We start from the raw sequence: 67,904 nt of genomic DNA, 5'->3' as shown, positions 1-67,904 counted from the left end.
CTGCATGACCTTCGGGGACCTGGCCAACAAGCACTGCCCGGCAGCCCACAAGCTCATAGCCGGCGCCGCCGAGAACGTCCTCGAGGTCTACTCGGAGTGGCTGTCGTGGCTCTTCCCCGGGCTGCCCTTCAGCTACGCCGTGCGGGTGCTGGACATGTTCCTGCTGGAGGGCCAGAAGGTCCTGTACCGCATCGCCCTGGCCCTGCTCAAGCAGTTCCGCCTCTCGGTGGCCCCGGCCGGGCTGCAGGGCTCTGACATCAAGGCAGAGCTGCAGGCTTTCTCCAGGAACATCGCCCAGCACGTCACTGTGGACAAACTCCTGGAGAGAGCCTTTGGCATCCGGCTGTTTTCCCGCAAGGAGATCTGGCTTCTCCAGATGGCCAACAGGAAGGCGTTGATGGAGAGGGGCATCACCGTGGTGCAGAGAAGGTGAGGAGAGCTCTGCATTGCCCAGCTCTGAGGGTTGAGCAGGCAAAATGGGAGTTCCTCTGGAGAATACCCCGGGGCGAGCTGCAGGCACCTCCCGCAGCCAGGGCTGTGCTGGGTCCTCCCAGACCCTGGGGACCCTGTCAGGGGACAGGGCACAGCGGGTACAGCCGGACCTGGGGACCTTGTCAGGGAACAGGGTACAGCCAGAGATGGGGACCCTGTTAGGGGACAGGGCCTGGCCTGATGTCCCTTCCCTTGCAGGCCATCCTTCCACCTGGCTGTGGACATGCAGAACTTCAGCTCCAGCACTGTCACGGCGCAGGAGATGCGCCTCGTCTGGTCCTGGATCCCCGAGCGCTTCTCGCTCTTCCCCCCGCTGCTGCTCTTCTCCACCTCCAAGGATGGCTGCAGCCTGCAGAGGTGAAGCCTCACCTGCCCAGCGGGACCGGGCATGTCGGGCACACGGGGAACCCTGGGCAGGGCTTGGTGTTGGAAAAAGGAGCAACACAAATGACCTGGGGCACATCTGGGGCTGCTGGGGACCCTCGTGGCTCGATTCGGGGTCCTGAGTGTGGCTTAGGGGAGAGGGCAGAGGCTGAGCCCGGTGGCCACCAACACCTGGGCACTGCCCGGGGCACACAGAGCCCTGTGGATGTGCCAGGCAGGGATGTCCCCACATGCCACACTGTGCCAGGTCCACTGTGAGTGGCCAGGGACATCCAGCACATCCTGCCCAGGGCTCCAGCTCCCCCCGAGCCCACCCCTTGTCCATCTCTGCAGGTTCTACACGTGCTGTGAAGGCTATGAACCCACGGTGCTGCTCATTAAAACCACCGAGGGCGAGGTGAGCGTTTCCCAGGCAGGGCTGGGGAGGGGACAGGGTGGGTGACCCCACAGGCTCTTCTTGGAGCATTCACGGGCTGTGTGGTCCCTGTGCTGCCCCACCCCGGGCCTGTCCCAGCTGCCAGAACAGAACAAACTGCACCTCTGGCCACCACACACACCTCAGCCAGGGGTGCTGGGGGAACAGGAGGAGTGGGTGAGGGAGAGAGAGGCCACGAGTGAGACTTTAATTGCAAATGCAGACTGACTCATGGGTCCTTGCTGAGCAGACTCTCCTGAAGTCAGCAGATGCTTTGTCTGAGCCAGGACTTGCTTTCAAAGCATTAAAGGCCAGGTTCTGTCTCTGATTGCCTGAGCAGCCACACAAGGGAAATGGAAGAGAAATAAGGACAGTTCCTACTGAAAGCTATGGAATAACTGCAAAGGCCCCTGAGCCAGGGCCCTTCCGGGGGATTCTGAGTGCCTCATAAACCCCTAATTTATCTCTCCATTCTTTATCCCAAAGTGGAGGCAGTTTCTGTGAATTGTTCAGGGCTCCTGAAGATTTACTGACCAGCAGTGCTGATGTCCCCAGGCTGACACTTCAGGGTGGGGTGGAGATAAACCTGCCACCCCCGGGGGCCTTGTGCAGAGAAGGGCAGGTGACCTAGAAAACCTTGTTTCCTAAAGGTTTTAACTCCTGTTATCCCTTGGCTGTGGAGGCAGGAGAAGTTCCCAGCCCTCAGCAGGGCCTCACAGCCATGGTCAGGTCAGGGGTGTCCACAGCAGGGTCAGCCTTGGGCACTGAGGCTGGGTGGGCTCTGTGCAGGGAACCAGGGATGGGCAGTGCAGGATGGAGCTGGCACAGCAGGATTTGGGGCATTGGGATTGCTCGGTGCAGGGTACCAGGGATGGGCAGTGCAGGATGGAGGTGGCACAGCAGGATTTGGGGCTCTGGGATTGCTCAGTGCAGGGTACCAGGGATGGGCAGTGCAGGATGGAGCTGGCACAGCAGGATTTGGGGCTCTGGGATTGCTCTGTGCAGGGAACCAGGGATGGGCAGTGCAGGATGGAGCTGGCACAGCAGGATTTGGGGCTCTGGGATTGCTCAGTGCAGGGTACCAGGGATGGGCAGTGCAGGATGGATCTGGCACAGCAGGATTTGGGGCTCTTGGGATTGCTCAGTGCAGGGTACCAGGGATGGGCAGTGCAGGATGGAGCTGGCACAGCAGGATTTGGGGCTCTGGGATTGCTCAGTGCAGGGTACCAGGGATGGGCAGTGCAGGATGGATCTGGCACAGCAGGATTTGGGGCTCTGGGATTGCTCAGTGCAGGGTACCAGGGATGGGCAGTGCAGGATGGATCTGGCACAGCAGGATTTGGGGCTCTTGGGATTGCTCAGTGCAGGGTACCAGGGATGGGCAGTGCAGGATGGATCTGGCACAGCAGGATTTGGGGCTCTTGGGATTGCTCAGTGCAGGGTACCAGGGATGGGCAGTGCAGGATGGAGCTGGCACAGCAGGATTTGGGGCTCTGGGATTGCTCAGTGCAGGGTACCAGGGATGGGCAGTGCAGGATGGATCTGGCACAGCAGGATTTGGGGCTCTTGGGATTGCTCAGTGCAGGGTACCAGGGATGGGCAGTGCAGGATGGAGCTGGCACAGCAGGATTTGGGGCTCTGATTCCCCAGAGGATGGGGCACAGCCCCTGCCCTACTGAGCCCGGGGCAATGCCTGGCGCTCCCGGGGCTGGCTCTGCTCCCATCCCCTGACCGTCCCCGTGCTCTCTCCCAAGGTGTGTGGGGCGTTTCTCTCCTCTGACTGGAGCGAAAGGAAGAAGAACGGAGCCACATCGGGCTTTTTTGGGACAGGGGAGTGCTTTGTGTTCACTGTAAGTGACGGATTTTGGCTGGGTCTGTCCCTTCATTGCTGTCCTGCCAGCACGTCCTGGCCCTTCCCTGGCCTGGGTCCAAACCTGGACGCAGCACTTGCCCCCAGCACCCCCAGCACCTCCCCAGCAGCAGCAGCATCTTCCCGCAGCGGTGCGAGGTGCCCCAGGGCCAGGGCTCACAGGTGTGTCCCGCTGCCCAGGTGCGCCCCGAGGCAGAGAGGTACGAGTGGGTGTTCATCAAGAAGCCGGAGCTGGCCAAGGCCGTGCCGCGCTCGCCTTCCCCCGCTCCCGAATCCCGGCTCGGCCCCTCCCGGGACAGCCGCAGCTCCAGCCCCAACCACCTCGCCGTGCCCTCGCCGCAGAGGAGAGGCCGCCTGTCCCCGTTCCTGGCCGTCAGGCACTTCCTGCTGCCCTCCAAAACTGCCTCCATGTTCATGTCCGGCTCCCGGGACGGGATCGTTATCGGTAAGGGGGGTCGATATCGATAAGGGGGGATCATTATCGCTAAGGGGGATCGTTATCAATAAGGGAGATCAATATCCGTGAAGGGGATTGTTATCGGTAAGGGGGGGTGGTATCAGTAAATGAGATCGGTATCGATAAGGGGGGATCGATATCAGTAGGGGGGGGGTCAATATCGGTAACAGGGATCGATATCAGTGAAAGGGATTGTTATCGGTAAAAGGGATCGATATCAGTGAAAGGGATCGATATCAGTAAGAGGGGATCCATGTCAATGGAAGGGATCCTTATCGATAAGGGGGATCGATATCAGTAAGGGGGTCGAGTTTGCAAAGGGGGTCATTATCGGTAAAAGGGATCGATATGGGTGAACGGGATCGATATCGGTGAAAGGGATCGATATCAGTAGAAGGGATCGATATCAGTAGAAGGGATCGATATCAGTGAAAGGGATCGCTATTGGTAAAAGGGATTGATATCAGTGAAAGGGATCGATGTCGGTGAAAGGGATCGATGTCGGTGAAAGGGATCGATGTCGGTGAAAGAATGGATCGATATCAGTAAAAGGGATCGATATCGGTAAAAGGGATTGATATCAATGAAAGGGATCGATATCGATAGAAGGGATCGATATCGGTACCTCCCCAGGGTGGCACCCACCGCCCGCCACTGCCGTGCTGGAAGGGCCCACTCCGGGTTAAACCCCGAGTTTTCCCCAAGGAGCTCCCGCTTGGGGATATCGGGTTCAGGTCCGGGGAGGCGAGGGTGGCCCCCCCTTCCTCCAGTGCAGGGAACCTTCCGAGAGCCCCAAGGGGGGCCCCACAGCCCAAATCCCGGCGAGGTTCACAGCCCGGGGCCGGAGCGTCCCTTCCCAGGCCAGGAACCCCCGCAGGAACAGCCCGAGCCTCTCCCAGCCCCGGAGCGGGGTCAGGACGGGCCGGGGTCACAGAGCGAGGGGCCGGGGTCACAGAGCGAGGGGCCGGGGTCACAGAGCGAGGGGCCGGGGCAGCCGGGCCCGACCCTGCGCTCGCTCTTGCAGGTGGAGGGGGAGGCCAAGCGCTGTCCCTGGACGCCAGCCTGCTCTGGGGACACACGGAGCGCTGCGAGACCTTCGACAACCCCCCGCTCTGCCAGGAGAACTTCCAGGTGCAGCTCTTGGAAGTGTGGGGCTTTCAAAGCGCGTAGTTCCCGTGGGGACGCCCCTCGTGTGCCACCCACGGGCACGGGGACGGGCACGGGGAGCCCTCCCCGCGCTGGCCACCCCAGCCGGGCTGTGGCCACCTGTGCAGCAGCTCCACTCTCCATCGTCCCCTCCGCGGTCACACCAGACCAGACCAGACCAGATCACACCAGACCAGATCACACCAGACCAGACCAGATCACACCAGACCAGATCACACCAGACCAGATCAGATCAGATCAGCCCTCGCGGGGCTCTGGAGAGAGGGCGAGGCAGTGCCAGGACCGGGACTGCAGGCGCTGCCCTCGGGGACATTCGAGGTCCCCTCCCGCAGTTCAGACCCAGCCCGCTCCACCCAGTGTGTCCCAGTTTGGGGTTCTGGAGGGGAGGGCAGCCAGCCTGGAGTTCCTCACACCTCCCTGGCCTGTCTGCAGAGTGGGGCTCAGCAAAGCAGTGGCAGCACGGGCAGATTTTGTGGGAATTCTGAGCCCAGGCAAAGCCTCACACCGAGCTCCAGAGCTCACCAGAAACATTCTCAGATCCGCTTCCCCCCGGCCCCAAGCCCAGCACAGCCCTTCAAGCCATCCCCGGAGTTCTGCAGCCCCCGTGGGTATCCAGGACTGCCCGGGATCCCCCAGCACCGGGAGAGACTCTTGTCCCTGGCTGGAAGTGCTGCCGAAGTGGTGGTGGCAAAGCCCTGCCTGGGGTTTGTGGGGTGCAGCCACAGCCCCGGGGGGACCCCACGTGTGGGGCTGAGCCCTTCGCTCTGTCCCCAGCCCAGGGCTGGTGTGAGGCTGCAGGGCTGGACACGGAGGAGATTCCCCGATGGACCACTGGGATGGGCTGATTTAACGTGGAATGGGACAGGACACAGGGAATGGTTCCCACTGCCAGAGGGCAGGGCTGGATGGGATATTGGGAATTAGGAATTGTTCCCTGGCAGGGTGGGCAGGCCCTGGCACAGGGCGCCCAGAGCAGCTGTGGCTGCCCCTGGATCCCTGGCAGCGTCCCAGGCCAGGTTGGACATTGGGGCTTGGAGCATCCTGGGACAGTGGAAGGTGTCCCTGCCATGGCAGGGGTGGCACTGGATTGGTTTCGGGGTCCCCCCTGACAGAAACCTTTCCATGATTCCATAGTTTCTGTGTGCTCAGTGCTGCCCCTGGTCAGAGCTGTCAGAACTCACAGCATTCCCTGCCCGAGCTCTGCTGAGCCTTCGCTGTGCTGAAAGAGACCCTGAAAGGGATCCTTTCTTCTTGCTTCTTATTCTATTGCTGAATAAAGCTCAAAACTCTTTGAGAACTAAAAAAAATAATCCAGCACAAAGACACTGTGTGGGAGCAGTGGGGCCAGGAGGCAAAAGGGACGTGTGATGGGGAATAAAGAGATCTGTGACCTGCTCTCACTTCCCTGCAGAGGGTCAGCACCCCAAACCCTCACCCCATGGCCCCACAGCACCCTAGCTCCTCACCTTGTGTCCCCATAGCACCCCAGCCCCTTACCCTACAGTCCCAGGGTACCCCAATCCCTCATGCTGCAGCCTCACAGCCCCTCATCCCCTCATCCTGTGTCCCCACAGCACCCCAGCCCCGCACCCTGTGTCCCCATGGCACCCCAACCCCTCACCGTGTGTTCTCAGGGCACCCCAACCCCTCATCCTGTGTCCCCATGGCACCCCAACCCCTCACCCTGTGTCCCCAGGGAAGCCCAACCCCTCACCCTGTGTTCTCAGGGCACCCCAACCCCTCTCCCTGTGTCCCCCCATAGCACCCCAACCCCTCACCCCTTAGCCCATTTCCTTTGACTAAGGGTCTTTACTGAAATCCAAGGAAACTTCAGCCCCTGTGTGCTCTGAAAGGAGCCGAGCATCCATCAGCTCATCCCTTTGGGGCATTTCTGCTCCTTCTCAGAGCAGCACAGGGACCCACCTGGCTCACTCCTGTTCCCTGAGCAGGATTCTGGGCTCCTTTGGAGCATGGAGCTGCCGATGCTGGCACAAGAAGAGCAGCCCAGGAGTGGCTCTGAACAATGGGAAATTCATGAAAGGACAATCTCATGCTGCAGGTCTGGGTCATCCCCTCCCCACCAGATGCGACGGACAGTTGGCCCCTGTCTTGGAACACAAATTGCTACAAAAAGCACATTTTGTGCCCTTCAGACCTGGATTCCCTGGAGCTCCTGGGGGGCTGTGGATGCCCTTGTCCTCCTGCGGGCTGAGCTCGGCAATTTTCACACTCGCAGGAGGGGAGCAGGACAGGTTCTGCATTAGCTCCCATGGTGCAGTTACACTGTAACAGAAAATGGCTCAAAGTGTCCCAGACCATTCCCTTCTCATCCCAGAACTGATTCCCACAGGGGCTGTCCCTGGGAAAGGAAGAGTCCACTGAAGATTTAGGGTGAAGGGAGAGAAGAGGAGACTCATGGGGTGGGAGTAACAGGCCGTGCCTCCAACCTTCTCCTTCTGCTTCCTGAACCAGACATTTCTGTTAAAGCCAGGATTCTGGAGCAGACAAATGCTCACCTTCCCTCCCTCCTCCTCTCCTTTCCTTCCTCCCTGTCCTCTTCCCTCACGCTCACCAAATGTAACTTGTTCTTGCCATCAGGGAGAAGGTCCCGGTACATTTTTATCTCCCACCACTGTCAGATCCATTTTCATCCTTCCCATTTCCCTTTCCCAGCTCCATGCAGTGATTCCCCTCCCACTCACCTGCTGCACACACAAACAATTCCTTGTCACTACACTGTCACCAGCTCCTCGTGGAACTCACATTTAATGGCTGATGGAAGAAATTTCCAGCTGTAGCAGAGCCTTCAGTGCCACAGAAGGAGTTTGGCTGGTGTTTTTTTTCCAGTTAAACCCACAGAATTTTATCAAAACAAACATGTTTCCATCCTTGTTTCTGCACAATTTAGTCCCTGGAATTTTTAATTTAATTTAAAATTAAATTAAATTAAATTAAATTAATTAAACTTCATTTTTAGTCCCTGGGAGAAGAGTTGATTTTATTCACAGCCTCTTCCCCCCCCCCCCCCCCCCCCAATGCTGGGTGATTCCACAAGGCACCTTTGGACTTTTCCTTGGAAATGCAGCGGGTATTGGGGACTTGTATGAAAAATTCCCCCTCTGGTGTCCTGCAGAGCAGAGCTGCCCTGGGCTCAGCAGGGTCTGGCAGCTCCAAAGGGGATTTGGGGATGGGCACTGTCTGTCCTGAGAGGGAATTGCCCCTCCCTAGAGGGGAGCTGGGCCCTGCAGCTTCCCCTGGTGGGACTGTCCCTCCTCCCTCCCTGGGGGATTGCTTTCAGCACTTTGTTGTAATTTATCTGAAAAATACCAGCCCAGAATGGTTAGGGTTGGAAGGGACCTCAAAGCCCATCCAGTGCTACCCCTGCCATGAGCAGGGACACCTTCCACTGTCCCAGGCTGCTCCAAGCCCTGTCCAACCTGGCCTTGGGCACTGCCAGGGATCCAGGGGCATTCCAAAGATGTGTTCTAGTGAGCAAACATCACTCTTTATCCCTAAAACCTTGCTCACACTAGGAATTATGAGCCCCTGGCTCCCATTGAAACACTAACCCTGGAATCCACAGCCCACACGAGGAGTTTCTCTTTAAAGAAAGGGTTTAGATCTGTTAGGGGAGGGGAAGATGTTTATTGAAAATAAGTCGGGTCAACCTTAAAGGTGTTCTGCCTTTAGATATAGGAGAACGTGCTTATTCCCTGAGCCTGATCTGAAGATTCCTTTGTTTCTGTTTTGAGAAGGAGTGGCAGAACACTTCAGTGGGGTGATGATGATGCTCCTTGTTTTCCACCTACATGGAATTATCTGTACTTGCATTTCTGTGAGCTCTATAAGTTCTGGGATAAACAACAAAATTTGTTTTGATTCTCGTCACAGATGAGCGGCTCCAAGGCTGCCAAGGAAAAGGGGGATGCACCACTGGAAATGCATTTCCAGAAAAGGTTGATTTGCACTGAAAGAAAATTAAAATATATATTTAAAGGAGATGAGCTGGAAGAGTACACAGGAGATCAGAGCAGGACAAAGAGCAAATATTCCTGCAGGGGAAGGGGTGGGAAGGCAGGGTTTCTGATGGTGTTTTTATTTATAATCACACTTCAAAGCATTGGGTTCTTGCTCTAAGGAGTAAATAATGAATGGAGATATTTTTAACCTCCTACACAGACTCTGCGTTTCATCCACAAGAGGTCTGGCAGCAGCCAGAGCATTAACGGAGCTGCTTGGCTGCAGGGATAATGAGAGCAACCTGAAGATCTCTGTTTACTCCAGGGGACTCAAAGCACAGCCTGGGCAGGGCAGAAGTACAATTACGGAGTTAAAGTGGAAATCAAACCCTGGGGAGCAATGTGGGGCCGGGCTGGGAGAGCTGGGGTCTTCACTTGGAGAAGAGAAGGCTCCAGGGAGAGCTCAGAGCCCCTTCCAGGGCCTAAAGGGGCTCCAGGGGGCACTTGGGATAAAGGTTGGAGGGACAGGACACAGGGAAAGGCTTCCCACTGCCAGAGGGCAGGGATGGATGGGATATTTGGCAGGAATTGTTCCCTGGCAGGGTCGCAGGCCCTGGCACAGGGTGCCCAGAGCAGCTGTGGCTGCCCCTGGATCCCTGGCAGTGCCCAAGGCCAGGTTGGACATTGGGGCTGGAGCAGCCTGGGACAGTGGAAGGTGTTTGGAACTGGATGGGCTTTAAGGTCCATTCCAACCCAACCCATTCTGGTATTCCATGGTTTCATGAGCCTGGCATTGAATCCTGTCCAGATCAAGGTAGACTTTTTTCCATCTTAATAACCCCCTATTCTCTCTCAAGATGAAGAACTGAAGAGAATTCCTTGGGAAAAAAAACAAATCAGTGAGAGCAGGGAGCTTTAATCAGAGAAATTCCATAGCCAAAGGTTTGATTTCTGATCTCACCAGCTGCCCCCAGGCCAAACCCAAAGGTCATGGCAGGGGAAGACTTTTCCAGGGAAAAGTGCAAAGCTCCAGATCAAAAGCAGCTGATGGGGCTGTGGTAACAGAGGACTCCCAAAATGCTGCCAAGACCTCATAGGAAATTTTTGAAGACATAGTTCAGGAAGTGTTTGTTGGTGGATCACACTCCTGATTAAAGGACCCCTTTGATCTCCTGCTGTTGCTCAGAGTTTCAGCCTGAAGCTGCTCCATGACTGGTTGTGGTGTGGCAGTGAGGCAGGAAATCCCTACTGGGGGTTGTGTTTTCCACAGGGATCAATCCTGATGTTACAGGAGACCATGGAAGTGCTGGAGACAACCAAGGAACAATTCCCACCCAAGGAAATGACAAAGCAGGAATTACTTTCTTTCAGTATTTTTTTCTGCCATCCTCATTTATTCGACTGCTGTGTTAAAGAGCCCTGGAGCTGGTTTGGGTGCAAAGGGGCCTAAAGGATCATCCCTTTACAATCCCCTGCTCTGGGCAGGGCCCCTTCACTGGACCAGGTTGCTCAGAGCTCCATCCAACCCAGCCTTGGAGGAGAGTCTGTATAGTTTTCATTTTATTTTATGTTGTTATCAATCAATTCCTGGTGCAACACAAAGGTTCAAACCTTTCCATAGTTCAGCAGTGCAGGAGGCTCTCTCCCCTCAGCAGAGCCTGAAAATCCACATCTTCCCAAAGGAATGAGTGAACCATCTGCAGCTCTGCGTTAATCTGATGCCAACATCCCTGGCTGGTGCCTCCCTGCCCCAGAGCTCCCCGGGAGGGGCTGGATATGGAGATAATTGTAAGGACTGCAGCTCCACATTGCACTGAGGGCTCCTTTTTAACCTGTTAGCTGCTCTTGACCAGAGAACATCCCTGATGGGGAAATACATCCTCAGTTTCCCAGCTCTGGCTCATTTCAGGAGACCTGAATTGCTGCTGTTCTGCTTTACAAAGCACCTCATGAGCTGGGCTTGAAAGGGGCTACCCTTTTCTTGTGCCACTTTTCCCTGCCCTGGTTCATCTTTGTGGTGTTTAGGGGACATTGAACAAAAGCCTGAGGCTCTTTCTAGATTTCTCTTTCTGTCATATCCCTGGGATTTGTGTGCTTTGGAACTGATCTGAAAGCATCAGCCCTGTGGCAGCTCCTTTTTTATTCCAGCAAGTAGAACAAGTGTGCTCCAAACAGGCTCCTGCCACCCTCCCCACTGCCCTCAGCGATGCTGAGTGGGAAACAGCCAGAGAGAGATCAAAAATGACATTTTCACAATGTGAGGCTGCTACACCTCCCCATTGTAAAGCAAGGCAGGCAGCACCTCCACACTCACTTTTTCTGTTACAACAACATGGGAAGGGGTTTGGCGATGGGGTATGGGAAATGCATCAATATAGAAATACATTAAATATGGGAAATAATGCATCCAGTATGGAAATAATGCACCCAGTATGGGAAATAATGCATCCAGTATGGGAAATAAACCATCCAGTATGGGAAATGTATCCAGTATGGAAATACATTAGGAGCTTCCAGAAAGGGAAACCCATTGGATTAATTTCTACCTGAGCTGTCCTGAAGAGGCCACAGGAAGGCTGGAGGAGTGAGGAACTGGCTTCCAAAGCTCGGGCTGATGTCCCAGCTGCTGGAGCATTGTTCTGAGTCATTCTGCCTCCATCCCTGGTCAGAGCAGTGCCAGCAGTGCCTCCTCTCCCCGAACAAAGGCAGGAGAGAGGATGAGCCACTCCAGCCCTTCCTGGGGCACAGAGAAGTGCCTCGGCTGATGAACGTGGGATGAGGCCCTGGATCCTGTTTCCCGCACAGAGACTGGCTCAGGCTCTGCTCACTTCATCCTTGAATTGACAAAGGCAGCTGAAACTGAATTACAACGAAAGGTTGGTTAAATAGAAATGAGAACTGCAGGGGAACACCTGCAGCATTCATTGGGAACACAAAAAAGCTCTTCTGAAACACCCATGGTTCTGTCCAAACCAGACCCTCAAAGCTGCCACTTCCAGAGGTCCTTAAAGGATGTGGATGCTCTGATTATTCCTGCAGTGGGAGCTGGATCCTGACCCTGGGGTTAACAAAGCATCTGGCTGGGAAATGGGGATGATCAGCTCCCTCTGCTCCTGATGGCAGCATCTGCATCTCCCCATCTTCCCTAGGATCTGACCTCACTGGAATGTGAAAATGAATGAAGCTGGCACTAGTGGGACAGCAAATGAAAGGTGTTGAGATCAAGTCCTCAAAGCAAAAGGATTTTTCTGTTACCACACCTGGGAAAAGAGGAGCTTTGGGGCCCAGATCTCACATTAGAGATTTAAAGTCTGGCTTGTATTTACTGACTGGAATTGTGTGCAGCACAAACAGCAGCAGCTCCTTCATATTCCATTTCAGCAGCTCTGCTCTTTGATCTTTAAAGCACCACTGGAAATGTCTCATGGACTGGAGGCTTTTTCCCAACTGAGGAATGAATAAAGTGAAGCAAGGCAGAGAGGGAACACGGCCCTGACAAGGGCTGGGGTTAATGGCCAGGAATTTGTGAGCCAAGTGAATTGGACTCAAGGACTCAGAGAAGTGGAATGAGGCAGATTTGTGAACAGCCCCAGGAAAACAGAGGCGTTTGTGGAGATTGAGCTGCTGTTTGTGTTCTAAGGAGAAAGAAGAGTTCAGGACAGCCAGGCTGAGCTCAGCCAGGACCAGGAGGGACAGGGGCAGGGGATTGTTGCTTTTTTCCAGCTGAGGGCCTGGGAGGTTGGTGGGAAGAGCCACAAATGGCAGGGAGCTCTGCAGGAGCCTCTGCTGTGTCCTGTGTGCAGAGGAGGAAGGACAACCCAGAGTGCCATAACTGCCCTGGTGGAATGTGCAGCATCTGGGATCTCGTGAGGGAGACATGAGGATTGCAAAGGATTTAAAGTGTTGGGAATGTCTGTGTTGGGTCACTGTGTTCTTTTTGGGACAAGCTTCAGCGAGAAGGAGGGGAAAAGAGCATTTGGAAAGAGAAGTTACCAAAAAGAGCCATCTACTCCAGGCAGGCAGAACTTCCAGTGCTAGAAAGGTTTCAGAGAAGTCTGACAAACATTTATCTCAGGTTGTTTTCTCCTGCTGGATCCTGCTTGGCCAAGGGTGTGGAGCAGGGGATTTCCTGAGTTTAGGCTCTGTTTCCCAGATTTTATGGCTCTTGTTGAGCTATCCCAGACCTTCTGCATTGTGGTGAGGACCAGGAAGGTTTGGCTGAACAGCATCTGCAGAGCTTCTGGATTGAAAATGTCATGTCCTATGACAGCAGAGCCAAAGTGTCACAGGGCAGCTGTGATGGGTGGGAGAACTGATAACCCCTAAAGGCTTCATGGAACCCTGATCTGGGACCAGCACCCAAAAATAATCAAGTGGAAAAAATAGTCTGATGACCAGCACAGGCAGAGATCATCCAGGCACTCAGAGTCTGGGGTTTGGCCCTGCTGACTTGTCCTGGTTTAGAGGCATTTTGCAGGTGTTTTACAAGAAAACACATTTCAGTTCAGGTGTGTGTTCCCATGAAAGGCACCAGATAACCCCCAGAGGAACAAACAGAAGGGAAAGCAAAACTGCAGGAATTCTCTTTGCAGCAGCTCCAAAACACAAAGTCTGGGGTTTGAGATGTGGTGAAAGCCCACAGGCCGTGCTACCAGCAGACCTGGAATCCCTGAGCTCTCCAAGCACTGCCCTCCCTCTGCTCTGGGAATTGTTGGGTGGCTGTGCCCCAGGGAAAGGCAGGGGGCTGCTCAGAGGTCAGCAGGAATGGAGGGACATCACTCAGGTGGGGGACACACTGTCCCAGGTAAGGGGTGTAAAACCAGACAAGAGGAGGTCACAGCAAACCCAGGAAAAGCGAGGAGTGAACCCAGATGGCAGAAAGGAAAGAAAGAACTAGAAAGGGGAAAATCACTGAATGAAAGCACTGGGAAAAGGGCTGTGACCCAGCCTGGGCAGGTGCTGCAGTTCAGCCTGGCAGGTGTGATGTGCATGTGGAGACAAGGGTCAGATGTCTACTGGGGAGCACAGGGAACACACACAGGGAATACACAGGGAGCACAGGGAACACACACATGGAACACATGGAACACACACAGGGAATACAGGGAACACACACAGGGGGCACACAGGGAGCACACACAAGGAACATGGGGAACACACACAGGGAGAACACAGGGAACAGATATAGGGAGCACACAGGGAGCACACACAGGGAGCACACAGGGAGCACACAGGGAGCACACACAAGGAACATAGGGAACACACACAGGGAGCACAGGGAACACACACAGGGGACACACACAGGGGACACACAGGGGACACACACGGGACACACACAGGGGACACACAGGGAACACACACAGGGGACACACAGGGGACACACACAGGGGACACACACAGGGAGCACACACAGGGGACACACACAGGGGACACACAGGGGACACACACGGGACACACAGGGGACACACACGGGACACACAGGGAACACACACACAAGGAACATGGGGAACACACACAGGGAGAACACAGGGAACAGATATAGGGAGCACACAGGGAGCACACACAAAGAACATAGGGAACACACACAGGGAGCACAGGGAACACACACAGGGGACACACAGGGGACACACACAGGGGACGGACACAGGGAACACACACACGGGACACACAGAGGGGACACACAGGGGACACACACAGGGGACACACACAGGGGACACACACGGGACACACAGGGGACACACAGGGGACACACACAGGGAACACACACAGGGGACACACACAGGGGACACACAGGGGACACACACAGGGAACACACACAGGGGACACACACGGGACACACAGGGGACACACAGGGAACACACACAAGGAGCACACACAGGGGACACACAGGGGACACACACGGGACACACAGGGAACACACACACAAGGAACATGAGGAATGCAGGGAACAGTCTTCCCCCTGCCCTGCTCCAGGTTTAGCTCTGCTGTGCTCTCCTGCACTCGAGGGCTGTGTCCCAGTGCCTTCCTCCAGGATCCTGGCAGGCTCCAGGGACAAGTGGGAATGACTGCAGGCTCCAGCCAGCCCCGGGCTCTCATGTTGCCACTTCTGTGACATCTCCTCTGGGAGTTCCCCAGGCACGGGGGACTCGTGGCATCATGTGCATTGCCTGTAGCTAAATCCATGGACTTGCTGTCGGTACTTTTAGCTTAACCTGGGGAATGGATTCTGGCTAAGAGCCTTTTGAAGGCCCTTTGTGTTACTGGCCCAATTTCTGGCCACAGCTCCCTGGAAGCTGCTGGTGCAGCCCTGAACTCTGCTGGGCACTGACTCTGCTTCAGCTGAAAAGAAGTAATTGCCACAATTGCCCCAGTGATTACCCCCCCCCGCCAAAATCAAAGGGATATCTGAGTATTCCCCTGCCTGTGGGGAAAACAGGAACAGGTTTAGGCAGAAGAGGGAAGGTTTAGATTAGAAATTAGGAAGAGATTTTTCACTACAGGACTGATGAGGCTTGTGGAAAGAGGTTGTGGACCCTCCATACCTGTAAATGTCCAAGGCCAGGCTGGACAGGGCTTGGAGCAGGCTGGGGCAATGGAAGGTGTCCCTTCCATGGCAGGGGGTGGCACTGGAAGAGCTTTAAGATCCTTTCCAACCCAAACCATTCTGGGATTCTAGGATTCCAGGTGCTGCCAGCCTGGTCTGGAATTCCTTAGATTTGCACAAGCACCTGGAGCAGGAGCTGTGGGGCTGCTGCTTTCTCAAGATGATACCTTTCCTTACAGCTGAGGAAACCTTAAAGCATTTTTTACAGTTAGAGGAGACTCTATTTTTTGTATTTCCTGTCGTGCATTTACCAGATCCTCCCAACAGCCCCCACAACACTGAAAAATATGGGTCTGACTCGTTCAGGGGGACCGAGAGTTTTCTGTTCCTTTCGGATTGGCACGAAGGATTCTTCACTTCTGAGAATCACCCTGGCTGTTGTTATAACACTTCCATGTTGTCACTGCCACCTTTCCCGAGAGGCTCCTGGCACAGCCTGACTCGGATCCACTCCCTTTTGGAGGCTCTCTCGATTTCACTCCATCTCTCTTCCCTTCCCCCCTCTGCCCTGCCTTTAATGAATGACTTGTTGTGTAAATTCAGTCTTCTGTGTTTATTTTAATTTGTCTGGTCCTGATTAAGGAAAAAGCCCTCAGTTCCAATTCCTGGCATTTACTGGGAAGCTCTTTCAAACCAAGCTTTTAACCCCATGTTCTCAAAGGAACTCAAGGATGCTGGGGCCGCTTCTTTTGCGGTGTCCAATTTAACGCTCTCTTCAGGGACCTGGTTCTGGAGAGTGCAGTCACAGCTAAAAATGCCTGGGTGTTTCCAGCCAGACACACTCAGATTCTCGGGTGCTGGCCTGATTCTTCAAACAGGCTCCAAATTTCCATGGAAGAAGTGCTTGTTACTAACTCAGTATCACATCTAGGATTAAAAGCAGAAACTCTCAAGTACTGTTTGTGCAAAGATCAGTGAAGGCAGCAGCCTGGGAAGTGATGCAAGCAAAGGATTTCTTTTGCAGACGTTGGAGACCTGGCAGAATTCTGTCATCAATTAAAATGCAGCAGAATGCTGCAGCTCTTAATGCTGAGGATCTCAGATGTTTTAGTTAATGGAGATGATTTATCTCTCACACCTGCACTGACAGTTCTGGTAGGCAGTGGGGACAGGCATTTAAAGGTATCATTGCTTGTTTTCCCTCACATGTCACTAAAAACATTTCCTGCTCACAGAACAGCAAAGGTGGATCCTTTTGGCCTGTGCCCCTCTGCTGTCCATCAAACACTGAACAAATCCTCTTCCTTCTGCCTGAAAATCCCCTGCTCTCATAACTGAAGCCTTCAGCACAGGAATTCAGTCATTCCATCCTCTCTACCTTTGGCGTCCCTGGTACTCTGAGCCATAAACACTCCAGCAGGTTCCACAGGCTCTGCAGCAATGCTCGCTGGGCTTGGGATCCAGGATCCAACCACTGGAATGTGGGACAGGCTGGCAAAACCTCTGTGCTTCTGTGGGGAAATGAGGAGGGCACCGGAGCCTGTGAGAGCCACGCAGGGATCCCAAGGAGCTCTGTCACTGCCAGATCCCCGTGGGGCTGAGTTTGGAGGTGCAGAAGGGGCAGAGTTTGGAGATCAGGACTCTGTCGGGCACAGCCCTACCTCAGCAGAGCCATTCTGTCCCCACGGGTCACCCCAAACCTGTCACTGCAGCAGGGGGAGGATCCAAGGATCCACTGGAGAGCCAGAGTCCCGTGTTGGTGTGGCTGCTCCCAGAGCTCTGCACTCTCCTCCTGCACCAGCTGGTTCTTTGTGCCTGGGAGGCAGCAAAGTGAGAGGAACGCCCCGATTCTGTCACCCTCTGGCCACTGCCACCCTCTGGCTCTGCGAGGGCAAGAGCTGTGGCTGCTGAACCTCACCTTCTGCCACCTGCTGTCACCTCTGTGACGGCAATGAGCTGGCTCAGCCCTGGGCCTGCCACCCTCCATGTGGACACCTGAGAGCTCACATTCTCAGGAGAGAGGTCCTGTCCTGCCAATCCTTGCTCTTGAGTGGGAAGTAGCATCACTTGATGAAATCAGCCCCAGTTTTAAGCAGTGGCAGTGGCTGAATTCACCTGGAGGAGCCGGTGTAGGTCACCAAGCACAGTCAGCAGCAGCAGCAGCTCCCCTGTCCCATGGCACAGCACAGCCGTGTCTCTTTAACTCCCACCCAGTGTCTGTGCCCAAGGCTGTGCCCCAGCTGCTGCAGGGATGGGTGATTTGGGGTATGTCCCCACATTCCTACAGGAAACAGAGACCATAACATCCCAGGCTGTGGCTGTGGGTGGCTCTGTGACCTTTCAGGTTTATGCTCAGCTTGGCAGGACCTGCTCCCCAGCACATTCATGTCCCTCCTGGCACATCCCTGTCCCTCTGGGCACATCTGTGTCCCTGCTGGCACATCTGTGTCCCTGCTGGCACATCTCTGTCCCTCCGGGCACGTGTCACTATCTCACAGGTGTAAGAGCTGCCCCCTCCAGCCCGGCACAGGCTGGGTCCCCCGGGAGTCCCAGGGTGGTGTGAGCAGCTGTGACCAGCATGGATCCCTCCAGACAAATCCAGGAAACTGAGCCACTCCCTGCCGGGCTGGGCTGAGCAGGAGCTCGATGCTCACATCTCTCTAAGGTGCTTATTTATCCCTGAGACATCCAAGGTGTGAGGCTGGTGCTCAGCCGAGGTGTCTGAGCTCCCCCAGCCTGGCTGAGCCCCGGGAGAGCCTGGGGCAGTTTCCAGGCACAAGCCCTGCTCAGCACTGGTGGATCCCGGCTCAGCTCTCCCTCCCCATGCCAAGGTTCAGCTCCTGCTGTGGGATCACATCGTCTCAGTTCACAGGGATAATGGGTGGAAAGAGCCTAGAGACACCTGCTCAGTGAAGCAGCCAGGGATGGAACAGATGCATTAAAACCCGAGTGAAATTGCTGCCAACAAAGTGCAGGAGTTCCTGCAGCTCGGGGTTATCTGCTGCTTTCCCATTCCGAATCAACGGAGCATGGCCGGCTCTATTCATCAGCCTGAGCCCAGAGCCCTGGAAAAGCAGAATTACTCTGCCTTGATGCTGTTCCTCCTCAAAGAGGCTCCCAAAGAAGGCAGGCCCCATGCATCTTTCATGGGGCACTAAATAACACACTCTGCTGTCTATCATTTAATCCGAGCTGCAGAGGCTGAGGAGGGAGGGGTTTTGATGGGGGGAGATTTGTCTGCCTGCCTTGAGCCCTAAAACTGCTGCAGGCAGGGAGGGGGCTCTCCCAGCCCCACCCAGGCTGCCCCAGCTGCCCCCAGGCCGGGAGCAGGATGGGGCTGTTGAAAGCACATTTCCACTCCACAGCACAGATGTTCCCAGCCCATGCCAAGAGAGCCGGAGAGGCTCAAAGAAAGCAAACATTGTCCCAGGGCAGAGCGCAGCGAGCAGGGAGGAAGGTTTCTCTTTTTTTGCTGTTGTTATTATTATCACGATGATTTGGCAGAGTGGAAATGGATTTCTTTCAGGCCTGAGTCAGTTCAGCTCAGATCTATTCAGGATTTTATCCCAAAATGCAAGTGCCTCCATGGCACAGGGACTCATGCCCAGCCAGAGGGAACATTTCTAGTGCTGTCCTGTCCCCGCGTCTCCCTAATCCAACCCAAACCCCCCGTGTTTTTATATCCATCCCGGCTGTCTGGTGTCCCAGGCAGTTCATGCCATAACAAGGAATTTTCCATCATAGTGACCAAGCATTTCCATCCTTTCATTGTATTTGACGCTCGGATTTTGCTCACCCCACATTTGCTCTGAAGCCGAAGCAGGAAATGGCAGCTTGAGAGGCAGGAGCTGGAGAAAGCCAGGAGATCCCAAAAAAGGCATTTTAGGGAGAAAGTGCTGACGCAACCCAGCAGTACCGGATGCTGCAGCGTTGATAAATATTTGATTTAGCCTGAATAGGAAGGCATCACGTTCAGAATGACCTGAAAAAGAGGCAAGATGACAAATACAGTGCCACCGAAAGGCATATTCACACGGTGAGCATTCCTGAGGTTCACTCCGGTGTGCAAATTTCCTTAAATTGGAATGAACTGGAGTTACCTGTGGGAAAGGCACCTCTGCCTGCTCCAGGCTGGGTGGGATGCACTGACAGCCACGGGATGCCTCTGCCCGTGCTTGGAAAGGCACTGATTCAGTTTTCAGTCATCTGCTGATGGGTGCTGTCAGAATTCCCACACTGGCATCACAGGGGCCAGCTGGGGGGGCTGACAGGATCCCAGAAAAAAAATGCTAAGTTTCAGTCTCTCATTTTCCTTGGCTTCTCTTCCCCATCCATCCTACTCTAAAACCCCCAGCTTCTGATCCAACTCTCAGTTCAGCTCCTGCCTTTGGACTCTTCATTCCCCTCGCTTTCTTTAGGCTTTTCCTCACTTTCTTTAAGGAGTTGCTTTGGATTTTTGGTGCCCCTTAGTTCAGCAGGAGCCCTGCCCGGCTTCCCCCTCTCTCTCTCCCTGCACTAGAGCTCTGGCTCGCGTGGGATGCTCGGGGCATGAGTGTCCAGCCAAAACTGGCCAGGGAGAAACAACAAGTGCTTTTCTCTTCAGTAAGCCGGGAGCTGCTCTAGATAAACCCATTCTTCCCATGCTGTGTGAAGCACAACCTGCCCTTGTTAGAGAATTCAGGAAAATCCCCACATCCTCACACAAACGCTCTGGTGGATCCCAGTTTCCATCTCCTCGGGGTCTGCAGCGGGGTTTGCAGTGGGTGGTGCTGGGAGCAGGGCTAGGAACCTGCCAGGGGTCCCAGGGAACACTCAAGAGACTGCTTTATGGATTGTCTCCTTTGGATAGGAGAAGGGAGCCTGATATTAAGGATGTCTTTTGCAGAGGAGCATTCTATCCATTGGCTTTGTAATGATGGATTTCACAGCTCTGGCCAGGAGGATGCTGAGAAATGAACTTCAGCAGTGGATGCAGAGTCCACTCAGGAGTCAAACCTCTGAGCTTGGGGGAATTTGTAGCTGGAATTTCAGCTCAGCGCAGACTTCCCTGAGTGCCTGGGCCAGCGAGAGCCTCGGCAGTGCTAGAAGCTTTCCTCAGGCAGGCTGGAAGCTGGGAGTCCCCATGGCGCTGCTGGGGCTCTGCAGGGCCAGGGGCTGCCCTGCACCCCTGCACTGCATCCCCCAACCCAGAACGGCTCCCCGAGCACTGCACACCCGACAGGGCTGCTTCCATCGCCATTCCCTTCTCCTCAGGAGGAAAGGCTTAGTGCCCAGGGTGGCCCCGGGTGGGAGCTGCAGTCCCTACAGGCGGCTGCTCCCTCGGGAGACTGGCAGGCAACAGGGGGTGACCCCAGCCAGGCTCTCAGGGGTCATCCCGTGCCTGTCAGGGCTGGCTGCGGGCGGGAGGAAACTTCAGCTGGGCTCAGTTCTCTGTCCTCTCTGGATAAGCAGCTCCTGAGCCTGGGGCCACTCGCGGTGGAGCTGTCCCTGGGGATCCACGGGCGGCTGATCCTCCTCCATCTGCTCAGCATCGACAGCACGGCGTGGATTTAGCCTGACATCACTCCAGGGGCAGCACACGGCCCGGTGCCTGATCTGTGCCTGCCACACCGCGGGCGGCCAGCCTGGCATCCCCCTGGGAGTTCACCATCCTTTCACCACCCCCGAGCTCACAGCCCGGCCCCGGGACATCTGCCCCGCGGGGAGGAAGGACCGTGATCTCCAACCTCCCGACCCTTTCTCTATCATCCTGTTCCACCTCCCAAGTCCCAAACAGACACCAGGGTGTGGTGCCAAACAAGCAGTGTGAGGTGAGCAGGAGGTGACCAAAGGTTCTGGACTCTGCCAGCACTGGGCTGGAAAACCCCGTTTTGTGATTCTGTGTGAAGGAACTGTCATTATGTCCCCAAACCTCAAACGCCAAACCCTCCTCAGTGTAGAGGGTGCAGAGGTAACCATTGTCCCACTATTCCAGCTCAGAGCACCCAGAGGCGGCAGAATTTGGTCATCTCACAGTGGCGCTGTGACACACTGAGGTGACGCTGAGGGCAGCACCTGTGGAGCAGGGATGGGAGTGCCGGGAAAGCCGCGGGGCCGTGGAGGGGACAGAGGGATGGCTCAGCCCGGCTGATACTGGGCGTGGAGGGCTGGGTCAGCAGAGTGATGCTGGGGGCGGAGGGCTGCGGTACCGGGGTGATGCTGGGGACACCGGGCCAGGCGGGGCACGGCCGCCAGCGGCACCTCCCCGCTCCCTCCTCCTCCGCTCCCTCTTCCTCCTCCTCCTGTCTCCCTCTCCCTCTCCCGAGCCAGCCCGGCCGGGGGAGGAGCCGGCCGCGCACAAAACCTCTCGCCCGGCCCCTCCGGGCCCCGCACCGGCACCGGCACCGGCGGCGCCCATCGCCCGCCCGGGGCCATGCGCGCCGCGGCGGAGCCGGGGCCGGCGGGGCCGGGGCAGGGCGGCGGCCGCCCGCGGCCATGAGCGCGGCGGGGCCGGGCGGCGGGGCCGGGCGGCGGCGGCGGGCGGGGGGCGGCGGGGCGAGCCCGGCGGGGCGGCCGAGGGCGGGGGGCGGGCGGCGGCGGCGAGCGCTGCGCTCGCTGGGCAGCCTGGCCGGGCGGCTGCTCCGCACCTGGGCGCGCCTGGCTGGGGGGCGCGGGGGGCGCCGCGCCGCCCCCGAGGATGACGAAGGCGGGTTCCGGGGGGGGTCGCGGCGGCGGCTCGGCGGGGCGGCCCCGGCGGCGGCGGCGGGGGGCGATGCGGGTGCGACCGCAGGGGAGCGGCCGCCGGGCGCGCAGGGGCTGCGGAACCACGGCAACACCTGCTTCATGAACGCCGTGGTGCAGTGCCTGAGCAACACGGCCCCGCTGGCCGAGCGCCTGGCGCTGGGCCGGTACCGCGCCCGAGCCGAGGTCACGCACCGGCTGGCGGCCTTGGTCCGCGCGCTCTGGACCCGCGACTACACCCCGCAGCTCTCCGCCGAGTTCAAGGTACCGAGCGGCACCGCCCCGCGGCCCCCGCGCGGCCCCGGGTGACCCCGGCCCGGAGCGGCATCCCCAGCTCGCAGCGGCACACCGCCTCGCAGCCCCCACCACGCGGCACGCCCCGCTCACGGCTCCCCCCCCGCCCGCTCTCCCAAAACCCGCTGACACCATTCCCAGCTCCCATCGCCTACTCCCCTGCTTCATCCTCCCCATGCACCCAGCCCTGTTACTGTCACCTCCCTCTGGCCTGGCTACTGTCCCCTGAGCTCCCGCGGGTGGGTGAGCTCCCAGCCCTGGCCATGCCACAGAGCCCTGAGGGTGAGCTGGTGGCTGTGATCATGGGTAAGGCAGGATATTGTCCCAGGAGCCAAATTCTGTGGTCTCAGGCTCTGTCCCTGAGCGTGTGTCACGCCTCTGCCAGGCACCTGCCTAGGGACAGGGTGTCAGAGGCATCACAGGGTGTCCAGTCTGGCACGGTAGCTCCCCACGCTTGGGGACACGTGTCCCCTGCCCGAGTGACATTTCCCCGGTGCTGCCAATAGACAGCTGCTGCTACTGAACTTTGCAAAGTGCCCGGGGGAGCTCCCGGGAAGCCGAGCCCTGACCTGGAATGGGCTACACCGAGTTGATGCCATCGGAGTGCAGGGAGCAGATGGGACCTCAGGGTCCCCATAGCTGAACTCGCCCATCTGGACTTCATTGTGGTTTCCTCTGTGTCCCTTTCTGGCCGCTGGAAGCTGGGACACCACAGAACCTCTGTCTCAAGCTGCGTGTGCTTGGTGTCCTCACTGCTCTGCTGGCCCTGGGGTGGCCATGATGTCCTGGCAGAGGCTGTTGTGGAGGGATGGAGCAGGGATGGTTTGGGGTGGGTGCTGAGGAAGAACCCGTTCATCAGCGCCCACCCTGTCCATGTCTTGCAGAACACTGTCTCCAAGCACAGCTCGCAGTTCCGGGGCAATGCTCAGCACGATGCACTCGAGTTCCTGCTCTGGCTGCTGGACCGAATGCACGAGGACCTGGGCGCTGCCTCCCCCGCCCAGCAGAGCCGTGGCCCCATGCAGGTGGGTACCCCCCCTCCCCCCCCCCCTTTCGGGGGGAGGCGTTCGGGCCAGGTCTGGGACCAGGGACACCAGGATGCGCTGTGAGGCAGTGGGATGGAATTGGCCCCTGCACCCGCGGGGATCGGGATGCTGCAGTTTGGTCGGTGCGCGGGTGAAAGGATGGTGGGAGCCGAGTGCTGCGGGGCTGGACAGGGGTTGGAGTGCTGGGAGAGTGGGGGGTGTCAGCAGGAGCCCATCCAGCTGAGCATCCCGGCATCCTGGTCCTTGGTGAGGAGGAGATGAAACCCCGTCCCTCCCTGCCTCAAACTAAGCCCGCTGTAATTACAGCTCGGCGGCTTTGCTGCTGGCAAAATGAGTAATTAAGTCTTCCTCAATCCATCTGCTCTCAGGCATTGCTCTGCCCTGCCCCTGGCCCTCTCTGCCTCCTCTCTGCCTCCTGCCTCCTCCTTCCCCGCCTGCTGCTGCCCGCCGGGTGCTGCCTGTTGCAGGGGACGGATTTGAGCTGTTGGCATTTGACACGTGAGCTCAGCCCAGCAGTGTGCTGTCCCTGCTTTGGAGTGACTCCCACCTCGGGCAAGGGAGCCCTGGCGCAGCTCGCTCCTCCCTGTGCCCAGTTTTGGGTATCGTGGCTGTGTCAAGGGTGCAGCAGACCCTGCCCAGCCTCCAGCACAGCTCTGTTGCACAGGGAGAACTCAGCTGTGAAAGTCTGAGTCTGAGAAAGCTGAGGAAGCCAAAGTCTCTGGAGAGGCTGCTCTGCCTCGCCAGGGTCCTGCAGCCACCTGAGCTGAGCTGTCCTTAGCCCTACCGCCTTCCCCGGGAAGCATTTGGATGCCCCAGGCTTTTTGGGAGAGCCTGGCAGTTTCGCCCATGTGTGCCACTGTGGTGTGACACGGCTGTGCCACCTGGAGGTGGTGCCACGGCAATGGCCGAGGCACATCCCTGGCTCTGGGCATGGGGCCTTTTGGGTGTCCCTCAGTACCCGTGATTTTGCCGGGCATCCCCAAGTTTTGGCCTCATTTGGTGAGCACACCTGAGTGACACCCACATGGCCCTGTCCCTGGGGAGGACACCCGGAAGGGGTGTGACCCTCAATAAATGCCTGGCAAGTGGCTGGAGGGAGCTGTTGGGTAGGAGGAGAGACCAAAGTGGGGGCCAAGGCTTGGCTTCCAGGGGGGCTGGAGGAGGAGGCGTCCCCTTGGATTTTTGGAGAATTTTGGGTGCCCTGTAGGGTACAGGCTCCGTCCAGGTCCCCTCTCAGCCACACCAGATGGACCCCAGTGCCAGGCAGACTGTAAGGACACGTCAGGCTCAGCAGGACCTGGTGCCAGCAGATGGCATTGAGGAAAATCCACCTCCTGGCCAAAATCCTAAGTGATTTTCAGTCTTACTTTTCAAGACACCAAAAAGTCACTGTCTTACCCGAAAACAGCCCAGGTTTGTTTTCTTTTTTTTACTGACACTCCTTTCAGCAGCATGTCTTCTGTCAGGCTCCAGGGATGAAGCTCCTGTCCTCAGTGTGGGCATGGGGGCTCCTGGCAGGTCCCAGGGCGGCGGGCAGGCAGGAAGATGCCGCTGGGCCGTCTCACCCAGGATCCTTTCTGGGAGCATTTCTCCCGGCTCAAATGCATTTCCAGCTCCTTGGTGTCCCAGAGCTCTGGACACTGGAGCTAGCCTTGGAGGGGGGGGGGGGGGGGGGGGGGTTGGGAGTATCACCATGCAGATGCTTCATTAACCCTTTGTGCACCAGGCTGGCTGAGGAATGGGACTAACCCCAAAGGTTCCCCTGGAGCAGCCTGGAGAGCACAGCAGTGCCAGGCAGGAAGGTGCCAGAGTTTCTTTGGCATCTCCTTCAGCCCATCCTCATGCCATAGGGACACCAAAGCTGGGCTTGGTTCACTAGGACATGTCCCTGATGTCCTGAAGGACACGTCTCTCCCCCGTCACCTCTCTCACCACTTGTCTCTTGCCCCTGCAGCCTGGCAAGGACGGGAGCAGCGGTGCCCGCAGGTCCCCCCCAGGCACCCAGCACCCCCGTGGGCAGAGCTTTGTGCAGAGCCACTTCCAGGCCCAGTACAGGTCAGTGGGGGGATGGATCCTGCCCACAGGGGGCTTTGCTCTTCTGTGAGCCCAGGGAAGGGATAAAATGGGGAAGATCTCCATCCATCCATCCATCCATCCATCCATCCATCCATCCATCCATCCATCCCACCCACCCCAGTCATGGGAGCTCCTTCCCCTACAAGCACTTGAACGTGTCCAAGGTCATGTTGGACAGGGCTTGGAGTGACCTGTTCTGGTGGCAGTGTCCCTGCCCACGGCAGGGGGCTGGACACTGTGCTCTTTGAAGGTCCCTCACAACCCAAACCATGCTGTGCTTCAGTCACAGGAATCAGGACTGTCCCAGCACTCCAGCACGAGGGTGCCCCTCTACAGGACACCCCACATGCTCATGTGGCTGGGATTCATGGGATGCTCAGGCTACCCTGTCCCCAAGCCATGGCACTGCAGGCAACAGGGGACACATCTGGCATCACAAGCCCTTCCTCCTCTCTCAATTAATCCCTCGTCCTATATATGAAAAAAGGCACTTTAATTATCCCTGTTCCACGTGCCAGAGCTGTCTGTGTGCTGAAGGATTTATTAATTTGTATGGCTGTTTCCCAGGGACCTCAGTGATTCTTCAAGGTGACAAATGATGAAGATTCAGGATTTTGCTTTGGATTTTAATTTATTTTTCTCTTTTTGTTGAACAAAAAGGCAGGGAAAAACAAAAACAAAACCACAAAACAAAAAAATCCAACAACAACAAAACATAATTAAGAAGAATCAGCAGTAGGTGGCTGCTGGTGCCGGGGTAGGCAGGGGATAGCAGTGCCACTCTGGGGTCAGTCACAGGCAGATGTTCTCCTGCTGTCCATCGCTGTTCCTCCCTCAGCCCAGCCATGGCCCTGCTGCTTGGGGGGGTCCTTCCCACCCCCCACCCCCCTGGACCCTGGGGCGTTGTCCCTGCTTAACCACACCCAGGTGGGCTGGGGTCACCTCAGAAACCTCCAGGAGCAGCCCCAGGCTCTGCCAGCCCTTGGGAGGGGGCACGGGACTTGGGAAGGCTTGGAGGTCACACTGAGGAATGGGAGCGGGAGCCTCCCAGTCCTGGCTTTTCACTCCGGCTTCTCTGACACTGCGGGAGCCCCTCTCTGGGCTCAGGCTGAACAGGGTGTGGGTTGAGCAGGCAGGAACAGTCTGGGGGCCCCACTCTGCCAGGTCATGCAAATCCCCTGTGATGCCAGAGCCACGTGAGACCCAGGGGATGTGGTACCCAGGGAGTGGTACCCGAGATGTGGCAGCTGGGATGCAGCACTGCTGCCGGTGCGCTGCAGCCCCAGGGTGGGCACTCGGGGGGTCGTGCCCGCTCTGGTGACCCTCCCCATCCATTTCCCAGGTCCTCCCTGACGTGCCCTCACTGCCTGAAGCAGAGCAACACCTTCGACCCCTTTCTGTGCATCTCCCTGCCCATCCCGCTGCGCCAGACCAGGTGAGCCCGCATCCAACCCCGGCGGGATGACAGCTCCAACCAGAGCAATCTGCATATTTTGGGGCGAATAATGACTGTGGGAGGTGGCGGCAGAGCCGGGGACAGGTGACAGCCCCAGGAACCGAATCCATTGGGTGTGCGCCACCCGGAGCTGCGATGGCGGCACTGAGATGCGCCGGCGGTGCCTGCCGCGGCTGAGCTGTGTCCCCGCGCTGTCGCCAGGGCTCTGAACGTCACGCTGGTGCTGCAGTGCGAGCGCTGGCGCTTCGTGCGGGTGGGCCTGGCCGTGCCGCTGCTGGGCACCGTGGCGGACCTGCGGGAGATGGTGGCGCGGGAGGGCCGCATCCCCCCGGAGCAGGTAACGGGGCGCGGCGGGCGGGGCGCGGCGCAGCCCGCGGGGTGCTGAGGGCGCGGCCCCGTCCCGCAGGTGATCCTGGCCGAGCTGTCCCCGCGGGGATTCCTGCGCTCGCTCTCCGACTCCGAGGCGCTGCGGGCGGCCGGCGCGGCCGGGCCCGTCTACGCCTTTCAGCCGCCGCCCGCCCGCCGCGCAGGTACCGCCCCTTGCTCTGATTGGCTGCGGCTGCCGGCCCGCCTCGCGCCGATTGGCTGCCAGCGCCTGGGCTGTGCTGGGATTGATGCTGGGCGGCGGGGCGGGAACTGCACGGGATTGGAGGGAGGGAATGGATCCCTCACTGTGATTGGCGGGAGAGTAGACCCCCTCACTGATTGGTGGGGTGGAGTGGATCCCTCACTGGGATTGGTGGGGCAGTGGATCCCCTCATTGGGATTGGTGGGGCAGTGGGTCCTCTCTGCTGTGATTGGTCAGAGGCAGCTGCACCCTGCCAGGACTAGGGGAGGCAGTCTCTGCTGGGATTGGTGGGAAGGGTGGTGGTAGGCAGGGCCATGGCACTAATTAACCAAACACTAACGAGAGTCCCTCATTTTCCTGTCCCGCAGGGTGTCCCCGCAGCCTCCCCACGTCTCCTGCAGTGCCACGGCCAGAGGGGCCGCGCCTGCTGCCCAGCACCGCCCGCTCCTCCGACTGCCTGCACCGCGTGCCTGGCGGCCGCATCCTGCTGCTGCTCTGCAACACGGCGGGCACGGGGCCGCAGCTTGCCAGGTACCCATCACCTGCCTGTCACCCCTCACACACCTGTCACCCTGTCCTGCCCTGCCCGGTTCTGTCCTGTCCTGTCCTGTCCTACCCACTCACTGCCCATGTGACCCCCAGCCCTGTGTCCCTGTTGCCTGTCCCCAGGTTCGGGCCGCCGCTGGTGCTGCGGGAGGAGCGCAGCGTCTCCTGGGAGCAGCTCCAGCAGAACATCCTGGCCCAGCTGAGGGAGTTCCTGCGGGGAGAGGTCCGGCCTCAGGTGAACCCAGGGAACGGCCCTGTCCCCTCAAAACCATCAGATTTTGGGGGCTGTTTTTGCCCATGTCCCGAGGCCTGGCTTGTCCAGGTTCTGCTGCTGGGCAAGGGATCCCTGTCCCCTGGTGACCCCACAGTCCCCTCTCCCCGCACAGGGTACAGGAGCCCTTTTCCGGATCCGCCTGGCTGGGGGCTCTGCCCCCTGCACCTACCTGTCCCCTCAGGATCCTCGTCCCCTCTGCCATCCTGCCATCGACAGGTAAGGGGCTGCAGGGGCAGAACTGTCCCAAGGATGTCCCCGCAGCCCCAGGAGTGGACAGTGGCATCACCATGAGTGGGCATAGTGTCCCTGTGCATGGCTCTGTTGTCACCATGGGTGGCCAAAGGTGTTCCTGTAGCTGGCCAGTGTCACCAGGGGTGGCCAGTGGTGACACCTTGGGTAGCCACAGTGGTGGTCATTCTGCTCCCCTAGAAATGGGTCCCCAGCCTAGCACTCCCACTGTGGGATGTGGTGGCTGTCTCTGTCTGCCACCATGGGCTGGCAAGGAGACATCCCCATGAGGACAGGGGTTCTGGGGACATCTCACCTTGTCCTCCCCTCAGGGCCCTGCAGCTGAGCGGGGTTGGGGGTCCTCCCCACGTGAGGCTGACGGTAGAGTGGGACATGAGCACCAAAGAGCGGTGAGTTCCCTGTGCCTGGGCTGGGACGACACCCCGGCCCCCGGGTCACCCTCGCTGGTGACTCCTCCCCCCAGGCTGTTCGGAAGCATCCAGGAGGAGGTGGTGCAGGACGCGGAGAGCGTGCGGCTGCAGCAGCAGGTGCACGGGCAGCAGCACAGCTGCACCCTGGACGAGTGCTTCCAGCTCTACACCAAGGAGGAGCAGGTATGGGCACCCCGGGCACTGCCCACGCCTGCCCACCCCTGGCACAGGGGCTGTTGGTGCTTGCGGTGCTGGGCATGCCTGTGGAGGTGGCGGGGGGGGGGGGGGGTGACAGGGAGAGAGGTGGCCATGACGTGGTGTCCCCAGCTGGCCCCGGACGATGCCTGGCGCTGCCCGCACTGCAAGGTGCCCCAGCAGGGCACGGTGAAGCTCAGCCTGTGGACACTGCCCGAGATCCTCATCATCCACCTGAAGCGCTTCCGGCAGGTGGCCGAGCAGCGGCACAAGCTCACCACGCTGGTGAGGTTCCCGCTGCGAGGACTGGACATGGCCCCGCACGTGGCACAGCGGGGCCAGCCCGGGGGGCAGCTCCTGGGGCGCTGGGCGCCCTGGCAGCCCCCCCTGCGCCTGCCCCCGGGCTGTCCCCGCGAGCACCTCTACGACCTGTACGCGGTCTGCAACCACCACGGCAGCATGCAAGGCGGCCACTACACCGGTAAGCGGGGACACTGGCGACAGGGGTGTGCCATGGGGTTGCATTGGGGCAGGGAAGAGGGGAGCCGAAGTGCAGGGGACATGCAGGATGGTATTGCAGCGACCCCAGGGCAGGCAGGACACCGGGATGTGCCCCCCAGCACCATCTCGTTCCCCCGTTGTGTCCCTGCACCGTGAGGCTCACGGTCACCCCTGCCCCCCCGGGCTCGGGGCATCCCGGGACAAAGCCCTCGTCCCCCCTCACCCCGTGCCCCCTTGCCCCCAGCGTTCTGCTGCAACGCCCTGGACGGGCGCTGGTACAGCTACGACGACAGCCGGGTGGAGGGGGTGCGCGAGGCCGAGGTGAGCACCCGCAGCGCCTACATCCTGTTCTACCAGCGCCGCCGCGCCGCCGGCTCCGGCACGGGTGAGCCCCAAATGCCTGCCCGCGGGGCACGGCTGTGCGGCCACACACAGCCCTACGTGTGACCCACACCTGTGTGGACGCACCTGCCTCTGCCCGCTGTCCACGGGTGCGCACAGAGCTGCCGCCCCTTCCCTACGGGTGTGCACACCGCTCACCCACCCGTGTGCCACCCGCGGCCCACGCCCGCCGCTCCCCGCAGGCTTCGCCGCCGCCGCGGGGCACTGGGTGTTCCGCCTGGCCGCCTCCGAGCCCCGCGCCGACCCTCGCACCGACCCCGACCCCTCTGGCCCTGTGGCCGCCCCGGAGAACGGTGAGGCTCAGGATGCTCAGCCCCCGGCGTCCCCCGTGCCCCCCGCCCGCCCTGACCGTGGTTCCCCCGCAGGCGGGTTCGAGGCTCGGCCCCCGGTGCGGGGGCTACAGGGGCTGCACGGGCGCAGCCTCAGCGTCCGCACCGCACACTCCGGACCCCCGGGACAGGGGGAGCCGGGTCCCCTCCGCGCCCCTCGACGGCTCCGCCGGGCCGCCAGCGCCGAGGGGACCCCGCGCCGGCCGCCCCCGGGCCCCGGCAGCCCCGAGGCCTCGGTGCCGCAGGGGGACGCGGGTGTCCCCCCGGGCCGCTGCCCACCCGGCCCCTCGGTGCTGGGGCGGTCGCGGAGCTCGGCCAGCCTCCCCCCCCGGCCCGAGGGGGGGCTGCGCAGATCCGCCTCGCTGGGCAGGGGCGCGGGGGGGCCGCCCCTAACGGCCCGGGGTCCTCCCGGGGCCACCCTGCAACGGGGCCGGCAGCCCCCCGCTCCTCTGCGCCCCCCGGCTGTGCCCGAGTCCAGCTTCTGAGCCATGGATGGGGGGGCATCACCCCCCAGCAGCTGTACAGCAGGTCCTGGAAGGATCGGGGAGCTCCCCAACTGGGGGTTTCCCACCGCAGACATCCCAAACCAGGAACCTCCTGAACTGGGGACATCCCGATTTGGGGGCTCCCAACCCAGGGACTTCTGAGCTGGGGGGAAACCAAACCAGTGTGTCCTGACCCAGAGGCTCCCAAATGGAATCCTGACATGAGGGCTCCTGACTGAGCCAGGGCACCACAGATCCTGATCCAGAAGCATTGCAAACCAGGACCATCCCTAGCTGGGTGTTTAGACCTGGGCTCATCCCAAACTGGGCTCATCCCAAACTGGGCTCCTGACATGTGGCTCTGAACCCAGGTGTCTCCCAGTGCAAGGCAATTCCAAACAGGGCAGGTGGGTGCAGGGTCCCCATCTCTGCAGCACCAGAGTATTTATTGTACCAAGAGAGTTTTATTCAGAGACGCTTTTTGTTTTCTAAAAGGCAACTCTTTGGGGGTGGGGGATCCCCCACACCTCGGTCTATGCAATCCCCGATTCCTGCAGCCAGCTTTTGTATGGGGCTCTACCCCACCGCCGGCGGTTTCTATTAAAGACACGTTAAACAAGCCCAGTGTCCATCCCAGGGGACATGTCTGAGGGGAAAAGAGCTCTGTGTCCCTTGGGGGTGGTCCTGGTCCTGCACTAGGGATCAGTCCAGGATCAGGGGTCAGTCCTGGCTGGATCCTGTTGTGTGGGGTGGCTGTGCCTGGGGGAGGTCTGGGAGCAGGGTGGCAGCACCAGAAATGGTGGAATCCTGGAGCTGAGCTCACCCAGACATGAGCGGGATGTGTGGGAAAAGGTGCAGCCACAGTGAGGGATGGAGGTGAAGGTGGTGGGGTCAGGGGGGAGATGGATGAAAGGGTGCAGGAGGAAGGGGAGGGGTGGTAGACATGGAGGTGGGATCAGGGTGGAAACAGATGTGTGTGAAGTAGGTGGGATTGGGGTGAAAGTGGAGGAGGTCGGGGTGGATGAGGTGGGATGGAGGTAGTGGAGATGGAAACAGGGCTGGGTCGAAGGAGAGAAGGAAGGTGGAGGAGACAGACCCTTGCTGGAGGCTGCTCCAGTGCAAGGCCCCTGCTGTGCCACTGCTGCTGCCACAGCTGTGGCCCTGCTTTGTGGCAGGGGACACGTGGGATTGTAATTCATGTTGTCACCCAGGCACTTGGCAGCCCTGGGTGTGGCAGTTCCCCTGGGGCACCCATGGCTGCTGGCAGTGACAAGGACAAGACTCCCCCACTGCTCTGCACCCCACAGCTGCAGCTGGGAGAGGGTGGGAGCCCCAGCGTGAGTGATCCCCCATGCCCGACCTTGCCCCATCCCATGGTACCAGACCCATAACACTCCCTATTAAACCCCAAACCACCATTTTATCACCCAAACCCTTTCCACCTCCAAATCCTCCCCCCAAGGCCAGGGCAGAAAGCAAAGGCCGGTGCCGCCGGGCAGTTCTCAGCGAGTGGCACACGGATTTATTGGATTTATTAATTGCTTTGGGGTGCTGGTGCCCCCCGGTGCCCGCCTGGGGCGGGGGGGAACAGCGCGAGCGGGGCAGGGGTGAAGCGCTGCCATTTCCATCCTCCCTCTCACCCCGGTCGGGCGGGAATGACTCTACATAAAACAAATCTCTCTATAATTGCTCTCTATATATACAAATATAGAATATATATATATATATCTGCCGATATATATATATAGATATATAGCTCTTCTCTCTCTGGAAAGGATAAAAGGTTAATTTGTCTGTGCATGCACGACCAAAGCCACCAACCACCCCCAGGTACAGCAGGTGCCAAGGGACGTGCATCTCCCCTGCCAGCACCCCGAGAGCCAGGGGTCACATCCTGCATCCCCAGGTTATTGCTGGTCAGGTCCCAGCCTGCTCCCATACAAGCGGAGAGGGAAGAAGCCAAAGAAAGGAAATCCCGCTGTAAAGCGCCAGCCAGCACCTTGTCACATGGCCAGCACCCCTTGGCACATGCCTAGGGCCACGGAGGACGTGGTGGCATCACCCTGGGGTCGTGGGTGCTGCGGGGCAGGGGGGGCAGGCACCCGGTTCAAAGGCAAAGTCTGGATAAGGCGAACAAAAATGAACTAAAGAACAGTGGCCGCCCCCAAACCGGGCGCTTTGCCACCCTAAACTGGCCCGTGGCCCTTGATGCCGGTGGCCGGTGCTGGCCCCTGGGCGCCGCATGGATGAACTTGGGGACAGGGACACTGTCATAGGGCTGTGCTCTCCGATTCCTCCTCCTCCTCCTCCTTCTGCCGCGGGGTCAGGCTTGGCCCCGAGAGTCTCTGCGCTGCCTCGGGCGGGTCCCGGCACAGGGCGGCATCCGGGGACACGTGGAGGGAGGGGACCTCAAAACGGAGCAGACCTGCGGGAGGGCACAGTGATGGGGACGCTCACCATGTTAGTTGCCACGACCAGGGCTGTCACCACCGCCTTCTGCTCTGTGGACCCCACCCGAGCCAGGCTGGTGACGCCACCTGTCCCCACACACCGTGTCCCGTGAAGCTCTGTCCCGCCGAGCGCAGGTGACGCTGCAGTCCCCTCTCCCAGGGGACCCGCAGGGTAAGGCTGCACGTGTGAAGTGGCAGGGTGACCACAGCCACAGGCCGGCGGTGTCACCGTGTCCCTTGCTGAGAGCAGAGCAACCCCCTCATATAGAAAAAGGACCTCTGCCACTCCTGCCCAGCTTAGGAACATTGCCCAGGATGTTGCTCAGGGACATTGCTCAGGGATATTGCCCAGGATGCTGCCCAGGGATATTCCTCAGGGATATTGCCCAGGGATATTGCTCAGGGATCTTGTCCCACAGTGGGACAGGGGAGTTGCACCTAAGCCAAGGGTCATGCCAGAGTGTGATGACACGGCTGCATCCATGCCATGGTGCCCTGCCAGGCCCACATCAGTGCGTTGGCAGAGCCACACCAATTTCAGTGCCACCCAAAGGCAGGTGGCAGCCCCTGGGGACACCACGACCAGACCCTCGCTGCCACTCATACCGCCCGACCCCTCCCAGGCAGGACGGGCACGCAGAGGACAGAGCCCTGTGCCCTGCCAGATCCCGTGGAAGGGACACTGGGAGACTCCCCAAACCTCTGTGTCCTCCATGGTCCCCAGTGCCACCTGGCACTTCCAAAGCAACCCCCTGGCTGTCCCCCTCCAGCAGTGCAGGGACCCCAGGGGGACACGGCACCAAAACGTCCTGGGGACAGTTGCACTCTTCCAAGGGCATCACCACCTTCCTGAGTACACGGCCACCCTCAGAGGGATGTCGGTGCCCTCCTGGGCCAGCACCACCTCGTTGGGGCCAGTTCTACCTTGCCTGGGCTATTGTTCACCTTCCTGGGACATCACCAACTTCTAAGGGCCAGATCTGCCTTTCCAGGGACATTGTCACCATCCCGGGGAACACTGCCACTTTCCGGGGCACAGTTTTGCCTTTCAAAGGGACAGTTGCACCTCTCCGGGGGGGGGGGGGGGGGGGGGGGGGGGAGGGGAGGGTGCCACCTTCCAGGGCACAGTCCTGCCTTCTTAGGGCCATTGTCCCCGTCCTTGGAGGACTGTGCCACCCCCTGGGACCCCCTCGCCGGCCCGGTGCCGCCGGGGTTACCTGTGAGCGCGCCGTCCCCGGGGCCCGCGGTGTCCAGGCGGGGCCCCGGCTCCGGGGGCTGGGGGGGCGCGGGGGCGGCCGGGGGTGGCTGCGGCGGGGGGGGCAGCGCGGGGCGCGGCCGCGCTTTGGGGACGGCCCGGGCACGGGGGGCGGCGGCGGCGGGGGACGGCAGCAGCGGGGGCGGCGGGGGCGGCCCGGCCCCGGGAGGGGCTCCGGGGGGGCCGTACGGGGAGGGGGTGCTGGGGGGGGTCGGGGACAGGCTGGCCGGGGACGGCTGCCCACCGCCCGCCTCCCCCGCCGCCGCCCGGGGCGGAATGGGCGCCAGCTTCTTGGCCCCTGCGGGGACAGAGACAGCGACAGGGACACGTCAGGGCCGGGTCACCCCGCGGGGACCCCGCCGCCCCCTCCCCGCCCCGCTCCTACCTTTGCGCAGCGAGTGCGGGCTCTGCTCGGCCGCGGGGGCGGGCGCGGGGGGCGGCCCCGGGGACAGCTCCGGGGGCTTGAAAGTGCTGGGGCGGGCACGGGGCACGGAACGGGCAGAGTGCGGAGAGAGCAACAGGGAAAGGGAGAGAAAAAGGAAAAGAGAAAGGGAGAGAAAAGGAGGGGGAAAAAAAAAAACCTCACAAAATGGAAAAAAAATAAAAAAATAAAAAGGGGGGCAGAAGAAAGAGGGAAGGAGAAAGGAGAAAGAAGAGAAAGGAAAGAAAGAAAAAGGAAGAAAGAAAAAAAACACAAAAAAGGAAAAGGAAAGGAAAGGGAAAGGAAAAGAAAGGAAAGGAAAGGAAAGGAAAGGAAAGGAAAGGAAAGGAAAGGAAAGGAAAGGAAAGGAAAGGAAAGGAAAGGAAAGGAAAGGAAAGGAAAGGAAAGGAAAGGAAAGGAAAGGAAAGGAAAGGAAAGGAAAGGAAAGGAAAGGAAAGGAAAGGAAAGGAAAGGAAAGGAAAGGAAAGGAAAGGAAAGGAAATAGAATCGAAAACACGACAGGGAAAGGAAAAGTTTCAAGCATAAAAAGGCGACGAATAAAAAATAAAATTAAATTAAAATAAATGAAAAATAGAAATAAAATAATGAAAAGCAAAGATTAAACATTCAAAGATTTAGAAATTAAATTAAAACCAAAAAAATCGTAAGAATTAAATAATAAAGGTAAATGAAAAATTAACAAAGTAAAGAAAACTCAAGAATCGTGAAAAACATGATTTTTTAAAAAATAAAGCAAAATTAAAACCAAAAGTCAAATAAAATGAAAACGTACAAGATGAGTCATAGCAATAAAAAAAGAAAATTGAAAATAAATAGCAGAAGAAGAGAAGAGGGAGAGCCGTGAGCTCCTTCCCGCACCCAGCGCTCCGCACCCAGTGTCCCCCTCCCGCCCCCCGGGGTTCCTCAGCCCCCGCCGCTTGTGCCCCCCTCCCCCGGCCCAGGGTCCCCCCGGACACCGGACAGTGACACCCCAGCCCCCCCCGGGGCCCCGCGGTTACCTCGGGGGGCCGAGTCCTGCGGCGAGGGCGGGCGGGCGGCTGCCCCGGGGCAGGGGGGGCGCGGGGGGCAGGCAGAGCCGCGGGGCCGGGGGGGGACAGCGCCACGGGGACGGGAGGGGACAGCGCAGGGAGCAGGGGCGGGCGGGCAGCGGGGCGGGCGAGGGGAGGCTGCGGCTGCGGTCCGGCCATAGCGGCTGCGCCCAGAGCGGGCGGCGGGGCCGGGGGCTCGGGGGGTCCCCGGGGCGGGGGGCGCTGGGGCCGCCGCTGCGCCAGGCAGCCGCCGGGTCAGCCCTGCTGCAAAGGTACAGAAGCACCATAAAAACCGGCAGAAGTAACACAAAAGCGAGGGGAAATTCATACGAGAGGAGAAGCGTTGGTGGGCGCGGGGAGGGGGGGGGCGGGGGGCTGGCACGGGAGCCCTCGTGCTGCCGAACCCCCCGGTTCGTCCCGGGGCACGACCCTCCCGGGGCTGCCCCTCCCCAGGTGTGAGCACCCCGGCCCGGCTCTGCTTCCCTTTTGGGGCAGAAAAGTGGGATTTAGGCCTTCTCCTACGTGAGCTGTGGAAATGAAAGTCCCACTCAGACCCTAGGCAGGCGAAGGTCTCGGAGGGCTCTGGGCTCCCCGAGGGTTCTCTCTGCACCTTCCTGCAGCACCACCGGCCCAAATTCCACTACAGCCCAGTGACACCGGGCAAGGGGCCCTCAGGAAAATCCCTGAAGGCAGCACGGTTCTCATGGGAATGGCAGGATGGGGATGTGGTAGTGGATGTGGGGATACAGAGTATCCTCTCCCGATGCCCGCGGGACCCTGCTCCTCTCCCGGGGATGCTGAGCATCATCTCCTGCTGCCCCCGGGACTCTGCTCCTCTCCCGGGGATGCTGAGCATCATCTCCTGCTGCCCCCGGGACTCTGCTCCTCTCCCGGGGATGCTGAGCATCATCTCCTGCTGCCCCCGGGACTCTGCTCCTCTCCCGGGGATGCTGAGCATCATCTCCTGCTGCCCCCGGGACTCTGCTCCTCTCCCGGGGATGCTGAGCATCCTCTCCCGCATGTTGAGGTTGTTTCCCGCTGGCCTCTCTCGCAGGGAGGATGCCCGGCTTGGGGACACGGGGTGCCGGTGGCCTTACCTTATCCGCTCGGCTGCGGGGGGGAAGCCGAAGCTGGTGGGAGGCGGGGAAGGCGTTGCTGAAATCTCCGGTGACTGCTCGGGAATGGGCGAGTGGGGCGTGGGGGGGAGCTCGGCGGGCGGGGCCGGGGGCTGCGCGGCCGGGGGGACCGAGGTCGCCTTGCGCCCCGCTGAGGTTCCTCGGCGAGCCACCCACGAGGTGTCCATCACCCTGACGCCCATGCTGGGGACACAGAGATGGGGGTCAGCACCCGGCCGGCGGGAGGGGACTGCCAGCACCCCCTCACCACTCCTTCGGGATCACTAAAAATGCCTCTTCCACCGGGAAACTGCTGGGAGTGAAACTACAGGGCAATAGGACAGGGGTGGCAGCGTGGGATGGGTTTGTGTCACTCACCGGCCACCCCTCCCTTCCCCAAGAACCAGCAGGCAGCAGCACCCACCCAGCACTCACCCAGCACCCTCCCAGCACCCTGCAGAGGATACTGTACCTTTGGATTTTCCTAAGGCTGCATGGGCAGAAACAAACGATTATTAATGTGAAAACCCCCTAAAACTGGACAGTGCACAGGGAGAGAGGTCACAGCTGGGCAAAGGAGCTGGGAGGCCGAGGAGCTTCGAGAGTGGGGGCACAGCAGCTGAACAGGGCCCAGGCTGTGCCAGTGGCGGGACAGCTTGGGATAACTTCTGGAAATGGGGACATTTTTGGGATGGGCAGAGTCCTGGGGTGTTATCTGGAGCCCATTTGACTGTTTGAGGTCCCTGTGAGGTGTCATGGAGGGGGGACATGCACAGGCTGGGAATGGGGAACTTTCCCCTGGAGCAAATCCTGCAGACCTTGAGGACACCAGAACACCTGTCTCTGGCATGGCACAGCCCCAGTGTCACGCCATGGGCCACCCCACTCCCATCTGCAGTGCGCTGGGGACAGGTCTGGGTTCACCTGAGCACCCCCAAGAGCCTGGCATGGAAAGCAGGGGGTCCCTCCACGCTGGAACCACCCAACCTCCACTAGCTCAGTGTCAACCATCCCAAAGTGATGCTGAGCATCCTCTCCTGCTGCCTCCAGAATGCTGCTCCTATTCCGGGGAAGCTGAGCATCCTCTCCTGCTGCCCCTGGGATAGTGTCAAAGCCACCCCTCCCTCTCCCCAAGCCCAGCAGTGTCCCTACCCATCCTTCTTGTAGAACTCCAGCATCATGTTGTCAGTGGCCACGCTGAGGGGCCGCCGGGCCTGGTCGTGCTGCCGGCGCTCGCCGTGGTCCATGTCCGGTGAGGGCATGGAGCTGTAGTTGGCGTTGTGGTTCACGTGCAAGGGGCTGCCATAGTTCCCCGTCACATTGAACTCGATGTCTGGGGGACAGAGGATGTTTGGAGGGGTGGGAGTGGGGGAGGTTTGGCACTGCAGGCGTGCTCAGGGGATGCTGCAGAACCTGGGTTGGGGTCAGTGCTGTGCTGAGTGTGGCCAGAGCCCCACCTGAGCTCCAGCAAGCTGAGGAGGCTGGCAAAACCAAACCTGGGAGCCCTGAGCCTCCTCCCCAGGAGGTGCCAGGAAGCCCAGCTGTCCCCAGGGCTGAGGGCACACCCTACCTCCTGGGAAGAACCAGTCCGCATGCTGGATGAGCGGCTCGATGATGCCCACGATCTGCAGTGACAGCGTCGTCATCATCTCAGTCATATTCCTGCAGGGGAGCGGCAGCTTAGCAACCCCTGCGGGCCAGCAGGGCTCCCAGCAGGATTCCAGCAGGATTCCCAGCGGGGTTCTCAGCAGGATTTCAGCAGGATTCCAAGTAGGATTCCCAGCAGGATTCCCAGTATGGCTCCCAGCAGGATTCCAGTGGGATTTCCAGTATGGTTCCCAGCAGGATTCCAGCAGGATTCCCAGCAGGGCTCCCAGCAGGGTTCTCAGCAGAATTCCAGCAGGATTCCAAGTAGGATTCCCAGCAGGATTCCCAGTATGGCTCCCAGCAGGATTCCAGTGGGATTTCCAGTATGGTTCCCAGCAGGATTCCAGCAGGATTCCCAGCAGGGCTCCCAGCAGGGTTCTCAGCAGGATTCCAGCAGGATTCCAAGTAGGATTCCCAGCAGGATTCCCAGTATGGCTCCCAGCAGGATTCCAGTGGGATTTCCAGTATGGTTCCCAGCAGGATTCCAGCAGGATTCCCAGCAGGGCTCCCAGCAGGGTTCTCAGCAGGATTCCAAGTAGGATTCCCAGCAGGATTCCCAGTATGGCTCACAGCAGGGCTCCCAGAAGGATTCCCAGTAGGGTTCCCAGTATGGCTCCCAGTCCAGTTCCCAGCAGGATTCCCAGCAAGGCTCCCAGAAGTATTCCCAGCAGGATTCCCAGTATGGTTCCCAGCAGGATCTGCCCCTCAGCCCTCACCCAGTGCTCACCCCTCAGCTTGTGGCCACAGCAGGTTGGGCCCCAGCACGATGGCCACGTTGCTCGGGGTCATTTTGTTCATATCCTGGTACTCGGTCAGCTTGGCCAGGAATTTAATGACGTACCTGGAAAGATCCCAAATGGGTCAGTGCATGGGTCACATCCTCTGTGTCCCCTGCCCGTGTCCTGTGGCCCCAGGCTCACCTGATGTTGTTGTAGTTGGCTTTGGGCAGCTTCTCACAGGCATTCCAGAGAGCCTGCAGCCGTTTCTCCTGTTCTGGGATGCTAGAGGGAGGTGGTAGAGGGCATCATCCCCCATTCCTATCCTGCCCTGGGGCTGTGGACCCTGCCAGCTTCACCCTTAGGGACCCTGTGAGACCCTCAGGTTCCTACCAACATTATGGAAGCAAATTAATCCCCAAAAACCTGTCACAAGGAGAGGGGAACCCTTTGAATGCTGGGTCACCACTCCACAGCTCTCAGAGCCCAGAGGAAACATCCCAAATGCTGTGAACTGTGCCAGAAAAAACCCAAATCATCCATGGGTACCCAGGCTGTCGCCACCCATGCCAGGAGGAATGGGGGGATGTCCCAGACTCACTTGGAGGCTTGGATCCACTCCTCGTACAGCTCGAACGTCATGAGGGGCTCAGGCAGCTCCCGCAGGTAGGACTTGAGGGCTCCTGTGGCACACAGGGGACACAGGGGTTGGCACTGCAGGTGGCATTGGCTGTTGGGCACCAAGTGGTTTTGATCCTTGGCACTTGGACTCACATCCCCCCCATCCTTCCCACCCACTGCACCCCAGAGCATCCACTGGTCTTCCCAACTTGGAGCAGCCTGCGGCACCCCCAGCGCCCACCTTGCCACCCTCCAGTTCCTGCCAGCACCTTCCCAGTTCCCTCCCCCAGGTGTTTTCCCAGGTCTCTATCATTCATTTTTGCCCGGGACATTCCCAGCTCCCTGTGCTGGGAGCAGGTTCCCATTGGGAAGCCAGGGTTCAATCCCGTGCCTGCCAGAGCTCCCATTCCCAGAGGGGAGCACAAGGCACAGACACCCAGCCAGTGCTCCATGTAGCCCCATGGGTTCAGATCTTTGCTTGGGGAGGGGATTCTCCCCAGAAGAGGTGAGAGAAGATGGTGAGTTTGATGTTCATGTGAATCTTCCTGACTACTCCCTGCTCCTGCAGAGATCCCCAATCAGTGCTACCCTCATTAGTGCCAGCCTCATTAGTGTGACTGGATGATGGTTGTATCCTGTTTTCTTCATCTCCAGCCTGGCCTGGTCCCTCTGGATGGCAGCACCTCTCTGGGGCAGCCACTGTTCCCAGGCTGTGTCACCTGCCTGCTCACTGATGGGACATCCTACCCCGTCAGCCAGGCCATTAATTCATGACAAAACTTAATTGAACAAAATCAGACACAGCATCAACCGCCGGGCTGCACCACTGGTTCCTGGCCTCCAGCTGGACTTGGTACCACTGATCCCCCTCAGGGTGCCCTTGGGGGGTGCCTGGAGGGGACACCCCAGCCTGAGGAGCCCCACCTGCGATGGCATGGGGGTCAGCTGAGTACTCCTGCACGTCCACCACACAACAGTCCAGGGCAGCCTTGAGCTTCTTCAGCTTGGAAGCTGAGGGAGCCACTCGGAAGAGACCCTGGGAAGAGGAACAGAGAGTGTTGGACAAGGCTTGGGGCTGGGATGTCCCTGGAGCCCCCCAAATCCTCACCCTGGCTCTGGGCACACCCGTGGCCTCTTCTGTCATGCCCAGCAAGGGTGGGATATAGGACCGACCTCCTCCTGCATCCCCCATCCCAACAGGGACCCACCCACCTCCTCCTGCATCCCACATTCCAGCAGCATGGTCACGCAGGCCTCCACCGGGAAGGCGATCTCCCGCCCGCTGACAGCCAGGTGCTCCTCCAGGGGCTTCCCAAAGGAGGGCTTCTCCATCCACGCTTCTGTGATGGGCAAAGGGGGCAGAGGAGAGGGAGGGTGGTGCCAAATCCAGCAGCCCCTCCCCAGATGTCCCTTGGGTCACACTTTTGGCAGCAAAATACTCTGTATGGGTGTTGTTAGAAGAACGGGACCCTGCACCTCTCATCTGGGCAGCTTGGGAAGTGCTTTTGAAAGGTGCGATCGAAACAAAATGTTTTCCAGCCATCAGGGGATTTCAAAGGAACTGAATAACATTTTCCACAGGGGTTACAACAGGCGGGAGTGGGACAGCCCTGGGGACACTCACCCTGCTGGGCTTTGATCTGTGGAAGGAAATTCTGCAGGAGTGCCAGGGATTTGCGATGGTACTCAGCCTGTACCTCGATCAGCTGCGGGGACACGGCGCAGAGGTCACAGCGCTGCCGGGCACGGGGGCGGCCCTGGGGGTGGGTGGCACTTACAGTTTGAAAATAGTTTGCATAGTCGACTTCTTTGGCCACAAAATTGTACATGTCAGCCGAGAGCTGGTCCTGTGGGGGGCAGAGGATCCATCACCGTCCCTCCCCTGCCACCCTGGTGCTACCAGCATGGCCTTTCCTTTCCACCAGGAGGGAGCAGCTTGGTCCCAGCGGGAGCCAGAGTGCCACAGGGTTAAGGTTAGGATGTCAGGAGAGGTTCAGGAGCCTCCCTCACTGCAGTCTGAGCAGGGTCCAGGTCCCCCCAAAGTGCACAAAGAAGGGATATTGGACTCCTTCTTATCCCATGGAAAAGGGGTGAAAGTCCCTTGAAAATGACAGAAATAAACCCAGCACAGAGAATGTGGGAAATGTCTGTAACAGTGCTAGGGCTGTACTCAGTGCTGAGCCCTGCCTGGATAGGTTCCCAGGGAAGGGGAGCCCCTCCAGCTCTGTGGGATGTGGAGAAGGAGGACAGAGCAACTGGGGACGTCCTGCTGTGGGGAGCATCCACAGCCGCTGCACCGCATTTGGGAACCAGCCAGAGCAGGGGCCAGCACAAGTGGGGTGGGTAGAAAGGTGCAGAGCGGGTAAGAGGAGAGGCTGCAGCTTTCCCCAGAGTCTGGGAGCCCACAGACCCCCCCTCAGGCACGAGGAGCCCCCGGTACCCTGCAGATCTCCACTCTGTTGGCCGCCTCCTCCATCTCCTCCCTGAGAGCGTCGGCTTTGGCCCCCGAAGGCTGCAGGTTGCTGGCCAGACCCGAGGACTTCACCGACTGCTGCCACCTGCGGGAGGGACAGGGGCCAGTCAGAGCAGTGACCACATCCCAGAGGCCCTGCAGGGCCACCACGGTCCCCAGGGCTGAGCAGCATGGAGATGATCCCGGTGCAGCTGGGATTCAGCGCCCACTGCCAGCCCCATTCCCACAACACTGCACACAGCGGGCTCCCGGGAAGGAATCCTTTTCAGCAGGGTAAGGAGCCACACCCAGGTGGGAAGAGAGAGCAAGGGGATGGGAGAACCTGGGCATGACGCTGGGGACTGTGGACACCTCTCCCAGCACATGCTGGAGTGGGGGTTTGGACAATTCAGTGGTGTCATGGGACAATCCTGAGTCATTCCAACTCCCCTGAGTGCCACTGCAGGGACAGGAGCACCCAGCTCTTCGCATCAGAACCCACCAAGACAGGGGAATAAGTACAAAATAACCCTTTCTGCCAGAAAAAAAAAATACACTTTTGCTGCAGAGGGCAGGCAAGAAAAGGAATCTACAGATCCTGCAGACAGGAGCAGAAATTGTGGCTCATTGTAGATCTTGACTCAATGCCCGCAGAGACACACCCAGGACCTGTCCCAAGGGAACTGTGGTGCCAGGGGCCCAGGAGGTGCTCTCCTGGGAGCTACCCATGGCTTGGGAATGTTTATTTCTTATAAAGCACTTGAAGGCACTTCCTACCTCGTCCTGGAGGAGTCCATGTCCAGCACGAGCTTTGCCAAGTGCTTCCTCTGCTTTTGGATATTTGGGATTTCCACCTGCAGCAACACACGGAACAGGAGGAGGTGAACAGCCCTGGAGGGGTGTCCAGGGCCGGGTCACACACTGGGGTTTTGGGCTGGGGCAAGCTGGGTGGGTACGGATGCTGCTCCTTCCTTTAACATCCTCAGTGCGATTGCCCAGCTGATCCCTCCTGTGTGTCCCATCCAGAATGTGCCACGCCTCGACAGCTCCAGAACGCGAGAGGAGCAGCCTTGGGGGATCAGAACTGCCTGGGGAGCTGGATGAGGGCAGCAAAAGGGCTCTGGGAGCTGGCAGGGCACCCAGGCACCCCCAGCTCACCTCAGCCAGCACAAAGAGTGGCTCGATGACGTCCCTCTCCACCTGCAGCTCGAAGTGGATCAGCTCCTGCGCCAGCTTGTCCTCGGCCTCCCCGCACAGCCGCAGCATCTTCCTGCAGGGACAGGCTGGGGCTGGGGACAGGGGGCCTGTCCTGCAGCCAGCACGGGGACAGGGGCGCCCAGCACCCCCAGGGCTCCAGGAGTGGCACAGGGCAGCCCCTCCTTGGCAGATGGTGGAGGGAGTGCAGCAGCCAGGGGACTGTGGGCACCCAGGGCGTTAGGAAAGCTCATTCCTTTAGTATTGCACTTATAATAATAATTAAAATATTATATAATTATATTATAATATATTATTAGCTATATAATTATGGTATATATTAGTATTATATTATGTATTAGTATTATTATTAGGCCAGTCTTTAAATTTTATTGTAAGGAAATTGTATGGGCTTTAAATATATATATAATAAATAATATTTAAATATAGAAACATATGTAACTATATAAATTATAATACATAAATATATAAAATGTACAAATACAAATATATTAATAAGGATAAATCACATAGAAGTACAGTAATAGTAATAGCAATAAAACTAGTAATAAATATAAACATATAACATAGATAAAAATTGATACAAAAATAAAGATGCATGTGTATATATGCAGATTACATTGTATGATCATAGGACCCCAGCCCATGCAAGGAGGAAAATAATTAAGTACCAAGATTCCCCCAGCCCTTCCAACACAGCAGTGAATCCCCTGTTACCTGGCACTGGAGACAAGGAACAGCAGCACACTCCCAGCAAATTCCCAGCACATTCCCAGCACCATTCCAGCACACTCCCAGCACATTCCCAGCACATTCCCAGCAACATTTCCAGCACCATTCCCAGCACACTCCCAGCACCATTCCCAGCACCATTCCCAGCACCATTCCCAGCACACTCCCAGCACCATTCCCAGCACCATTCCCAGCACACTCCCATCACCATTCCCAGCACCATTCCCAGCACACTCCCATCACCATTCCCAGCACCATTCCCAGCAGCATTCCCAGCACCATTTCCAGCACCATTCCCAGCAGCATTCCCAGCACACTCCCAGCACCATTCCCAGCACACTCCCATCACTATTCCCAGCACCATTCCCAGCACACTCCCAGAGCATTCCCAGCACATTCCCAGCAGCATTCCCAGCACCATTCCCAGCACCATTCCCAGCACACTCCCATCACCATTCCCAGCACACTCCCATCACCATTCCCAGCACCATTCCCAGCACACTCCCATCACCATTCCCAGCACCATTCCCAGCACCATTCCCAGCACATTCCCAGCACCATTTCCAGCACCATTCCCAGCATATTCCCAGCACACTCCCAGAGCATTCCCAGCAGCATTCCCAGCACATTCCCAGCAACATTCCCAGCACACTCCCATCACCATTCCCAGCAACATTCCCAGCACCATTCCCGTCACCATTCCCAGCATATTCCCAGCACACTCCCAGCACCATTCCCAGCACACTCCCAGCACACTCCCAGAGCATTCCCAGCACCATTTATAGCACCATTCCCAGCACATTCCCAGCACCATTTATAGCACCATTCCCAGCACCATTCCCATCACCATTGCCAGCACATTCCCAGCACCCTTCCCAACAAATTCCCAGCACATTCCCTGCACATTCTCAACACCATTCCCAGAGCATTCCCAGCACATTCCCAGCACCATTCCCAGCACTCTTCCAGCCCTCTGCACCCTCAGCAGTGCGGGACCTCAGGGCAGCCCCAGCCCCCTACCCCAGCAGGGAGTCATCCCCCAGCACGGCCGATCCCTCCATCAGACACTGCGCCAGTGTTGTCAGTGGCAGCTTCTTCTGCAAAGAGAGGGATTGCGTTCCCACCCAGATCCCTGGATCCCCCAGATCCCTGGATCCCAGAGCCCCCAGCCCTGCTGTCCTCACCGAGCGCTTGTCAGCGTCCAGGCCCTGCTGGCCCTGCAGACAGGCTGTCAGCTTCTTGTGGGTGCTGTGGGACACCTGCTTCACCAGCTCCAGCCGCTTCTCCACCTGCAGGAGCGATGGAGCCCATCACTGGAGTATCCCATCACTAGAGTATCCCATCCACCAGGGATCCCATCCACCAGGGATCCCATCTCCCAGGGATCCCATCCCCCAGGAATCCCATCACTGGAGTATCCCATCACTGCAGGATCACCGGCTCCCATGGATCCCAGCCCCTGGGATCACCAGGATGCTGTGGCACCACCAAGGAGCTGCTGATGGATGCAGCCCCTACGGGAGGTGCCCAGGTCCCCATGGACACTCTGGGATGGCTCCGAGGGAACCTCACCTGCAGCAGATCTTCACTCAACACTTCAGTCTTCTCGGCTCTGCAAGACAAGAGAGGACAGGAACCACTGGTGAAGGGTCTGGGACATGCAGCAGGCCCCTGCACACCATGGACCCTGGGATGTGCTTTTCCATCAGGAGGCAGGGTGGGATTTAAGAATATCTGCTCCCACCAGCCATCACCTTATCTCCTAGAGAAGGAACAGATCGAGCATCTCCATGGCTCACTGCCAGGTACCACACCAATCCAGGACCTGCCCCTCATCTCTCCCTTATTTTGCCATTATTCCCAGGAAAATAGGGACGTGAGATTCCCAGAAAGAAGCGGGCAGTGCTTGAAGAAAGGCTCTGTGTCCGCACAGGAATGGGCTGGGCCTCCTCACATAGGAGCAGCCATGGGATGCGAGGTGGCAGCTGCTGCCTGAGGACTCATCAGAGCCCTTCCCACTGCTCACTGGAGACAGATTTGTGCCTCCAGAGCTCGTGGCAGCTACTGCCTTCCCGAGGGAGGAGCGCTGGAATGCAGGAGATACAAACCCACCATCACTGGCCCGTGGACCTGCAGCAGGCAGAGCCCAGGGCCTCTGTACCACAGCTGATCAGGCTCATTTAAACCATCACATCCAGTCCATTTATTCCTTTTCCCAGGGTTTTTAACAACTTCAGTGCATCTTCTCACTTGGAAAAACAAGCTCTGTCAATTTGAGCTGGGGCAGAGCTGTGATTCAGCCAATCGGTCTCTAAAGATTTATCAGGGGACAGCAAGAGCTTGGTGCTGTCATCCTGAAAACAGCACCTTTATTTCCTGAGCCTGGTCTCTTCCTGCCATCCAAGCCGGATTCTCAGCTTGGAGAGAGGGAGGGAAGTGTTGGACCAGAAGAAATAAGGAGCAAACAAAGGGAAAGGTTCAGACAGCAAGCACGGCACAGGAGCAGCTCATGCACAAGTACATCTCATCCTAAGCCTTCCAGAAAGTGCAAATCACAAAATCATGGGATGCTTTGAGTGGGAAGGGACCTTAGAGCCCATCCAGTGTCATTCCTGCCATGGCAGGGACACCTTCCACTGTCCCAGGCTGCTCCAAGCCCCAGTGTCCAGCCTGGCCCTGGGCACTGCCAGGGATCCAGGGGCAGCCACAGCTGCTTTGGGCACCCTGTGCCAGGGCCTCCCCAAACCAACCGCATTAAATCTGCTTTGGGCACAAAAGATGTCCCAGCACTTGATTTAAGGTGGTTTAAAAATACCTTTTAAAGAATTAAATAAAACAAACACAGTTTATTTTAATTTTTAAAATCAGTTATTGAAACGAACAAATTAGAACCTCTCCAAGGAGCAATGCCCACCTGGGAGAAAGAGCTGAGCAGTTTCTTGTCCTCCTCTGGGAATCACCCTCACTCTCATTTAGACGAGATTGGAGGTGACACAGAATTAGCACAAACAGGGAGAAAAGCAGCAAATATCCACGGGCACAGCCACAAGGTCTGTCCCAGCTCAGGATATTTTTAGCATCCCGAAGGAGTGGGAGGTGGCAGGGAGTGAGGCACCACTGGCACATCACTGCTGCTCACTCCCCAGGAATCACTTCCTCACTTGAGTAGAAAAAGGGATATTTTTCCTGTGTTTTCTCCTCTCCCACCCAGGAGGTGGGTGGGATTTGCACTACCCAAGTCCCATGGGCAGGTCTCTCTCCCAGCAGCCACAGCCTCTGAAGTATGTTTGAGAAGCAGAAAACAACATTTCAAAGAGAATAACAAAAATCTGGCCTTGATCTGTTTTAAAGCACATCCTCAATGTGAGAAACCCCCGTGGTTTCACTGGAGAGCATCTCCCTGTGCCAGCCCTGCACATCCTGAGATGCTCCAGTGGGCTGGGGAGCCTGCCAGGGAGGAATTCAGCTTTTAAAGGGGGAACAACCAGGCTGCAGCATTTTATGGATTGGGATAAGGAAGGGGGCTGCTCCAATCAATCCCACTTAAGGATGGGTGATGGTGCCTGTGCCTTCCAATAGACGAGTGCAGGGACTCCCCAGTTTCCCTGTCTGGTCCCTAATTCCTCAAAACTTCATTCTGTACGAGTTACATGCATCCTGAAGGAGCATCCCTTGGAGAGGCAGCCAGCATCCCCAGCTCCCAGTGTTTTTCCTCTTTCCTTTTGGGAAATAAAATCCTGCTCCTTCCCCTCCAGATTCCCACTCTGAGCTGTTTTCCCCAGCACAAACCCAGGCCCTGCTCAGGCAGCAGCCAGACTCTGTCCCTGCAGGCAGCTGGGGAAAAGGGACAATGACCATGGACAGCTAAAGCCAATGAGTGAGGTTGCAGCCATGGTGTGCTCAAGTTTTGCTGCTGCACAGGTTCACTGCTGCCAGCAAAAATCAACACCAATCAAGCAAATTATGTTGATTCCTAAATAAATACATGAGTTTCCAAGGCCTTGACCATGGGAGGTGCAGCAGAGACGGTGCTTCCCTGGAGCATCTCCTGGTGCCAGCTACCTCTGCCTGGCTGGACCATCCATCACTGTCCCCTGCCAGTGTCCCCCTCTGGTGCTCTGGCTATCCACGACAGGGAGCTGCCAGCTTTGGATTTGGCCCTGAGCCTGCAAAACTCGAGCGCTGAAAGAATTTCATGGTGATTTGTCTCTGAATGGGAAAGCATCATGCCCGGTGTGGGGACAGCAGGAGCAGGGATGAATCTCCAGAGGCAGAGCATGTCCACAGTGCCCCACAAAGCCCCTGACCTCCATCTCCTGCCCAAACACTCCTTTGACCCCAGCCCCAGCCACCCGTCGCTGCAGCCTATCCATAAATATTTAATCACTATTTAATTACCAACGCTGATTTCCTGATTTCTCCTTACTTCAGCCTTAAAATAGCTCCACTACAGGGGAGGGAGGCACAAACACCAAGCCAAGGCCGTCCCGTGCCGGCAGCACTGATTCCCAAGGGTGGGTCTGTCCCACATCCCACACGGACACAGGGACAGTGCCCGGCTCCATCCCGGTCCTGCCGCATCTCCCTCTGGTGCCCGGGAGAAAGTTCCAGGGGCTCGAGCCCCCGGAGTGCAGAGGGGAGGTTGGGGAGTGAGGTTCACCCACAGCCCCTAGGTAAAGCACTGGGCACCCTCTGGTTTGCCAGAGGGGGCAGAAAGCCCCCCAGCGTCACCCGCAGCTCCAGAAGCGCTGCGCTCCGTGGTCCAGGCTGGATTCTGATCCGAGGCCGCGCCGTCCCCACCTTCTGCTGCCACCGGAGCTCTCCCGGCCACCGCCTCCCTGGGAACACAGATCCCGGCAGCTCAAACCCGGCACCCGCCGAGCCCCAGCGGAGCCGCGGCTTTTTCCCCGTGCCTTTTTAGCAGGCAAGAAATAAAACAGCAGACATTGATACCCTCAAAACGCTGCTCGGCTTCCCCGGAAAACGACTCCGACTGCAACATCCAGCGCGACGTGGGGACGCGGCCCCGCCGCTGCCTCCTCCGGAGCGTCCCCGTTGTGTCCTGCCCGCGGGTGACACGGAGCGACAGCCCGGGTGCCACAGCTGCGCTCAGGAGAGCGGTGCCCACCCACGGGCCCAGGGCCGGCGCTCTGCCCGCGGCAGCCGAGCCGGGCTGGAGCAGCAGGAGGAACGGGCTGGCAGGGCTGGAGCAGCTCCCCTCCATCCTGCCCACCGCTGGGGAAACCGAACGAAGCAAAGCAAAATGGGGGACGGAGTCTGCACGGCAGAAAAGCCTCTTGCGCTCATCTCCTCTCGCCTCATCTCCTGCCGCCTTCCCGGCGGCGCGCCCTGTGCTGGCGTCCCTTGGACGCGGGATGCTTGGGGCCCTCTGCTTCTGGCGCTTCCCTCCCCGGGGTCGCATCCCGACCACGCTTCCAGCCCGATTTAGAAGCCGAGCAGAAGCCCCTGCAGAGCGCAGAGCCCTGAGGCTGCTGGAGCAGGGACAAAACCCTCAGCCCGCTCCATGAATATTCCAGGTTGTCAGCGCTGCCTCTTTGCGAGGAGGATAAAAATATCCCCGGGGCTGCCAGGATCTGCCGGCTCCAGAGCCGAAATCCCGGGGGGTTCTGCTGACAGCGAGTCACCGGCACCCCGAAGTGTAAATGGGGAACGCAGCTATTTACAGGGTGTTGTTCCCTCCCACAAATCCCAGTGGGAAAATCCCAGGCGGTGCTTTTATTTCCCTCTGCCCTTATTCTGCGCAAACAGAAGAAAATGCCCTTATTCCTTGCTGGATATTCCTGCAGCACCAGGAATAAAGCCTTTGTCTGGATGTGCAGCCATCCTGGAGCTTGGAAAAGCATCTCCCTGAGAGCCACCGAGGTGGCATCCAGCCCCAAATGCTACCACTGTCCCCAGGATGGGGGACACAGGGTGGGATGTTCAGAAAGGTCGAGGAGGAAAAATCCAACCCCTCCGAGCTTCTGCCACCATTCCCGGTGTCTTCCATTCCCTCTGTGCTGCTGGGGAACCCAACGTGTCACTCTGCAGTGGCTGCAAGTGCCTGATTTAATGCCCATGGGAAAAAATCCCTCTGGAGACGATTCTGGGAAATTCCCAGGGCCGCTGGAATGACTGAGGTGACACCAGATGCCATTGTCCCACTGGACAATTCTCCCCTGGAGCCAGGGCAGGACCTCCCAATGGGATGGACAAACACAAATAAAGAAAAAAGCACTTTGCAGGAAACCTCCTCAGAATGCTCTACAGCCATCTCCTTGGTTTCTCTTCCCCTTTTCCACCCCACAGAGATAAATATTCTTGCCCCTTACAGACTGGCACAGGAACTCTTCCCAAGGTTGGGTACCAACCATGGGGCTGAGCATCCCCAGTTCTTTCTGTCAAGTGAAATGACCAAAAACAAAAAAAAGAAAATAAATAAGTACATAAATACAAAACAAAACAAACCCTCTGCTCAAGGCCCAGCAGAGGTTCCAATCTCCCACTCCAGCTTCTGTGGGAGCTGCTGCTCTCGCCAGTAGGAACAGGGGCTCCGTGCTGGCTCCCAGCATCCAAGTGGAACTAGGAAGGTCCTGGTGGTGGCACCTGGGACACAGAGCTCCAGACCAGATTTGGAAAGGACACAGTCACTTGGTCACCTGACCCTGGCCCTAACCCTGATCTTGATCCTACCCTGACCCAATAATTCCGTGGTTCTGTTCCTTATCCTGAACTGATCCCAGCCTTAACCTTGACCTTGACCCTAAGCCTTACTTTAACCCTAAATACAACCCAACCCTGGCCCTAACCCTGACCTTGAGCCTGACCCAAGCCCTGAGTCTCCTGTCCCTCAGTCCCTCTGTGTGACCTCCTCTCAGGGACAAAGGGCTGCTCCCAGCTGCCCCCTCTGGCTCCTGCTGACCCATGGAGAGGGGTTTCCCTTCAGTCCCCTCTCTCCTTTCCTATTTTATGGAAAGTGCACCACCTAAAGCAGGAAAAGGCACCAGGGGCTGGGACACATCTCTGCACACCCCTGAGGGTGGCTGGGCAGATGTCCCTGCTGTCTCCACAGTCCTGGAATGAAGCAATGCCCCCAGGAGACAACCCTTATGTGAGCACAGCCCTCAGCCTGGAACATGATCCATCCTGGTGATTCCCATTCCCAGACTCAGGGCACTGGCACTGCAGGGGGACCCCACTGGGGTTTGGTGACGAGGAGGAGGGGACACCCCTCAGAGCTCTAAAGGTTGTGATGCTTGTCCCCCAGTGAGCCTCTTGCAGGGAGACAAAACCAGGATTCTACTCTTATTCCTTATTTCCATTTATTATTCCTTATTTCCATTAATTATTCCCCAGTTCCATTAATCATCCCTCATTTCTATGTATTATTCCACATTTCCATGTATTATTTCCCACTTCCTTTTGTTTTTCCCTATTTCCATCTATTATTCCTTATTTCCATCTATGATTCCCTGTTTTCATCTATTATTCCTTAATCCTGTCTATTATTCCTGATTCCTGGTTGTCTGGGAAGGCCTACTCAGGACTCCACAGTGGAAGAGGGATAAACACATTGAGGTGGGGACCAGCAGAGCTGGGATGAGAGCGAGGATGCTCAGCAAGCTCCAGCCAAGCCCTGAGGATGGTCCAGGTGTCCCATCCCAGGGAATAGGGGCTGCATCTCTCCGCTGGCCCAGGGTACGTCCAGAGCCTCCCAGCTTCCAAGCACATTCCCTAAGAGGATTATTAGGGGTTTATCCAAGCCCCCGGCCCCATTCCCGGCGCTGCAGGAGGGCACAGTGGGGTGCTCCAGCGGGATGTGGGAAGGAGTATGCTCCTGGCCCTGTCAGAGGCACCCTTCTGGAGCCAGGGATGGGAGCAGTGCCCAGCTCACATCTCCCACCTGTGCGGGGGACCTGGGGACGCTCGCCCGTGCCGTCCCAATCCCAGAGGGTGGGAATGTATCCAACTGTCTCAGAGGGTCCGGAGAGGGAACCTGGCTCGGTGCAAATGCCACGGGAAAATCCCACCTTCTGTCCCTGGGACAGCCTCCCCCTGCCACTCCCCCACGGGAGGCACTGCCGGGCTCCCGGCACTCCCACACCACATTCCCACAGCACGATCCCAGTGCCACCTTCCCTGTGCCACGACCCCACAGCACGCTCCTGGCACCACACACTCACCCCATGCTCCCGCTCCGCATTCCCACACCACCGCCGTGCGGGATTCCCATCCCAGAGCCCTGGAGCTCCCAAGCCACGTTCCCTCCCCACGCTCCCGTACCTGCCCAGCATTCCCGCAGCCCGCTCCGGGCCGTGGGGCAGCACCCCCAGCCTGGCCAGGGAGCCCGAGCCAGTAGGACGCACCCCCGGTGCCACCATGGGGGACACGGGGTGTGCCAGCAGGAGCCCTGGGGATGCCGAGGGGATGCGGAGCCGCCGCTCCAGCTGTGAGTGCCCCAGTGCCTCGACGGGAAGGGAAAATAAATAAATCCTCTTCCCGCCGCTCCCCCCCCCCCCCCCCCCCTCACCCCGGCTGCAAAATCTCCAGGAATTACACAACAGCCACCATCAGACCCAGGCCTGGCCGTGCACCGGCATACACGGCATTCCCGTGGGCATTCCTGTGGGCACAGCTCTGGCTCCAGAGCCCTAGAATGCCCCTGGATCCATGGCCAGCAGGGCCGCCCAGGGGTGCTGGGGGTCAGAGCACTGGGGCACACCACATTATCAAGGCCCGGGGGGGCCGGGAGTGTCCCTGCAGCCCTGGGACAGAGGGGACGGGAAGGACAGGGGGACAGGCAGGGAGCAGTAGGTAAAGAGGGCAGGGTGCGAGGCAGGGCAGGAGTAGCGGGACAGGCAGGGGTTAACTGGCAGGGGAACAGGCAGGGAATGGGAAAGAAGGACCTAAGGGGTGGGTACGGGGGCAGTGGGGCAGGCAGAGAACAGGGAATGGGGCAGAGACAGGTGCAGGGAGAGGAACACGGTGAGGACAGAGGGTGTCAGGACTCAGGCAGGGAGCAGGAAGGCTGTGGGGTAGGCAGGGAGCAGGCGGGGAGTGGGATTAGGGCTAGTGGAGCAAGCAGGCACAGAGCAGGAACAGTGGGGCAGGTCGGAGATGGCAGTGGCACAGGTACAGCATCAGGGCACTGGAACAGGAAGGGAGGAGGGGCGGAGGGGCAGGCAGGGAGAGGGCAGGGAGGGGGCAGAGTGTGAGATGAGGGCAGTGAGGTTGCCAGAGTGCCAGAGGAGCAGTGGGGCAGGCAGGGAGGGGGCGGAATAAGGGCAGTGGGCAGGCAGGGCAAGGGTAGGGGGCAGAATCAGGACAGTGGGGCAGGCAGGACACACGCGATTGGGACGGTGGGGCTGGCAGGGAGCGGGCAGGGACCTGGGAACGGGCAGGTGCAGGTGCGGCGGAGCAGGAGGGAGCCGGCAGGGTGTGGGATGGGAGCTGTGGGCAAGGCTGGGCTGGGCAGGGTCCGTCCCCATCCCATCCCATCCCATCCCATCCCATCCCATCCCATCCCATCCCATCCCATCCCATCCCATCCCATCCCATCCCATCCCATCCCATCCCATCCCATCCCATCCCATCCCTACCTGCCCACGGTCTGGTTGGCGAGCTGACGCATGCGGTTGAATTGCTTCTTCATGGTGGCGGCGCTGCGGGCGGTGCGGGCGGGCAGCGGGGCCGGGGGTCGCGGGCCGCCCCTCCCGCATCCCCGCCCGGCGCCGAGCCGGGCCGGGCCGAGCCGAGCCGAGCCGGGCCGGGCCGAGCGGGCCCCGCCGCCCCTGCGCCTCTCCGCGCCTCCGCCTGCGCTCCGCGCCCCCCGCGCCGCCCCGCACCGCCCCCGGCCGCGGCGGCCATGGGAAATGTAGTCCGGGGCCGCCCGCCCAGGCGGGCTCTTCGGGCAGGGGGTGGGTCTTGGAGCGAGCCTGGAGCCGGGCATCCACCCCCCCGCATCTCTTGACTTCCCTCCGGCACCCCTGGGCGCGGCCCCGGCATCCCTCCGGCATCCCTCAGCGTCCCTCGGCATGGCCTCGGCATCACCTGGCGTCCCCCCGGCATCCCTCTGGCACGCCCAGCGTCACCTAACATCCCCTCGGGTGCCGTGACACGGCCCCAGCGTCGCTCCAGCATCCCTGGCATCGTCCCGACATCACCTCGGCGTCCCTTGGCACGGCCCCCGCATCTCCCAGGATCTCCTGGCATCGCACGGCAGCTCCCCAGAATTCTCGCAGCCCCAGCGCCGCTCCCGCAGCCCTTCCAGTCCCCCGGGTCCCACCCCGGCACCCCCATCTCCGCTGTCCCAGCCCCTGGGGTTCGGGACACTCGGGACTGGGGCAGGTTTGAACAGACCCTGGGGCAGTGCAGTCCCGGGCACAGCCGGGTGAGCCGGACCAGGACCCGGCTGCGCCCCGGACATGGCAGCAGGAGCCTGTCCCAGCCGGGGGACTCCTCTGCCTGGCTGCTCTGTGCCCCTCAAGCTCTGCAGAGCCCGGGCAGGAGCTGGGGTGGTGCTCCCCGTCCATCCGGGGCGCTGAGCCCCCAGAGGGCAGCTCTGCCCACGCTGGCACCTCTCGGGTTTCAAGGGCACTCGATTGATTTAATTCCTCTGGAGCATTTTGGTGTGGAATAAACAGAATCTACATCTCCTGAGGATGTGAAACCTTTTTAGGGAACGCCCCGTGACGCCCCTGAGGGCAGGGGCATCTTCCCCATCCCGGTTTCCCTGTCCTGGATCTGGACCCGAGCCGCGGGGACGGTCGGAGTCGCGGTCTCACATGGGACACGTGGCCAATGTCTGCCATGGGCAGAGAGTCCCAGGGCAGCCCCTGCTCTGGGCTGGCAGCTCTGATCGGACGTGCCGCGGCTCCCAGCCCTTTTCCACCTGCCCGTGTTTCACCCTGCCAGGGCGCGGTCAGGAGAGCCGCACTCGCTGTTGGATCCCTCAAAGCTTTTGCTCCTTTGCAGCCCCGCAGTCCTTGTCCTGTCTTCTCAGCCGAAAAATGGGCTAGGAAGATGCCCCAGGATTTTTACAGCCTGAACACCAGAACGCAGAGGGATGGGGATGAGGCATCTGGGCTCCTGCTGCAGGAACCCAAAGCCTCTGCTGATGTCCGGTGTGGGGTCTTTCCCTGGGACAGCGCCCGGGGGCCCATTCTTCCCTGTGATGCTGTTGTTACACCACACTCCCCCAGCCTCTCTCAGGATCTCGGAGTGTTTTACAGCCAGGCAGCTCCTGGCATCTCCCCTGGCATCAGCTGGTGCAGACTCAGCACTTCCTCTCCCCGTTTTTCCATTCTAAATTGCACCATTGCTGCGGGATGGAAAAAGCAGATATTTTATGTGGTGTCTGGGGGTGGAGACAGGGAATTCTGGCTCCTTTGAAGAAGGACAGGGAGCTGCAAGGCTCAAAGCTGGGGTTCCCACTATGGTGCCAGCAAGATTTTCCTTCCACAGGGGCAGGAAGGGTGACACTCACAGACGACACCGAGAAAATCCATGTAGGACACAGTAACGGTGCCCAGCTTCTCCTGGCCCGGAGGCAGCTCCAAAATACCCTGCCAGGGTGGATTCTCTTCGCCTTCACCAGCGCAGTGGTGCCAACAGGGTCAGTCTGAGCGCCCGACGCCTCTGGCTCTCTCCCTCCCTCCTTCACACGGTGACGGGGCTGTCCCTCCCGTCCACCCCGGCATCACGGGGCCGCTGAACCTTCAAGATCTGATAGCGTCGGCCCGGATGGGTCAAAGCCAATTAACGTCAGAGCAGGCCATTTCAGTGGCAAACCATCTGACGGAGCAGCGCTGACGGGAGCCCGGCGCTGGCCTCGCTGGCCCCACCCGCAGGTGCGGCGCAGGCTCCTCCTCACCCACCCCTCCCTCCTGCCCCGCCTGCTCCTCAGACACGCCACCAGCAGATGTCACATCCCAGCCGGCCTCTCCCCGGGCTCTGGTGGGCACCGTGGGGTGAAGGCAGCAGGAGCCACAGCCCTGCTGTGCTGCTGACACCCCGGCAGCTCCAGGGATGCTCTCCCGGCAGAAGGGAGCTCACGGCCTTCCCACAGGCTCAGAAGCTCCCTGTGAGAGGGTTTTAATCACATTTCCCTGTGTGCTGCTCCAGGAAACAGAGATAATGAAGGGTGGGATGGAAGTGGTGTCTGTGCAATCCTTGCAGCAGGAAAATGGGGAAACGGACGAGAGGAGCAGAGGCACAGCTAGAGAGCTGCTCCCACCCCTTATCCCTGGGCTGGTGGGGACAAATGACCATCACCAAACCCCTGCTCTGTCCTGGCTGAGCTGTGTTGGAGCCTGAGCCTTCAACCTCTGCAGGATCCCATCCCATCCCATCCCATCCCATCCCATCCCATCCCATCCCATCCCATCCCATCCCATCCCATCCCATCCCATCCCATCCCATCCCATCCCATCCCATCCCATCCCATCCCATCCCATCCCAATCTTCCCAAGCCCCAGGAGGCACTGCACTCCGTGTTTCAGTCCCTGTGCAATGTGAATAACCCTGCAGTGGGCGGGAGTGAATTCCCCGGCGGCAGGGCTCACTGCCCGGGGCCCGCAAATCCCTCTCCTCCCCTCTCCCGATTGGAGTTGGCGGCTGTGCCTGTCACTTGGCTGTGCCACCGGGAGGAGCGGCCCTGCTCCACCTGCCATCTGTCACCTGGCCTGGGGGTGCCCGTCCCAGCGGGTGACATATGGCATCGGAGCTGCCCCTCCTGGCCTGGACAGGGCTGGAGCTGCTGCTCGGGGCTGTGCCCGCGGCTCCTGCAGAGGGTCTGACTCCCTCCCGCAGGGATCCCTCCCTGCCGCACAGAGCCCAGGGGTTAAATCCTCCTGGAGAGGGGACCCGGCCGATGAGGAGGGAGGGGCAGAGGCGGCCGGAGCCTCTTGTCCCCAAGGCTAAGTCCTGAGGGCAGTTTGTAGGGACACACAGAGCCCCACTGCCCTCCCGGGGTCCCCAGAGCTGGCACCAATTACAGGAATGCAGAGGAGGGTGTTTGCACTTCCCACCGGGAAGCCCCAGCGGAGGAGTTCCCGATGCCACCGGCGGGGTCACGGTGCCAGTTCCAGGTCAGCAGCCTGGCTCCTGCGGTGGGTGCCTCTCTCCAGGAGCTGTTCGGGAGGGTGTGAGCATCACTCTCCGCTGTGTGGAGCACTAATTTCTCCTCTCACTGAATGAACGCGTTTTAATGAGGTTTATGGATGTGGTAAATACACAAACGGGGAGCAAAGGAGCGCTGTGTTCCGGGTAAGGACATGGGGTGTTTGAAAGCCAGCAGAGGAGAACGGTGGATTTTTTCTCCTCTCCGTAATTATGGCAGGAAGGTGAACAGCAGGACGGGAAGGTTTCAGGGCAGTGTAGCTGTTCTAAGAAATCCCATGTATTTCGCATCCTTTGGGTGATTTTCCCAGCAGGTCCCTGACATCCTGTTGGGATATCTGCTGAGATCTCACCACCAGGGAAAAGGGAGTGTGGCAAGGCTCAGCTCATTTTCCATGAACACAGGGCAAGATTTACCCTCTCCAAACATTGCTTAGGAATAGAGCCATATTTACGGAGAAGTGAGAGCTGGGCCCTGGTCCTGTGAGGAGTGAGGGCTCAGGAAGAGCTGCAGGCTCTTTCCCGGAATTGCACCCATAATCCAGACCCACCACAAGCCAACCCCGCTCTCCAGGGAATTACAGGAGGGATAAATGAAGGAATGTTGGCTCATTAAGCAATTAATTACTGCAGGTTCTATGGGCAGTGCCTGCTGCAGCTGCAAAGCTCCCAGAGCCACTCCTCAGATGGGAAGCAGGGGACTGGAAATAAAAATGCTATTGGAAAGTTTAATTGCATCTTCATAATTTGCCATCCCAGACGTGGTGCTGGAGATCATTCCCTGTGCTGGGATGAATTTCTGCTGTGGTTCCCCAGCTTGCAGGGTGCACAGGGTGGCAGAGGGGCCGTGCCCGCGGAGCAGGACCCGCTCCAGAGGCGCATTCCCGTATGAATGGGTCTCTGGGACCTGGCTGTCCTCACAGCGGGGCCGGTGACCTCGGGGCATCCTGCCTTTGATGCGCACGGCTCTGGAACGGGATGGATCCCGCAGGCACTGCAGACAGAGGCGGCCTTCCTCTGCCTTCTGTGCGGACTCTGATTAATGGGCAGAGCGTCTGGCTCCTGTTTTCCCAGCCACGGAAGGATCCAAATGAAGGCTGGCTGTCCCTGATTAACCATTACCCTTCCCACACCTGTTCCCAATGCCGGGATTGTGCTCTGCCCTGCTTTGCCACCCCTGCACAGATCACCTGCTTCTGCTCCATTACAATTAAAACCAGGAGCAGTGTTTGATTATATTTATTGAGGGAAAGTGACGATTGCTTCATCCTCCTCTTGAATTACATCTTCCTGTTTGGGAAGAGTAGACACAGAACCACCTGGCTGTCTCTCACACTCACAGCACCCAGTGTCCCAGGGGCCTCCCAGAGAGCTCTGAGATGTTTCAGGAACTAGGAGAAAAGTGTTGGCACTGGGGGAAGCCTTGTGCTGCTGGTGGGATGAGCACACCTGGCAGGGCCATCTGCTTGGCTTAGCTGGGACATGGGGACAGATGAAGGAAGGATCCAGCACTGCTGTGCTGAGCCCCCAGAGGGTGCAGGGTTGGACCCACAGGTACCAAAGCCTGGAGCCCTGTTTAGTGCCCAAGGAAGTGAGCAGAGCTGGGACCACAAAGCTCCAATGGGATCCATCTCCAGCCAGAATCCAGCATTGTTCCAGCACTTTGCCACCACGGCACTGTTGATGTCACACTGATCTCTGCTGACCCTGAGGTAGCAACTGGCTGGCTTCTGGCTCCTCCCTGGGCACCAAGGATGGCTACTGCTTTGCCTCTGTCCCACCAGGAGAAAGCCCGGGGACCATGCAAACCGCACTTTATTGCAGGGACAAATCACACTGTGCCTCTCTGTCAGCCCAGGGGTTGATTAACAGCGCACACAACTGGATTTTCTGCAGACACTCCAGAGCAAACCCCAGAAATGACACCAGGGGTTTGACAGGGGCATTGGCATCAGGCTGCCATGGAACTCCTTTGCAGCTAGCAGGGCAACAGTGATGACAAATGACACTGGTCCTGTAGGTACACCCTGCCTCCACTCAGCCTGTGCTGCTGCATTATGGAGAGCAACCGAAAATACTCCCAGCTCAATCATTAACTGATCTGGGCCTCATGGCTACTGGCTGCCGGGGCTGCCTCAGCCTGGGCTGGCAGAGGGGAGAAGGGACAGCCTGGAATGTGCTGCAGAGGTGTTCACATATCCTGCATTCCACAGGGATGAGGCCCCGGGGCAGCAGAGCACCTCAGAGAGATGCCGATGAGAAAGTGGCATTAGGGTAACATTAATTGCCTTAGTGTCAGTGCTGAGCTGAGCTAAAGCAAGGCAGGGGATCAGGGGAGCCCGGGGGTGTAGCTTTGTTCCATGACCAAGGTGGGATCTGGAAATGAGCTGGAAAATGGCTTGGATGGGAAGTGTGTGAGGAGGAGGGCAGGGAGGCTGGGGGTGCTCCCCAAAACCTGGGGGAGCCTTATCCTGTGGCTGCTCTGGGAGGTGCTCTGCTCCTCTCTACAGCAGCACTGAATTCCCCCTGCTGAGGGGCTCCTCCCCCTGCAGGGACCAGCATGGACCCAAACCTCCTCCCTCTCCTGCAGGAGGAATCCCATCCTTTCCTGGGAGCTGGCCTGTGCCCAGCTTGCTCAGCCGAGAGCAACACCTTGGGCTGAAGTTCCTCCAAAGCCCAAGAGGAACCCCAAAGAAGATCAGAAAAAAAGGTGTTTTATATATTTTCTGAGCCATTTTCCATCAGAAAGGAGTTTGATGGAACATTGTAACCCCACAGGTGTGTGGCCAGGTACAACGCCCCCATTGGAAGCAGTCTCTGTTTACCAGAACATCCCCTCCTGGGTCACTGCCCCAGTCAGCAAGGCAGTGACCAATGGGGCAGTGGCTGGAGGAGACATGAAAGGCTTAGCCAGGACAGTGACATCTTCCTCCAAGGGAGCAGCGAGCAAAGGTGACTCAGTGGCACGGGCAGGGGCACCGTCTCCCCAGCGCTCCCGCAGGGTGTCACAGGGCTCCCAGTGCCCAGGACAGCTCTGAGACCTCTGTGCCAGCCCAGCGGGGACAGGCGTGTGCCCGGCCAGGACAAAGCAGCACCTCTGGTCCTGGGCAGCCCGGAGCCCCTGGTGCTCGGGACGGGCCGTGCCTGCACCGAGCAGGGAAGGGCAGACACAGCAGCTCTGGGCTCAGCTCTGCTCTCTGCTCACTTTCCTCCCTAGAATTCCTCTGCTTCTTTCCCTGCTCGGCAGCACAGTGAGGATGGATGCTGGATGGGCCGGACTGCTCGTCACCCTCCTCCTACTCCTCTCTGTCCTGTGGTTCCTGGTCTGGAAGAACAACACGAAGACGAGCCAGCTGCCTCCTGGCCCAGCGCCGTGGCCCATCCTGGGCAATCTGTGGCAGAAAGATGTCTTGCCCCTCTACAGGCATTATGAGAAGGTAAGGGACAAGGGGCCGTGCTGGACCCATTCACAGCCCCCGCAGGACACACAGCAGGAAAGTCCCATGCTAAAATAAAAGGGGAATCCCACAGGTGACCCTTCCTACCTTTCCTATCTCTTCTTTCCTCCCTCTTCTCTTGGTCTGCCTAAATCCCTACTGCTTGGAGCAGAATCAACCCTGTTATTCTAGCCTTTCTCCTCCTGTAAGGGACCCATTTGGTGACAATGCCCCTCAAGGGCTGCAGTGCTGCCACTGTCCAGAGCTGCTTCCCAGAGATGATGCTTTGAACACTCCCAAAGTGGCACTGGGATAAAACCCCCAGGCACAGAGACAGGACAGGACAGGGACAGAGGTCACAGCTTTGAGGGAGGCACTTCACCTCCCTGCTGGGTATTCACCAGTGCTGTGGGCTCAAGTCCCAGTTTGAAATGAAGTGAATGAACTGGAGTAGCACCCTGGTTCACAGAGCTCCCCATCCCCCCAGCTCAGCTGCACCTATGGCCCCATCTTCACTGTGTGGCTGGGGCTGAAACCGGTGGTGGTGCTCTGTGGATACAAGACGGTGAAGGATGCCCTTGTGGGACACTCTGAGGAGTTTGGGGGCAGGCCTGAGATCCCCCTCCTGAAGCAGCTCTCCAAAGACTACGGTGAGTGCCTGGATCTCTCCTGGATCTCTCTGGGTGAGCAGACAGCCATGCCTGAGTCTAGGGAAGGGCTCAGCACCCAATACCTCAAACACCCATTTCCTACTCTGTAAGACCCTTCAACTCCTAAGCCTCTTGTCCAGGTCAGTATTAATTCCAGTTAGGTAATTCCAGTTTTGTTCTGAGTTGCTGCAGAGATCCTCATCCTTTCATGGACACCATGCACACCTGCATCGCTCCTGGCTTATTGCCCTCTTGCTCCTCAGCCTGGCTCAGAGCAGGGTTCCCACTCCTGGGGAGGAGCAGGGTGGGCAGGGGCTGATCTCCTCCATGTCCCTCCAGGATTTGTCTCCAACAATGAGAAGAAGTGGCGGGAGCTGCGGAGGTTCACACTCAGCACCCTGCGGGACTTTGGGATGGGGAAGAGCTCCATGTCCGAGAAGGTGCAGCAGGAGGCTCAGCACCTGGTGGAGCTGCTGGCAGAGCTCAAAGGTGACGTGGGTTCTGTCCTTGCTTGGCCCTGTGGCAGACAGAAGACACACAAGAGCCCCACGGGACATGTGTGGCCCCAGAGCTGTTTGCTGTGTGGGTGATCCCTGCAGGGAACGGCTGAGATCCAGCCCCACCCCACTCAGGAGTTGCAGGGATGAGCTACAGCCATGGCTGCAGGGCCAGGAGGGAGATCCTGCTCTGAACTGAAGCAGGGGTGGCCACAACTGCAGAGCATTCCCTGCTGGAGGAACAGGAACGGGGAACAAAACTGCGTGGGCCTGGGAATGCACAGCTAGGACACTGCCCTTGTTAGCTGGGTCACCTGGATAACTCAGGGTTATCAGGGTGATTTCCTCCTCTGCAGCAATACCCAGCTCTTGCCAGTGCAAACACATCTTCTGGGGCTTCTGGCAGACACCTGTGCTTCCCTCGGTCCAAGCTGAGGGAGGGGTTCTAGAGCAGGGAGGTAGATGGAAAAGCTCACAGCTCCACAGCTCAGGAGGGCTCTTTGCTGTGGTTGTCAGGCCCAGCAGATCAGCCAGGGTTCAGAACCAGGGGCTCAGAGCAGGGGGAAGGGGTGTTTTCTGTCTTGAAGCAGATAGATAACTGGTGAGTTTTTGATGCTTTCCTCACCTCCTGTGGCTGCAGGCAATGCCTTTGAGCCGATGACCATGTTCAGACATGCAGTGTCCAACGTGATCTGCTCCGTGGTCTTCGGGAGCCGTTACAGCTACACTGACTCGGCTTTCCTGGAACTGCTCAACGCCATCGGGAACTACATCAGCTTCTTCCTGTCCCCCATTGCCAAGGTGGGAAACTGGTGTGCTCAGCACCCTCTGTCTGCTGCCCTCAGGGGCTGAGAATGCTCCCTGGCTTTGGTGGGACAGCGTGGCTTTGAGGGAGAGGCTGGGAGGCTCTGCCCAGGACCCTGAGCCCTGCCATGCCCCTGCCTCTGCAGGTGTACAACACCTTTCCCAACATCATGAACCGGCTCCCGGGGCCGCACAGGAAGGTCCTGGCTGACTGCCAGAAGCTGAAAGACCACATCCAGGAGAAGGTGAAGTTCCACCTGCTGACTCTGGACTCCAGCTGCCCCCGGGACTACATTGACTGTTTCCTGATAAGAGCAGAGAAGGTAGAGGGGGGTCTGCCCTCCAGCCTGGCTGCAGTCTGGACTATCACCCGGACAACACTGAATCCCTCCCCACCACACCTTCTTGCAGGAGAAGGGCAGCCCAGAGACCATGTACAGCCACGAAGACCTGATCATGTCAGTGTTTAACCTCTTTGGCGCCGGGACGGTGACAACCAGCAACACCCTGGTGTTCTTCCTGCTGATGCTGGCAAAGCACCCCCACATCCAAGGTACAGCAGCAAAACACAGCTGCTCCTGTGCCTGGGGTGCTCAGGGGATAGAGGGTCCTCACCCTGGAGGGTCCTGTTTCGGGGCAGACCCAAATCATCCTCTGGGGTCACCCAAGGGTGGGAGCTGTTAGACACAGAATCCCACAGGCCAGGGGGATCCGGGTGCTTCTCCCTGTGCTCCATGGCCCCAGACTGGCCTGTGGGAGATGCTTGGAGCTTGCCTGATGCAGGGGAGGGACAAGGACAGAGTTTCTGGGCTCCACAAGGGATTAGGCCAGGCTGCTGCCCCTCTAGCCCATCCCTGGGTTTAGCGTAAATGGCCCTGGAGGCCAGTAAGAAACTCTTGGGAGGTTGCACAGTAGGTACCCAGCCCCCCTGCTGTCCCCAGCCAAGGTCCAGGAGGAGATCGATGCTGTGGTGGGCACTGGCCGTGCCCCCAGCACAGAGGACAAGCTGCAGATGCCCTACACCAACGCCGTGATCCACGAGCTGCAGCGCTTCCACAAGACCCGCATCGAGAACTTCCCACGCATGACGACGCAGGATGTCCTGTTCAGGGGCTACACCATTCCCAAGGTACACAGGGTGGCCCCGGAGCCTGTGTCCCCAAGGGAAATTTGGCAGCAGGGGCTTTAGTGACATTTGCCTTTGTCCCTGGACTGTTTGCACACAACTGAAGGCCCCATGTCTTTCCCAATCCTTGGTAGCAATGACCTTTCAGAGGGGAGCAGAATGTCACTGCCTGTCCTGCCCACACCCCGTGTCCCTTCCTTGTTCATCCTGGAAAACAGCTCTTCCCACCATGGAGCTGTGCAGGACTGCGGGGCCAGAGCAGGAGCCCACCCCCGGGTGGGACCAGGCCAGGCACCCCCAGCCCTCAGCAGATCTGGGAACAGCCACCCCTCCTGGTCTGACCACAAGCCTTGTGTGCAAACCCCACCCCAAGGGGACATCTCCTGCCTTTGGATTTGGGGCAGCGAGAGGAGCTTTAACAACAACCCATGGGAAAAACTCAGTAATTTGTGTCTCATGAGCTGCACAGAGACTGGCACTATCATGGGCACAGCAGAGCCCCACGTCAGCTGTCCCAGTGGCACAGATCATTCAAGGCTGCCTCCCCATGGGAACCTGCTTGGGCATTGGGGTGCACACCCAGCCTCCCCCATGTCCCCCGGATGCTCCTCCCTGACTAATCCACCCCAGCAGAGTCCATGGCATGGTACTGATGATCCTCCTCACATCCCTGTCCCACCCCTCTCCCACAGGGCACTCCTGTTATTCCGGTAATTTCTTCTGTGCATTCGGATCCAACCCAGTGGGAGAACCCCAAAGAAGTGGACCCCACACATTTCTTGGATGAGAAGGGCGAGTTCAGGAAGCGTGATGCCTTCATGGCATTCTCAGCAGGTCAGTGCTCCCCCACCCTGCCAGCTTTGTGCCCAGGGGTGCCAGCACAGACCAGTGGCACCATAGTGCCACCCTCACCACGGGCTGCCTGCCCACCCTCCCGTCCCTCGGCTCCTCACCGGTGTCACCCCTCTCTCCATGCCCAGGGAAGCGGATGTGCCCGGGGGAGGCTCTGGCCCGCATCGAGCTCTTCCTGTTCCTCACCACGCTGCTGCAGAGCTTCACCTTCCAGCTGGTCACTGAGCACAAGGAGCTGGATTTGTTCTCCCTATGGCTTGAGATTGAGAGGAGGGCAATCCCGGGCAAGTTCTTGGCTATCCCACGCTCAGTGTCCTCCTAAGATGGGAGAACGGGGCAGGGAAAGGCTCTTCCAGGTGCTTCTACCCCTGCCCGAGCGAGCCCTGTGGCCACAAGGGCTCCGCTACAGCCAGCACCAGAGAGAGAGTTTGGGCTTGGATTTTCTCCTCAAAGAACTGTTGGGCACCTCTGCCACCAGCTCCATGAGCAATGTGCTCCTAGTCCTTCCTTCCCCATGTTCCTGGCACTGATCATGTTCCTGGCACTGCTTTTCCTTCCTCATCCCCATCCATGCTGTTTGAGCTCCTCATGGCAGGGCTGCCTGGGGCTCCTGGGCTGGGTGGGGGCTCCCTCAGTTTGGTGATGGATTCAGAGAGATCTGTAATAAAAACAACCATCACAACAGGATGCTGGTGTTTATAAGAACACTTGTGGTGTCTCTCACATCCAGCTTTTCCCAGTGCAAACCTCCCAGACACAGGATTTCAGCTCCATGTCTCTTCCCAGGGTCTCTTCAGGTTTCCCAGAACAGCTCAAGCCAGGAAATCACCCAGGCATCAATCCAGTGCCACCCCTGCCATGGGCAGGGACACCTTCCACTGTCCCAGGCTGCTCCAAGCCCCAGTGTCCAACCTGGCCTTGGACACTTCCAGGGATCCAGGGGCAGCCACAGCTGCTCTGGGCACCCTGTGCCAGGGCCTGCCCACCCTCCCAGGGAACAATTCCTTCCTAATATCCCATCCAGCCTTGCCCTACAGCAGTTTGAAGTCACTCCCCTTTGACCTGTCACTTCAGTTCCTTGTCCCAAGTCACTCTCAGCTCTCCATGGAGTCTCTTCTCCCAGCTGAACAATTCCATTCTCTCACCTTCCAAAAACACACACTTGCTATCTCAGCTGTGAGATATGAGCTGTGCTGTGAGATATGTGCTCTGCTATCTGAGCTGTGCTCCTCTGATTCCTTCAGTCAATATTTAACTCCAGAAAATCCCCTCAGGTGCCCGTTCAGCTCCGTGTACAGCTGCTGGAGTCACTCTGGGGGTACCGAAGGGAGCTGGCAGGGTGGGATGTGCTCCCAGCCCTACTGTGGCCCCTGCCTGGGGATGAGGGTGCTGAAGAGGGTGTTGTGTCAGCAGTGGGGCTTGGAGGCCCTATGAAGCCTGGGACTTCAGGGCATGGGGAAAATGTGTGTTCTCCAGGGGACTTAGAGCTGGTTTTGGTGGGGTTTGCCCTGCTGGGGTGATCCTGCAAACATGGAGAGGGGGACAGCAGGGACTCTGCCTTGGGGGAGGTGGCTGTGCCCTGCTGGAGGGAGGTGGGATCAAGGACCTGGTTAATCCTCCTGCGTTTTCCCAAGTGATGCATAAAACAGCCTTTGCTCTGACACCAAGTGCATTTTGGACTTTTAGATTACTAAATCATCTCTTTTCTTAATCTGGGGAAGCTCAGGCTGGCAAAGCCACCAGCCAAAAATGGGTGTGACCCAAGCCTTTGCTCAACCTCTGCCTGAAGCCCTGGGTCAGCACTGTGCCTGTGACCTGCGTGACCTCTGGGCTTCTGCGTCTAAAACCAAACCCCAGCGTCCAAAGGCCACCCTGCTCTGCTTCCTGCGGCGTCCCGTGCCCATTTGTGTCACTGCCCAGCCCAGCCGTGCTTGGGGCTGGCATGGTGACTGCGGGTCCCCATCCCGCAGGGGCTGCTGGCATCCCCCGGCACCCCGGCATCCCCCAACATCCTCCCTGGCACCCCAGTATCCCTTGGCACCTGCCATCACCGTGACATCCCCCAGCACTCAGACATCCCCCGGCACCCCGATATCACCCCCATTAAATAGACATCCCCCATCCCCTCGACATCCTCCATCCCCTCGACATCCCCCATCACCCTGACATCCCCCATCACCCTGACATCCCTCGAAATTCCCCGGACGCCCCCCGGCGCTGCCGGCGGAGGGGCTGTGCCCGCAGGTTGCGCGGCTCTTAGCAGCATTACGGCGGCGGTTGGAGATTACGGTAACTGTCGCGGTGGTGGCGGTGGCGGTGGCCGTGGCCGTGGCCGTGGCCGTGGCAGTGGCCAGGAGCCCCCGGCAGGTGAGCGGCTCCCTTTATTTCCTCTGCAATGTCCCAGCTCCAGCCGTACTCCTCCTGATGAAGTCGAGTGTTTAAAGGCAGAGAAGGTTTTGCCCTGTTCTCAGTAATGCGGTGCCATGTCCTTGGCATGAGTGGCCCTGCCGTGCCCCCTGCGAGCCTGGAGCTGTCACCTTGCCGTGCTGGTGGCTGCTGGAGCTGGAGGGTGCGGAGCACAGAGCAAATGCCGCATTGCGTCCCCACTAAGCCCACCCAGCGTGGCCCTCTGACCCCCTCCTGTTTCCATACGGGAGGAGCCCCCACAACTACCCAGGGCAGGGGGCAGGGGGAAGAGATGTCCCCCTGTCACTCAGCCCCCACCGATGTGAGCTGGTCTGCAGATCAGGAGTGTTCCCAGCATTTTCCTGTGACTTGCCCAGTGCCAAAGTGATGAGTTAAGACCACCCAGCTCTTCCAGGGCAGTGTTGACCGCGGTGCTGTCCATGGCACCAAAGCTCAAGCACTTCCAGGACTGTAAATTCCCTGTTTTCCAGGTGGCCAAGC

The 67,904-nt window shown here is 58.7% G+C and overlaps 4 protein-coding genes across 4 annotated transcripts in view; 3 read left to right on the top strand and 1 right to left on the bottom strand.

The window, feature by feature from the left end:
• LOC134052057 (TBC1 domain family member 24-like) overlaps positions 1-4,788 on the top strand; it is a 6,548-nt gene extending 1,760 nt beyond the window's left edge. The window contains exons 2-7 of the mRNA XM_062506255.1: positions 1-429; positions 691-849; positions 1,210-1,273; positions 3,046-3,141; positions 3,342-3,606; positions 4,643-4,788. The exon at positions 1-429 is cut by the window's left edge and continues 607 nt beyond it. Of these exons, the coding sequence (XP_062362239.1) occupies positions 1-429; positions 691-849; positions 1,210-1,273; positions 3,046-3,141; positions 3,342-3,606; positions 4,643-4,788 (1,159 nt within the window). The remainder of the gene's footprint in view (positions 430-690; positions 850-1,209; positions 1,274-3,045; positions 3,142-3,341; positions 3,607-4,642) is intronic.
• Positions 4,789-21,700: 16,912 nt separating this feature from the next.
• USP43 (ubiquitin specific peptidase 43) lies at positions 21,701-30,839 on the top strand. Its single transcript, XM_062506545.1, has 16 exons — positions 21,701-21,738; positions 21,891-22,272; positions 23,187-23,367; positions 23,906-23,940; positions 25,369-25,403; positions 26,767-26,859; positions 27,082-27,217; positions 27,287-27,410; positions 27,817-27,979; positions 28,118-28,217; positions 28,363-28,484; positions 28,829-28,906; positions 28,981-29,110; positions 29,255-29,603; positions 29,868-30,042; positions 30,125-30,839. The coding sequence occupies exons 1-16, from the start codon at positions 21,701-21,703 to the stop codon at positions 30,837-30,839; spliced, it is 2,856 nt and encodes a 951-aa protein (XP_062362529.1).
• A 2,270-nt stretch (positions 30,840-33,109) lies between these two features.
• ARHGAP44 (Rho GTPase activating protein 44) lies at positions 33,110-54,164 on the bottom strand. Its single transcript, XM_062506062.1, has 21 exons — positions 54,112-54,164; positions 46,085-46,124; positions 45,697-45,801; positions 45,533-45,609; positions 43,724-43,835; positions 43,343-43,419; positions 42,554-42,671; positions 41,892-41,960; positions 41,738-41,819; positions 41,326-41,453; positions 41,038-41,149; positions 40,094-40,175; positions 39,697-39,777; positions 39,504-39,617; positions 38,700-38,791; positions 38,282-38,462; positions 37,602-37,619; positions 37,112-37,333; positions 34,930-35,015; positions 34,507-34,842; positions 33,110-33,264 (listed from the first exon to the last, which is right to left on the bottom strand). Exons 1-21 carry the CDS (start codon positions 54,162-54,164, stop codon positions 33,110-33,112), a joined length of 2,340 nt encoding a protein of 779 aa, XP_062362046.1.
• Positions 54,165-60,528: 6,364 nt separating this feature from the next.
• On the top strand, positions 60,529-65,319 carry LOC134051907 (cytochrome P450 2C5-like). The gene is made up of 10 exons (XM_062505995.1): positions 60,529-60,583; positions 60,884-61,068; positions 61,556-61,718; positions 62,058-62,207; positions 62,856-63,016; positions 63,166-63,342; positions 63,431-63,572; positions 63,961-64,148; positions 64,838-64,979; positions 65,126-65,319. The coding sequence occupies exons 1-10, from the start codon at positions 60,529-60,531 to the stop codon at positions 65,317-65,319; spliced, it is 1,557 nt and encodes a 518-aa protein (XP_062361979.1).
• Positions 65,320-67,904: the final 2,585 nt, after the last annotated feature.

This window comes from Cinclus cinclus, chromosome 20 (genome assembly GCF_963662255.1).
Source record: "Cinclus cinclus chromosome 20, bCinCin1.1, whole genome shotgun sequence".
Lineage (NCBI taxonomy): Eukaryota > Metazoa > Chordata > Aves > Passeriformes > Cinclidae > Cinclus > Cinclus cinclus.
Note: the sequence above shows the minus strand (reverse complement) of the source record. Positions and strands in the feature narration are given on the sequence as shown.

What these genes read in the sequence shown, in the direction of transcription:
- USP43 (XM_062506545.1), top strand. Translation starts at nt 21,701, where the DNA reads ATGCGCGCCGCGGCGGAGCCGGGGCCGGCGGGGCCGGG. An exon ending in CTCGCTCCTCCCTGTGCCCA is followed by an intron (nt 23,941 to 25,368) that starts GTTTTGGGTATC and finishes CCCCGTGGGCAG; the next exon opens with AGCTTTGTGCAGAGCCACTT. An exon ending in TGCCATCCTGCCATCGACAG is followed by an intron (nt 28,485 to 28,828) that starts GTAAGGGGCTGC and finishes TCCTCCCCTCAG; the next exon opens with GGCCCTGCAGCTGAGCGGGG.
- ARHGAP44 (XM_062506062.1), bottom strand. Translation starts at nt 54,164, where the DNA reads ATGAAGAAGCAATTCAACCGCATGCGTCAGCTCGCCAACCAGACCGTG. An exon ending in ACAGAGTGGAGATCTGCAGG is followed by an intron (nt 41,961 to 42,553) that starts GTACCGGGGGCT and finishes TGCCCCCCACAG; the next exon opens with GACCAGCTCTCGGCTGACAT. An exon ending in AATGTGGGATGCAGGAGGAG is followed by an intron (nt 41,150 to 41,325) that starts GTGGGTGGGTCC and finishes TCCTCTTCCCAG; the next exon opens with GGTCTCTTCCGAGTGGCTCC.
- LOC134051907 (XM_062505995.1), top strand. Translation starts at nt 60,529, where the DNA reads ATGAAAGGCTTAGCCAGGACAGTGACATCTTCCTCCAAGGGAGCAGCG. An exon ending in AAAGCACCCCCACATCCAAG is followed by an intron (nt 63,573 to 63,960) that starts GTACAGCAGCAA and finishes TGCTGTCCCCAG; the next exon opens with CCAAGGTCCAGGAGGAGATC. An exon ending in CTTCATGGCATTCTCAGCAG is followed by an intron (nt 64,980 to 65,125) that starts GTCAGTGCTCCC and finishes CTCCATGCCCAG; the next exon opens with GGAAGCGGATGTGCCCGGGG.